The sequence below is a fragment of the Spermophilus citellus genome, assembly GCF_964194105.1.
Source record: "Spermophilus citellus genome assembly, chromosome: 6".
In the NCBI taxonomy this organism is placed as follows: domain Eukaryota; kingdom Metazoa; phylum Chordata; class Mammalia; order Rodentia; family Sciuridae; genus Spermophilus; species Spermophilus citellus.
In genome coordinates, this window is record NC_138187.1 from 100,197,677 (window position 1) to 100,268,823 (window position 71,147).

Consider the following 71,147-nt stretch of genomic DNA (forward strand, 5'->3'; position numbering starts at 1 on the left):
GCTGTCTGTCACTAGAGGGAAATACAGAGGAGGCTAGCTTAGGAAGAGGCCTGACCTGGAGCTTGGTGGGCTCAAGGGCCTGCAACTGGCAAATATTGGGGAAATAATTATGAAAGGAAGAAGCAGAGAAAGAGAGACAGGAAGCAATCTCAGAAAAGCGTGGAAATAAATAAAACACAGGGGAAATAAAATCCAGGTTTCAATAACTTCTTACATTCCAGGGGTCCTATATTTTAGGATTCTCCAGAAACAGATTCACATCGAGACATATGGACCCATGAGCATCCCATGGCTAAAATGTTAGAAATCTTCATGCATTTTACTAAGCAAAGTAATGAGCCTTCAAACAAATTAGCCCCAGCCAAAGTTCCTACACGCCACATACACCTGCTCTGAGTGTGAATTCAAACCAGAAACAGCCATGGGATGTGCCTACCCCTGCTGGCCAGGATGCGGACCACAGCCCATGGTGGATGCACGGTGCTTCTGAATGAATGAAGGACCACCAGTGTCGTCTCGTTGCTGTTTCTTCCCCGTGGATGCTTACTTTTCTCAGTCTTGATTTCTACTCACTCTTTTTAAAAAGGTAATACAAAAAGAAGAAAGAAGAAAAGGAGCGAGAGAGAGAAAGAGAGAGAGAGAGAGAGAGAGAGAGAAGCCACTCTGCAAGGACAACCCAATGCAGAGTCCCCTCCAGGAGTCTGACCCACTCAGGAACCTTGATGGGGACACCAGGGCCCCAGGAGACATGTGGCCCAGCTGCAGATGCCTCTGGCTAATCCTGCCCATGGCTGGATTCTGGCCACTGCATGGCACATGTTGCTCAGCAAAAGTTCCAGCGAGTTCGAGTGGCCCCCGAGGGCCCACAGCTGCAGACAGCACCTTCCAGGATGCAGGAGAGCTCTGCTAAATTGTGATTCCCCACCCAGAATTGTAGTAAAGAGAAACAGCTTCAGATTATTTTTAGTTTGTTTTGTTGGAGTGAGAATTCAGCTTCTTTTGGAAACTATCCACTTACTATCTGAGCAGTTAGAATTTAGGTCTGCGATAAAGATACTAATAACAGTGACAGATCAGAAAACGAGGACCTGCCCAGTGGGTCAGGAGGCAAGTTTCAGTACTGACCCGTAAGCCCATGTGTTCTCCCACCACCAGTGTGGACCCTTGCAGGAGCCGAGTTAGCATGTGGGACACGCTCTTGGCCGGTGCCACGGGCACAGCAGCCCTGGTTCCTGGCCTCCACTCCTGGGACGCTTGGCTGGGTCTCTGAGCTATGGATACACAGCTTCCAGCCAATTGAACTTCATTAGCAGCTGTTGAAATCTGACTTTCATTTCTCCACTTTCGAGTCCTTCTTGATGCGACTTTGGTCTCTCCAGTGAGAGTGGTGAATCACACATTAACCAGATGACTCTGCACCGTGTCTCTGGACACTCCAATCTACCTTCCATATGGATCCACTCTCAGAATGGCATGGCTGCCCAAGAGCTGGTGAACACGCACATTATTTACAAATTAGGCAATCAGGGGACCCTTCCAGCTCGTTAACTGTGCGATATCCCACTCTTGACCCGGGCAGTTGGCTGGCCTGGCCTTTCATACGGGATCTGTCGTTTACACATCCCAATAATAAAACTTAATTGAAATTTCATTCCTCCTCTATGAGACGCCAGCGGAACAGATGGTCAGTAATGTCGGGTCCACATATTTTATGCTGTTGGTTTCCCACGCAAGATCACACCACTGCCATCAGCGGAACGCTGTTCATTTAAGACCTCGCTTTCACATTAAGAACCTTACTGTTTCATAGAACTGTAAAACCTGTTATTAAAATTAGTTGGTTAAAACTGAAACAATGATTACAACAGTCTTACAAAAACTCAAAGAACCTTGAATGATTACAGTCTGAGCTGGGTTCCCGAGGAGAGTGGGAATATTTGTACAGAAACATCTAGGCTCATGTGTGTGAGTAGGAACCCAGGCGAGAGGGCAGAATGCCTAGGGAATGTCACGTGTCAATCGCCATCCAACCAACCCTGAGTCCACAGCCCCGTCTGTGAAATAACTGGTTAACTTCTGTTCCACATTAAGTTCCAGCACATCTTTGATGGCTCTAAAATCACAGTTGTGCTATTCTTTGCTCTTAATTTTGCGCCCACTGACATTGTATTTAGTACTCCACACTCAGAATGCCAAGGATCATCCCCACCCTAAGATAGGGCCTTAGGAGAGGAGGAGAACACCAGAGGCTGAATGCAGGCATGGCAGGTCAAGGAGGTGGCCTCCCCAGGGCCATTCATGGGCAGTGGCATCTAAACACTCATCACTGGGCTAACTGTAAGTGTCAATGGAATATCTCAGAGAGCGTTTTGAAGGACTGAGCGATGGCCTGAGGTGTGATAGGCTCCGTGCAGCCTGCGGTGACTCGCTCCCCATGTTCTTGGGCCCCTCCACTCCCTCCCGCCTCCTCCACCAGCCTCCAGGACCCACTGCTTGCAGGTCTTTCCTCTTTTCCACTCAAACCTGTTCTCAGAAAAGGCTCAAATGGACTAACTCACTTTCATATGAAATGTCTTAGAAGACTCAAAACGACAATTCCCCAGGGGATTTTGCAGCCAGAGTGTTCTGAGACAGGAAGCTGTCCATAGGCAGGGCCAGGCACGGGGGCTGGTCCTGGAGTCTCCGAAGTTGCCCCATCTCCTTGGAGATGCTGTTCTCAGCCTGAGCTCCACCATTCAGAGAGGAGACCGCCGCCAGGCTTCTGTGTGGGGACGTGGAAAACAAAACACTGGGAAAGATGAAGGGTGACGAGACCGCAGAGAACTCTTGGAGGAAGCAGACACCAAGTGACCCAAAGGCAGAGGAGACTCGGAAACGTGTTGGAAGAGGCTGTCGGCCTCCTATGACACCTTGCTGCATGCAGAATCTTCCAGTGACGTTAGGGCAGTGCACACCTAGGCAGCCCATTTGTCCAGAGCGGATATAAGAGTTCTGATGACTCCCTTCTTGTCCCTGGACTCACGTTGCCATTTGCTTCCCAGCAGGAAGGCGGCCACTCCTCCCCTGTTTCCTGCACACTGCACAAGCCTGGGCACCCAGTCCTACTCAGTAAACGTGCACGTGAATAAGTGATCAAAGAATTATAACCCGATAAAATCACCCCAAAAGGAATGGTTTCCCTCCATTACTGTTTTTTTTTTAAGAGAGAGTGAGAGAGGGAGAGAGAGAAAGAGAGAGAGAGAATTTTAACATTCACCTTTTAGTTATTGGTGGACACAACATCTCTGTTTGTATGTGGTGCTGAGAATCGAACCCGGGCCGCACGCATGCCAGGCGAGCGCGCCACCACCCGAGCCACATCCCCAGCCCCATTACTGTTTTTGTATCTTTGGACTTTTAAAGGGTTACAGTCTCATTATTAAAATGATTATTATTGTAACTGTATAGTTCAGAGATTTAGGACATTGAATTAAATCAATACTAATCTAGTTACAGACCAATGCAGTCAACAATTCTAAAAAAAGAAATCGTATTTCCAGACTACAGAGCCCATAAAACTTGCATGTATAATTGACAGTTTGCTTGGCATTTCTATGTGACAGATACAGACTCTAACCCCAGGCACAACCCACTTTGGCTCCAGGAATCTACTTTTCCAGTTGATTTGTAAGCTGCAGGGCAGGTGATGGAGGGGTGAAGGGTACTCAAACATGCGGCAAGGACTGGCAGCTCCTTTTCCCCATGCCTGTCCTGTGTCCAGCCTCGTACTGGGCTCAGTGGCCAAGAGGAGTGAGAAAAAGCCTCTGTTATCAAGAGTTTCAAAGTTGAAGAAACTGCGCAAACTCCTAAATCCAGAAGAGAAAAACCATATCCTCTGTGTTTTTAGCTTTGTGCTTATAAACTAGAGACTGGGACAGGATGAAATCCTGTGGTCTCTCCAACTAGGACACAGAAAGCTAATCTTTGGGAGTAAGCTTAGTAGGAATGGCCAAGTAAAAACAGCTCAAAAGCTGCTTATCTCTCAAAGCAAAGAACCAGACCAAAAATGCCAAATATTTTTTCTCAGAAGTCTGTAAATTAATCAAAAGCTTTCAATGGTCTGACCAGCATTTGTTTAAGAAAAATGGTGGAATGTCTGCAGAGCCGTGAACCCTGTAGGTTGTAACGTGCCCTTTCCGCAGAACCCTCCCCAGTTCCATGTGGCCTTTCAAACCTGCAGCTGCTCCTCAGGATACCCCAGGGCCTGCCCTTGATGTCATCACAGGGTGAGGAGTCCCTGACACAGGTGGAAGGGTCCCTGATACAGGGGGAGGGGTCCCTGACACAGGTACAGGGGTCCCTGAAACAGGCGGAGAGGTTCAGTGATACCACAGGAGGCAGGCCCCGTCCTTGATGCCAGCACAGGTGGAGGGAGGCATCCCTGACACCTGTGTTCCTCCCCACCACACCTCTTCATGTGACAGTCCTCAGCCTCCACCTGGATGTGAGTGTCCTGTGCTGTTAAAGTGAAGGTCACCGTAAGTTAGTGACCAGGCTCCTGCCCTCACCTTCCGGGGAGGCTCTTCACAGGGCTTTTTAGGGGCCATATCCCTGCCCCGCCTCTGTGGGTCTGACCTTGCCTAATGTCTCTGCTCCTTGGTGTCTGCTGACCACACAGTCTTTGGAGGCTGCCGACCTTCCCGCTCCTCATGTGTTATTTATAAAGCTTTGAAGATGGCTCTACTTTGTCACACCCTGTTTCCTGGGATATTCGTTAACCCCATCAGACTGAGGGCTAGCTTAGCTGTGTCCTTTGTGCGCCACCCACAAGCCCAGAGCCCTGGACACGCAAGGCTGGTTTAACACTCAGAGTCCTTCCCGTAAGAAGGGCAGCAGCCCATGACTACTCACTGAGAGGACGGAGAGGACTGATGGTCTACGGCGCCTTTACTGAGGAGGACACTCCAGATTCTGGAGGCAGAAGCTTCCTGACAGAGGGCCCCAGGAAGCCTGCCCACCCTGCAGTGGCTGTGAGGCACAGTGCCTTCCTCCCAAGGTCACCAAGGGCATGAAGCAGAGGAGGGCGCCATCCTAACCAGCACGGCATGGGGATTCCATCCAGGCAGGGAGGCAAGGGAACAAGACAGCTTGATTGAAAAGGCTGGCTGTACATATGCACAAGTGTCCTGGGGTGACATATAAATGATCCCAATGGATGCCTCTAAACCTAGCCTTTCTGAACTAATAGATGAGTTAGCAGGAGTGCAGGTGCAGGATCAACACGGAAGAATCAACTGTGCTTCTATACACCAGGATTGACCCATTCAAAATCAAAATCAGGTGAACAACTCCAAAAATATAGAAAATTTAACAAAAATTTTTAAACAAATGTAAGACTTGTACACTGAAAATTTGAATACATTACTGAAAGAAATTAAAGATCGGAATAAGTGCAAAGATCTACCATGTTAATGCACCGGAAGAGTCAATATTGTTAAGTTGGCACCAGTCTCCAATTCATCTAGAGAGTCAAAGCAAACCCTAAAAAGATACCAGCTGAATTCCTTATAGAAATTAACAACATGACCCTAAATTTCATATGGAAATAGAGGGGGAACCGTAGCTAAATCTCTCTTGAAAAACAACAAAGCTGGAGAACTCAGACTTCCTAATGTCAACTCCACAGGGCTGATTGCCCAAGAGAGCACGCTAATGACACCTGGGTAGACAACTAGATGCACTGGATGGAACCCAGCATCCAGAAAGAAAAACTTATTGAGGCAAGGGTGCAAAGAAAGGACAGTCTCTTCAACAAACACTGCTGGAACAACTGGACATCCACATGCACAAGAATGAAGACAGACCACTTATTTACACCACACCCACACACACCTGTATATAAGAGCTATAACTATAAAACCTTTTTATTTTTTCCTATAAAACCTTTCAAACAAAACATAGGATTAAATCTTCATGATGTTAGTTTGGATCACAGTTGCTTACATACTGTCATAGGCAGAAGTCATAAAAGAAAAAATGCAAATACAGAAGCCATAAAAGGAAAAAAAAAGATAAATGGTATTTTTTAATTAAAAACCTTTGTGTTTCAGAGAATACCACCAAGAAAGTAAAAGGCCACCCAAAGAATGAAGAAAAATATTTGCAAATTACATATTTGATAAGGGATTTTTATTTAGCATGAGTAAAGAACACTTATGATTTTAAAACGATTTTTAGAAAGTTCCAATTTTAAATGGGCAAAAGATTTGCATGGGCACTTCTCCAGAGAAGATATTCCAATGGTCAACAAGCACATGAAAACGTTCTCAACCTCACTGGTCATTAAAGCAATGCAGACCAAAGCTAAAACTCTGTAGTCTCTATACCTGTTGCTGAGGCTGGCTGGAACTTGCAGTCCTCCTGTGTCAGCCTCCCAAATCACTGGGACTACAGGTGTGCACCACTGCACCTGGCTAAGAAATATCTTTCAGTATTTTTTGCAGAGAAAGTGTGCCATGAATAAATTCTTTCTGTATTTGTTTTGTTTTGTTTTTTCTTGAAAACATCTTTTTTCTTTATTTTTCCTTTAAAGTTACCTTTTTTACTAGGCACTATTTCTGCATTGACATATTTTTTTAAGTACTTTAAAAATGCTATTCCATTGCTTTCTCTCTTGCGTAGTTTCTTATAAGACATTGACTGTAATTCTTGTTTTTCCCCCCTCTGTATATGTAAAATGTTTTATTTTATTTGGCTGTCTTCAAGATTTTCAGTTTAGTTGAAGTAATTTTTTCGGTAATTTGAATATGACACATATAGGGTGTGTGTGTGTGTAACTGGGGAGATAGCCAGTATCTCATTGGGAGGTTCTTCTTCCTTCCCTAGGAGAATGTAAGCCACCCTAAATCCTAAAGTCTCAAATAATTAGTGAATAACAAAACACAAATGTTCAGAAATATATTTACAAAAGCAAAGCCTCTAATAAATTAGTCCACATGGACACTGAAACTAGATGAAGAAAAGATGGCTCTGATGGTTTATTAAAAGGGGTACATCAAAGGCAGGGATAAGGTTTCAAGGGTGCAGTCTAGTGGTTGGCAGGTTAATTGGTATCTTCTCAGATCACACCCATCTCAGGTGCTGTGTGGACCACGGCAGAGCTGGATAGAAATTTACACTGTCCCTGGGCAACTGACCAGAGAAAATGTCCACTGATCATTCCCAGACACCAGATGTTTCTATCCACTAGGCTTCCATGTGAGTAACCTACATGCAACCCCTGGATGGCTCGTGATGTGTGTCTGTGTGCGTATGTATGTGTGAGTGTGTGTGTGTGTGTGTGTGTGTGTGTGTGTTGTATTTATACTGCTTGATTTTCTATAAGTGTTTTGGATTTGTATTTTATCTCATTTGATGTGGAAATTTTCCATCCATTATCTCTTTAAATATATGTTCTCTCATCTCTATCTCTTCTCTTTCTGTGATTCCAGTAACATGAAAACTAGGCTGTTCAATATTGCTCAACAGCTCTTGGATGTGTATTACTATGTTATATCATGTTATATTTTATTGATTGAGGGAAAACTTTTGCTATCTTGTTAAGTTGCCCAGGCTGGCCTCAAACTTGTGATCCTCTTGCATTTGTCTCTCAAGTAGCTGGGATTACAGGTGTGCACCACCACACCTGGCCTTTTCTATTTTTAGTTCTTATTTTCTTTAAGCTGGCATTATCTTTATTGTCCTACTTTTAAATATTCTGATTAGTTCCTTGACTGTGTCAAGTTTATTAATGAGCCCATTGAAGGCATTCTTCATCTCTGACTATTCTTGCTTCTAAAATGTTCATTCCATGCTCCTTATAATCTCTATTTTGCTCTGCTGAAATTATGCATATGGTCTACCTTTTTGGGGGGTGGGGGGTACAAGGGATTGAACTCAGGGGCACTTGACTACTGAGCCACATCCCCAGCGCTATTTTGTATTTTATTTAGAGATGGGGTCCTACAGTTGCTAAGTACTTTGCTTTTGTTGAGGCTGCCTTTGAACTTCAATCCCCCTGCCTCAGCTCTTGAGTTCCTGGGATTACAGGTGTGTGCCGTCACACCCAGCTACCTTTTTAATTTATCACATCAATCACTGTCATTTCAAATTCTGTCTGAAAAGTTTCAATGTCATGTTCATTTTTATGTCTGGTTCTATTGATTGATTTGCCTCTTAAGAGCAGGTTGTTTTTCTTTGCTTTTTTGTGTATCTTGTAACTTTTCACTGGAAACCAAACATCATCTCCACACAGATGCTGAGATCAATAGAGGTCACAGCTGGAATCGTCCACCTTTTTATTTACTGGTCCCTTACAGTTGAGATTGATAGCTGAGTCCGTTGATTAGCTGAACTTGGGTTTCGTTGCTGTGAATGCTGTCAACACACCACAGATATTACATTCTAGTATTGTTTTATGTTCAGGATGGAGCTTGGGTTTCTGGCAGACTTTTCTCCATGTTCTCTTCCACTCTCTTCTCCCGGCTTCCCTGTGTGCCCTGCCCGCTGAGAGCTTCGCCCAGGCTCTTGCTCCCTCCCCAGTGTGGATAGCTGTTATTGCTTGACGTTTGCTTGACTGGCCACAGTGGTGGATGTCTGTAGTCTTGGTTCGGCTGGTCCTGGTTAGACCCCTTGTCACTGGGTTTCAGAGGTGGAAATTTAAGTGGCATGAACTTCTTTCCGTGGCAGCCAACTCCATCTTGGGCTTTGTCGTATCTCATATGATTGTTACCTGCACCACTACATTGGCAGGAGATTTTTAACCATCTGAACTTACAGTGGAGATCTCCCTTGCCCTCAGGTGTACAGATCTGTTGTCCTTTATCTATCCAAGCTGAGATGACCTCTGTACTGGGGACAGGAGTTTTGTTGTCCTTTCCCTAGGAGCTTGGTCTTTTGTTCCATAGGAGAACTAGGAAAAAGGGGTCTGGGGAAGGACACTGTGGGGAGGAGGGCCCTGGGCAAGGCACTGGGGGGTGGGGGACAGGGTCAGAGTCGTTGATTTAGGTTATCTAACTTCTCATTATTGTAGTGAGAGCAACTCTGGCCCCAGTTCTCTGCATCCTCAGCTGGAGGCTGGAGGCAGGATGTAGGCATCCATCCACATTTCTGTGAGCTACCTTGGGTCCTTTTGAACTGAGGATTATATAAAATAAAGCTGTAAACAAGGCTGTATGAAAGATACAATAATGTAAGACTGAATATATTTATAAATAACAGAAAGCAGAGACTGTGTTCTGAAAATCTTACATATGATCTAGTAAAAAGTATAAAATATGAAAAAAGCAAATAAATTTTTAGGTTAAGATGAATCTCGCCCTATTAATTTAAACATGTATAAAGCTACATATTTCTGGACCATACTCTTTATCAACATGAAAGAAATGACAGTCACCAGCGAGGATTGCCGCATCAGGCCAGGAGGCCTGGCCTCTAGGGCTACTGACAGGCAGCAGTGAGGCAGACTCAGCCCCAGCCCAGTGCTTTCCTGCCCAGCTCTCTGGCCTGTGACACTCAAGCTTGAGTCACAACTAATGTTCTTTAAGTTTCTCAGAATGACTTTGCAACTGCTCCAAGCATGAAGTGGGACACAGGTGGCTGCGTGCTGCGTGGCCACAGGTGCTGGGCCAGTGCTTCTCAAGCAGTGCTGTCCATCAGAACCATGTGAGGAGTCTGGTCAGAGGAGGGAGGCCCTCATCTGTCCAAGGCACGTGGGCCTGGGCATCTTCAGCATTGAGGTGGTTGCGATGAACATCCAAGTGTGAGGAGCGCTGTGTTGGCACCTCATGTGTGCCATCTCCTCGGACCTTTATCACACCACAGCGCTACACTGAATTTACAGATGGAGAGACGGAGCCTCGTTGAACCTACAGTGTCACAGGCACCCAAAGGCACGAAGCAAGAAGTGTCAGACTCTGTATTAAAACACAGATGTGTACACCTACAGCTCTGTCCCTCTTTCCCCCGACACTGGGGACCCGGGACTTCCTCTCTGCTTAACAGAGAAGGGCAGCCAAGGACATCTGTCTCGCCACTGAGCCTGTAAAGCAAACCAGCGCTGCTTCCAAGACTCACAAAGATGGCTTTGTTTTGCCTTTATGAATCACTGGGTCTCCTGGAGGACCCTTCCACTGCAGTCCCCTGCACGACCCTCTGAATGTCTGCGAGAAAGCCCAAGGCCATTCAGAAACACTTGATTAGACCCAGGGGGACCGGCCCCTGTCGGCAGGGCTCCCTGGGTGTTGCCTCAGAGGGGATGAGTGTGAGCAGGTGGGCTTTGCAGGGAAGGAACAGGGTCAGGGACGCCTGTGAGTATCAACAGCGCCACTGAAGAACAAGAGGAGGGGAGGACAAGACCGACTCTTGTCACTATGCCCAGTGTACACTGGAGCGGCTCCTGTGCCTGCTGAGGAAGGCAGGCTGGAGCTGCCACAGCAACAGGAAGGGCAATGGAAACCAGAGCAGTCCACGAACAGTTCTGTCTGAGATTCGGACCAGAAGGCATGTGAGGCAGGCGGTCTGCGTCATGGAGGATGTGGACGAGGCCAGGCTCCATGGGGTCAGAGAGCAGCCTGAACTTCAGTGCCACCCGCCCTCGACTGGAAGGTGCAAGGTGTTCTCTGTCAAGATCACAGTAGTTGTGACAGCTTTCTTTTTAGCTCTGCAACAAGCTGGTGTGAAAGTCTGATCAGAAGGAACCGCTGGATGCTTAACTGAGTCCCAGGCTGTCTCTGAAACACCTGCTGTGAGTGCTGGAGCTGGGGTGGAGGGCAGGGAGTATGAAGGCAGCCCTAGGTTTTGCTCCAGAGGACGATCTTCAGTTTGTCTGAGGTCCCGAGTCTGACTGCTGCTTCAGGGTCTGAACAGCTGGTCTGTTGCTGGCAATTTCCCACCTTAAGAGAGGAAATGATTTAATGTTTCTTCAAGAACCTATCCTGCCTCCTGTGCTTCATTTGATGACATATAGTAACTAGTTTTTAATCTGCAGATTAACACTTTTCAAACTGCAGCCTGTGAGCATCTTGGTCTTATAACCAATTGAGTATATCCCAGCTAGCATTTTTTTTTTAAAAAAAAAAAAAAGCAGAACACACAAAAAAATAATTCCAAATCACATCCTACTTAAGATGGACATTACTCTCTGGTGACACACATGAACAAGGGTGTGCCATAGCACTGTGTGCACTGAGCAACCGCACTGTGGGCATTTCTTCCTTGGACCAAGTGTTCAGACGCTGCACCTCTGTCATGCTCCCAGGGACTCTGCCTTGCTCAGCCAGCTCCAGCCTAGCTGATTGATCTTGCACCCTGCCGTGCAACCCATCTTTCCACCTGTGCTCTCCTGGTGTAGCTTCCACCCAGCTATTCTTCCCTTCACCTACAAAAGGATCAGCAGATGTCCATTCTGTGCAGATACTGGGCTTACAGACGCGGATCCCATTCCTCTGCCGCCCAGCCCCACGGGTGCCGAGGAGAGCCCGTGAGCTGAGTGCACACTCCCCCAGCTCAGGAGCAGCAGCTTTCCTTCCACTTGGGACCAAACTTTTCCCGCCTCCCAGGCTCTTCCTCATCCAGATCCAGGGTCTCCACCAGGCTTCTCCATGGCCTGTCTGGCTCTAGCCAGCCTTTTCTACCCACTGCAAATGTCTCTGTGTGTGCCATGGTAATTCTGACACCATGTCCCTCGTCCCCAAAGTCGCTGTCTGCTGCTCCCCTAAGCAAGTCCTCTGCAGGGTTCTGGGATCTGCTGCCTCCTCCCTTCCAGCCTCCCTGGGCCACAGCTGGTTCATGGCCCAGCTCCCTGCCCCCTCTTGCTCTGGCACCACTGCGGAATTCTTTGCAAAGTCCTTTCTAGCCCACTGTCCATTTATTTAGAATGTCTCCGGGGATCCCGCCTTCATCACTTTGTTTGAAAGCCTATTTCACAGTCTAGTGGGTCTCACTGTCTGGAGACTTTTTATCTTTCTCCAAAATTTTCCTTTCTTAATTTTAATCCATTATTCTTAGTTACACCACTGATACTATCATAAATAATACTTCAAATAAGCAAAAAAAAAAAAAAAAACCCACATCTTTCCTCATGATTGTGCATTTAAATTCATGCTCAGTCATCACTTAACCTGACTGTTCATTATCGAATTCTAGCAGTTAATCTAGTGCATATCACTGAGAACGGAAAGCGGCTCCCACTCAACATGAGGATCCTGGGACTCAAAAATGGAAATGAATCACACAGCCCAATTGCCTCCCTCTGGCTTTATCACACAAGGAAGCAACAGTACTTAGGAGAAGCGGAAGTTCTCAGTTATGACATTGTCTCTGGTAGGCCACCCTCTGTCTGCTTTACTTGCTCATTTACTGAGTTTCTACCTGGTCCCTGGCCCTTTTGGGGGTGTTAGGGTGGAAGGTGGGGAAGACCACTTGCTGCTCCCTGTCCTGGGAAACAGGCTTGACCCGCAGCAGACACCTACAGCCCAGCACAAGCCTTCAGTGGGTGAAAGAAGTGGCCATGCGGGAGCTGCAGTTGTGGCCATGAGCCAGGACCAGGCCCTCAGGAAATCTGATGGGTAGATGTGTGTCCGTGGGAGGAGCAGACATTTCTTAGAATACTCCAAAAAAAGGAGCAAAACATTCAAATGTTGGGTGCCCAAAAGGTGATCCTCCTGGGGACTGGGGGGAGCAGAGGAGGCCTGGCTTTCCTCCTGCAGCCAACCCTGTGGTGGGGGCCCTCAGGGTGGGTGTTAAGGTCCAGGTTTATTTTAAGAGACTACTATGAAAGCACAGGGAGCAGGGATTGAGTGAGCAAGACCATTTGGAAACTGCAAAACTGCAAACTACAAGCCAGGCACATGTATAGGGGAGAAACGTGTTTCTTCGGCCTTTGAGGAGAGAAAAAGTAAGAGACGGAGGGAGGGAGAGAGAGGAGAGAGGGAGAGAGAAAGAGAGAAATGGAGGGAAGGGGAGGGAGGGAAAGAGAGAGCAGGATAGAGAGGGAGAGTGAGGGAGGGAGAGAGGAAAGGAGAAATTAATTGCTTCTTTTCAATAGATATTTGTTACATGAAAGAACACCTTAAAATATTTTTTAATGGTAGTGGACACAATACCTCCATCTATCTATCTATCTATCTATCTATCTATCTATCTATCTATCTATCTATCTATCTTTATGTGGTGCTGAGGATCAAACCAGTGCCTCACAAGTGCTAGGCAAGTGCTCTACCACTGAGCCACAAACCCCAGCCTGAAAGAACATCTTAAAATGAATGTTTTGAAGTATTTCCACTGATGTATTATTTTTTGTTAAAAATGTATGTGCCATTCTTGTTGAATGCAGAATTTTTTTAACATGTTTGAGGATCTTCTATTTAAAAAGTTTTAAGGTTTTAAAAAATATCCTGGGGTGTGTGTGTGGGTGTGTGCAGGCTTGGGATGAGCATGCACACAGATAGAAACATGGTCGTGTGTGTGTGTGTGTGTGTGCACGTGTGTGTATGTGCACACATGTGTGGAGGCTTGAGATGAGCAGGCACACAGGTGAAAAATGGTCGTGTGTGTGTGTGCAGGCTTGGGATGAGTGTGCACACAGGTGGAAACATGGTCATGTATGTGTGTGTGTGTGTGTGCAGGCTTGGGATGAGCGGGCACATAAATGGAAACACAGTCGTGTGGAGCCCTATCTCACCAAGCAGGGCCTCTGGAGTTTGTCACTCAGGTGGTTGGGATGTGGTCAGCTGTGAGTGCCACTATGCCAGGTGCTCCTCATCCACCGGCTCCTCTCATCCTGTCTCCTCCCTCAGCAGACAAAGTGGCACTTATCTTGCAGGTAGAGAAGGAGGCTGCGTGTGCAGAGTAGCCCAGGACCACACTCAGCCTGTCCCTCCTCACCACCTCTCCCCCACGACCACATCTATCCCTGGGGCCATCCCCCTGTAGCTCCTGGGCCACTATCTGGGTGTTCTTAGGACTTTCCAGAAACAATGTAAAACGTTCCACATGAAAGCCTCATTATATATGGTCTCCACTGGCTGAGGGACTCAAAGGCCAAGTCCTCCTGGGAGCCCTCCAGAACGCCTCAGTGAAGGCAAAAGGCAGAGTATCCATCTTTGTGCTGGGAGAACGCTAAAGGTTTCCAAGAGGGACATGCAGCCCGAAAGCACTTATGAAAATACACAAGACGAAATAAACGCAGAGTGGACACAATATCGGAGCCGTCCCCTGGTACAAAGCAGATGAAGAGTGGTCTTAGGCCACACCCTCAGGAGCCCAGCACATGCTGCTTATGGTTGCTATTCTGTGAGATTCATTCTTACAGTATGTGTCAGGACCTCCACGTTTTTTTGTCTAGATTTAATGCTTTTCCTACATTTGTTTTCTTTCTTTCTTTCTTTCTTTCTTTCTTTCTTTCTTTCTTTCTTTCTTTCTTTCGGTGCTGGGGATTGAACTCAGGGTCTTGTGCATGCAAGGCAAGCACTCTACCAACTGAGCTGTATCCCCAGCCCCCTACATTTGTTTTCATTAAAAGTCATTAGTAAGAAGAAAACAGAACTGTGAGAAGTACTACCTATAGCTGCAATATTTGAAGAATCTAAACCTACAAAAATAGCTTACTAAACAACAGAAGCAGAGAGAAGGGTCAAACAAGCATCTGAGGGTCCAAACGTCATGCTTTTCTCATTTTGTTCTACAAAATTAAAATTAAAAATGATTTGTGAATCTTGGATGTGAAAATCTAAATATCTAGAAAACTAACTTTCGTTATTATATAGGCTTATTTCAAGATCTGGCAGAAAGCCAGTTTTGTCAAACTGCACTCAGTTCTAACAAGTATGAGGATAGAAAACCAATTCTAAGTCATTTTTTCCTAAATTGAGATCTCAAGATGGGTTTTGCCAAATTTGCCTGCAGACTCGCTTCCCTTTGTGCCAGGTGCACTTTGTCAGTCCTGCTGGACTTGAAACTAACTCTGAGAGGTGAGACTCCCATGAGCAATGAGGGCTGTGGCCACTTGGGGGGCGAGCAGGCTGAAGGGCCCAGGGTGTTACTGTCATGAGCAGGCTCACTGCAGCTACAGGGCCATCTCCCAGAGAGCCCACAGGAGACAGCTGTTGTGATGAGCCTTGAGAATCCCAGCTCTCAACTCTGAAGTCCTTGCTAGTCCAACATCGGGAACCAGCACAGCACTCCGGTTCAGCTGCTGTCCTACTGCAGTTACACAACTCACCTGTGGAGGATCCATCCACAGAGCAAAAGCAAGGCAGCTGGTTGGCAGGAGAGGACAGAGAAATGACTAATAACACGATAAAATGCTCCATATCACTAGGAATCAAGGATGCGCAAAGGAAGCGTGAGATACTTTCACCTGTTGTACTGGAGATGTTTCAGAACATGATTTTTGATGCTGTTAAGTTTTTGTGAGTTGGACATCTTTTCTGCTGGGGCAAGGAGTGGACATTTATTATGATCCTTTAAGAAAGCAATTGGCAATCTTACGAAACCTCTGAACACATTTGCTCCTGACATCCATTGACCTCAATATATGTTGGGGCATTTGTCCTGAGAAAACAACCCAAAATGCAGCCCGAGATGTGTTGACAAAGCCTACGTGCTGCCTCTCCAGTGACAGCAAAGACTGGGAAGAGCATAACCTTCACACCCCAACTCCCCTCTGAAGAAAACTAGCCAGATCCTCACTTCCTCTCACTCTGTGTTCTCTCAGAACTTGGGCACTGCAAAAGGCCAACCTGTGCTGGCTGATACACTGACCTGACAAAATTACTTGGTCATTTCTTTTCTGTGCCTCTGTAGGTCCTTCCAGCAGTGAGCAATCCGAAGGCAGGATCTTGCACCCCATGAGCTCTAGCACAGAGTCAGGAGACTTCCTATCTCCTCTCCCCCTCACTGTGGCCCAACTGCAGCAGCAGGGCCTCTCAGCAGGAGTGCTGTGTCTGCTGTCTTGGGGGTGGCAGAGGGTTGCACTTCAGGACTTGATGCTGCACAGGGATGGGCCCTGGCTGAGCCTCCAAAGGTGACCAGGTGCCATTCCTCCCGTCCTTGGAGTGCAATAATGTATCACAGCTCCACTCCTGCCCACCCAGCTGGGCTGTGGCCACTTGGTCAACACTGATGTCAGTGTTTGCATCCACAATGTCTCTCAAAGGCTCATGTGTTGAATGCTGGTTCCATGCAGTGCCTGGTCCCTGTGTGGTGCCCGGACGCCGTGCAGCGCCTGGACCCCGTGTGGTGCCTGGTCCTGTGTAGTGCCTGGTCCTATGTAGTGCCTGGACCCCGTGCAGTGCCTGGACCCTGTGCAGTGCCTGGTCCCATGCAACAAGGCTCAGAGGTGGGACTTTGGGAAGTGACTGATGGGTTCTGACCCCAACAGTGGATGATCACTCTGGTGGATGAATGGACCCCAGGGAGGAGATGGAAACCACAGGCAGTGGGATGTGGTTAGAGGAAGGAGGTCCCCGGTGGTGTGCCCCCTAGGGACTCTATCTTGTCCTGGCCCCTTCCTTGCTCTCTGCTCCCAGCTGCCTGAGCTGACAAGCTTTCTTCCACCATGTCCTTCCACCCTGACATTCTGCATCACCTCAGGCCCAGGGCAGTGGGACAGACCAACTAAAACCTCCGAAATGTGAGCTGCAAATTGCCTTCCTCTAAGTTGCTTTTCTCAGGTATTTGCCACGCGATGAAAGGCTGATGGACACAGTGTCTGCAGCTCACAGAGGCAGACAACAGCACCCAGCGTCAGGCTTGCTTGCGTCTGCCTCCTCGTCACTCTGCACCCTGAACCTTGAAGGCAGGAGCTGCCTTTTCATCTCTGCAGCTCCAGGACACACAGCAGCGTGGCCCCTATTGGCAGCTGGAACATTATCAAGTAGAGTAGAGCAGAGCAGGGGCAGCAGATGAGGCCACCAAACACTCGGACATGAGATGGAGAGAAGGAAAAGAGAGGGGAGAAACCATCGCCAAAAATGCCCTCCTGAGGCCGATGAGAGAAGAAGCTTCAGAGCACCTGCAACCCTGAAGCTTCACAGCACCATCACAGGGCCCCAGAAGGGTCCTCTGCAGAGAAGCAGATGAAAGGGCAGAGGAGGAGTGCTCGTGCAGGTGAGATAGCAAGAGAAGGAGAGACCACGCAGCCTCCCTGATACACAGCTGAAGTTCACAAAAAGCAAACAAAACCCCCAAAACCTCCACTCTAATAAAGCAAAAGAAACATGAACCACATTTTTAAAAATTTAGTTATTTTAGGCAACACTCTAGATAATGTGCAAAAAGTACTGGAGTTTCATCAGGAATGTGACAGCCTGAGATCAGGACACAGTCAATGAGCGACTGTCCCTGATGAGCTGCAGCTGGATCTTACACTCTTGGAGCAGCTCCACGCTTGAGATCACTGACCCAAGAATAAAATGTGGCTTCCCCATTTGGGTCCCAAACCAGACAAAGCCCCACCCTCCTCCTGGAGGAGGATGTCATCACAGACAGGCTTGTTGAGAGCTGCCTCTTGTCCTTGCTCGCCTTGTTTGTCCCCACCAGCCAGTTCCTCCAGAGCCAACGTGAGCAGAACACGTGCAGAGGGCACAAGGGTGGCAGGAGAGATCAGAAGCCCCTGGGAACTGAGCTCCTGGCTGCAGAGAGCTGTACTCTGCTCCTCCCAGTGAGTACCCCCAGCCCCTAGGCAGAGCCCGGGCATCTCTAGGTCAGCTGCACTGCAGCCTGTGGGCCCAGCCCAGCCCACCACCTGCTTTGCAAATGAAGTCGTGCTGGTACCCAGCTGTGTTCATCCATCTTCAGACAGTCTAGGCTGCCTCTTCACCGCGGTGGTGGAGTTGACTAGTCAAGGAACAGAGTCAGGGGCTTGAAAGGGGAACGTTCTTACTACCTGGCCCCTGCAGCAAAAGTGCCCTTGGAGAGCACTCAGAGACCTGGTGCTGATGAGGGCACAGCTGACTTCTCTCCTGTCAGAGCAGAGCGCTGGTCTTGCGCTCTGCTGGTCCACATGCACGTGGGGCTGGGACGTCTGTGAGAACCATGGAGGGAGGCCCTGCCTCACACAGAAGAGCACAGGACTGGAAAAGGTAGACCCATTTGAAGTTCGTACCTGCCTCCACTCTTCCCTCCCAGGTTTAGACTGGGAACTAAACTGATTCATCAGCTTTGGTCTTATGGAATGATATTTTATGTTCTTTTTTAAAAAATATTTTTTTAGTTGTATAACAAAAATAACTTTATTTTATTTATTTTTAGGTGGTGCTGAGGATTGAACCTAGCATCTCGCATGTGGAAGGTGAGCGCTTTACTGCTGAGCCACAACCCAGCCCCATAGTTTATACATTCTTATTTGTTTCATTTACTAGTGTTTTTGTTTGTTTTCCTATTGGGTTAAAATAAATTGCTTTTATTTATAAACTAGAAATTTTCTGCTCTGCATACCTAACCTAATTTGTAGTTTGTAGTTGCCAAATACCTGCACCTAGGGAGTCGACCAGCTGAGCAAAACCTAACCTTCTATTTCACAAGCTAAGAGTAAAAGAAAGAGATTAGAATTCCAGCAAAGCTTCCAAGCAGCACAGCGAGTCCTCAGTGGCTAACTGCTGCTGTACAGGATGCCGACGCACCTGCTCCTGCAGCTCTCGGAACAGGCGTATGGGATTCGGGTTCTTTCATATTAGCAGCATCTAGGAGCAGGAGGCAATGGACCTGAGCTGTTACTTTTTACTGTTGAAGATGAAATTCAAGGAAATTTACTGCCTTCTCAAAAGGTATGTATTTAAAACCCACAGTACAGAAAAGACATTGGAGCAAGGTCATTTTTGCATTGAGCTTCTCAAAATGGATTTTCAAACTATTAGGCAAGCTAGAAGGTCATGCTGCCCTTTGTTCCAGATGGTTCACTGCGACCTGGCCAGGATTTCCCAACATTATGACAATGTTCCTCTGACACAGAAGAAAGGTTGCAACGTTGGGACACAAGGAAGCCTCCCAAACGCTGGGACCTTCCAGGTTCTAGAGGGCACCGAGGTCGCAAAGCAGATACATGCCACCCAAGGGAAGTCACATCTCACACTCTAACTCACCCTCCAAAGCTAAATAAAGAGAAGGACTGTCTTCTAACCTGACATATTTTCCTGTGGTCTCGCCCATGTCCCCTACAGGCAAAGAAATTTGGATTTCCTCTGCGTGTAACAGGCGGGCCGTGAAATAAAGCTAAGAAAGAGACAACTTTATACATCAGTCACTAGAATGGCAATATGTAAATCAATGGAAGTGTAACTGATGTGATACAGCAATCTGTATACGGGGTAAAAATGGGAGTTCATAACCCACTTGAATCAAACTGTGAAATATGATATATTAAGAACTATGTAATGTTTTGAACAACCAACAATAAAAAAAATTAAAAATTAAAAAAAATAAAGAAAGAGACAACTTCGAAGAAACCACAGGACACAGGAAGCAGTTTTAGAAAATGGGGGCGGGAGGGCTCTTCATGGAGCTTCCATACTGGAAAGAAAGATCGAGAGCCCTCATTTACTTTATTTATATGGGGGAACTTCAAAGGTTTCCATGGAATATTCTTTGCCAAATAAGGTAGGGGGTGGACTATTAGTTCCCAATGGGTTAGGCCCAACTCTGGAGCTTTGAGACCTGTCCCACTAGTACAGCGAGGGCAGAGATCTCACGCCTCGGGCAGTCTACACATGGGAATGCCGGGATCGATCCCCAGGGGAGACCTAAGTCCCCCGTGGCTCAGTACCGAGTAAAAGCCACCCAAGTAGCTTCACCGCTGATTAATTTACAACATTTTCTAAAAGGTGTGCGTGCCTCCTGGACTCCCCATGAGGGAGGTGTCTGGAGCTGCCCTCAGAGATGTGAGCAGACCTCGTGGCCAGGGTTGCTGCGGTCCCTCCCCTTGTAATAAGGCTTTCCTACACTGTCTCTCCTTACCTGAGGCTGACTTGCTTTTTATTTGACAGCTCCCCTGGTGCTTGGAGGAATTCACCCTGTTGGGTTTAGGAAATGGAGTCCTTGTTGGCGTGGAGTCTTTTGGTGTAAAAACAAAACTACTTGTCCACATCACAACCACCTACTTAACTGTCCATCTCCCAGTGGATGGCGAACTTGGTGACCATGGCAGCTCTCATAGGATCAGGATGGGTCCCCACTCTGTGCAGGTTGCAGAAAGGAGTGATTACTAGACATGGCTGGTGGGGACAAGCTCCCACGTCTGGAGATGGCTGCATTGGCTTAAACTTGCTATGTACCCACACCGCCAAGGACTGACATAGATTTTTTAAAAAAATGACCTGGTTATATGACCATCTCTGTCCCTACACTCTTTTTATAGTGGTGCTGGGTATCAAACCCACGCCAGGCAAGCGTCCACCACAGAGCTGCGTCCCCAGCCACCATATATCTTCTCTGATGGTCCCTTCAGTAAGAAGAATCTCATATTCAGAATAGGATATTTGTATTGTCAGTATCTGGGTTTTGTTTTCATTCTGAAGGACTCTTTACTAAGCATGACATGTTTGCAAAATAAAGGTCTTTTAAGGTCCCGGGTTCAATTGCTTACACCATGAAAATAAATAGATAAATTAATTAATCAAAAGTCCTACAGCCATAGGACCTTAGCACTAGAAAAACATTAGGAAAAAATTTTTTGAGGAATCTTCCTAGACAACATGCCAGGAAAATTTGACTGCAGGAAAGCCTCTCCCCATCAGGCAGTATATTGTTATCAGAAGCTGGAAATGGTGAGCATCTTAAACAATAAGCGTGCTTACCTGGAAGTCCCTCTTTCAGCAACCCCAGTTCTTGAACCCGGTGTAGGAAGGCAGTCTACAGCAACTCCAGCTCTTGAAGCGGGTGTAGGAAGTCGTCCATGGATGAAAGGCAGTGAGCCTCTGCGGTGATGGCTTGGGAAACCTGTACTTGGACCAGCCTGAGGTGAAGACTGGTGGACAGGAAAGGATACAGACACGACAGGACATGAAATCAGTCCTTTTACTGACCCAAGAGACAGGTGGAGAGATAAGTCTATCATGGACTTCCCGTCACGGACTGCCCATCACACTGAGAAAACAATCTGAATACCTTCAAAACTACGAATGTGTTTAAAGAGCTGAAAGGTCTGGCTACAACATACTGACCTAGAGAAAGCTTGGATGGTTTGGAAACAGCTCAAGTGGTTCTTTCCTCCTGTTCACATCCCTTTGCAAGGTGAGTCCGTCCGTCCTGCACCCAGCTGGGGCTCTTTCCCCAGCCACAGGTCTCAGCTGGTCCAGGACCCACTGGGTCAAATAGCAGGTAGACAGGAGGCCTCCTGGGGGTCCGGAGGCTCCGCACGTTCTGCTCCTTCTCTGGGAACTTGCCTCTCCTGGGAACCGTGTGGGCTTCCCTGCGTAGTGCCGGTGCACGTAGAGAGCCCCCGAGGCAGAGACACCCAGCCACCTGCAGAGAGCCCACCAGCACCCCAGCCGCCCAGCTGGTGCCTGGCATCTCAAGCCCCTTTTCTAGGTAGTTTCTTACAGGAACAAAAACTGATCGTTTGCCCATAAAAACAAGTTCCATCCATTAGTTATCAAAGAAATTCAAACAGAAGCTATGAGACAGGGCCATTTCCACCTACCAGGTGGGCGCATAGGCAAGGGTTCTCCTCTACCTCCACCAGCGCCGGATTCCATGCAGAGCTGAAGCTCAGGTTTTGGAAGGCTGTTGGGTGAGCGGCACCATGGTTCAACCTACAAGCCGCCCCCCCCCCTTCTTGGCCTGTATTCGTAAGAGTGATAGAAATGTCAGGATTATTAGCCACGTTTTAATACACGCTCACATTAGAGGATGGATCTGAATGTCCTTCATGTAGTGATGAGCTCTTAAAAAAAAACATCGGGGTACATATGGAATACAGTCAGTCGTTGAAAGTGATGATATTTACATATTTTAACATGGAAAGACTTCCACATTCTTCTTATTGTTAAATGAACATACAGAGAGTGGTTTCCATTTACACAGCAGAATCATTTAATTTTAAGCAAAAGTATTGTCGCCTTTTTTTTTTTTTTTTGGTACCAGGGATTGAACCCAGGGGTGCTCAGCCACTGAGCCACATCATCAGCCCTTTTGATTTTTTATTTTGGGACAGGGTCTCACTAAGTTGCGTAGGGCCTGGTTAAATGGTGAGGCTAGCCTTGAACTTGCTATCCTCCTGCCACAGTCACATTTAAATTCTGAGAAGTGTATTATATCTTTTAAATAGTTTTAAATTCCTTAATTAGGAAAAGGATTAAACTAAATTGGCCTGTTTGGATGCAGTTACAGCTGTTGACAAAAACAAAGAAATGTTTTCTTCAGAATAAATAAATGCATTCTAATTTTAAATCAGTACAAACTTGTTTTTCAGAAGGTCAGAGGGAAACAGCAGGAATGGTCTGGAAACAATAATAATTAATAAACAAGTTTTGGTCTTTTGAACAGAATTGCTTGGCCCTGAAGCATTTAGGAAGCTTCGTTCCGGCAGGGATTTCTGTTCCCACCCATTCCAATCAAGGGAGCTACTGCTGTCCTGCTGCAGCAAAATAACCGGGGGGTGACGAGGAACTTGTGTAGATTGATACAGCGGGAGTGGGAGCCGTTTATTGTAGAACAGGAGGGGTATATATACATTCCACAAAGCTTATCTAATTAACATAAACTAGATACAGCAGTCAACCAATAAGGAATCTCCACACTTAATGGCTCGCTGGCGTTACTTCATAAACCACTCCCTCTGGCAAAATGCCAGGCGCCATCCTGACTTGTTCACAGACTCTAACATTGAGTCTTCCTGCTCTTTCAGGGGGCTTCAACACAACTGCCCAAATGGTGGAAATCAAGTGCTTACTGTATTCAAAAATTCCATTGAGAGACCCCCAATCCAAAATAGTCTTTATATTTAAAAAGTGAATTTCTTGTTAATGTAATTGACCAGTCTAGGAACTAACCCTTTTTGGATGTGTGGCCCAGACCCAACTGTGGCCGGGGGCCAAGGGTCCTTGTTCTCCGAGTTCTGGTCCTGCTCCAGGCAGACAGATGCTCAGATCCCTTCGGCAGGAGGCTTTCCCCAGGGCAGCCGCGTGGCAGCTACTCAAATGAGAGCAAGTGCCCATTGAGTGCCGTTGGCTGGGAGAGGAGGAGGTGCTGTTTCAAATGAGAAGTGGGAGGATTAGGAGCACCAGAGTTGCAGAGCTGGAGAAGTAGGGCCTGAGAGTCTTCCTGAGAGGAAAATCGGAATGAACTGTTTTTCCAAAGACAATAGATTTTGGGTAGCAAGATTCGTAGATGCTTACCACAGCCCTCTATAGAAGATTGTCTAGACCAGGAAGCGAAGCTTAAAACACATCCCTAGCCATAAAAGTTACCACACAGCAGTGAGGAATAAACCAGATACCTGAAGAACAACTGGAGACGCAGAATGCTAGTGGTCGGGGGGTTGTCAGAGTGCAGATGCACCTCAGGCAGGAAGCACGTGCCATCCCTTCACTGGATGGTTCTGGCCAGAGCAGAGCACTGGAAACCTTCCCGCTCAAGCAGAGCTTTTGGAATTCTTGAGTTTTAACCACATCATTCTAGGATTAGTCTTCAGGCCTCAGACCAAAGATCTGAGACATTGAAATAATTTTCCTAGGATTGTAATAGTCATTTGATTAGTGTTTGAAATGTTTTTCCATTGGGTTTTCATACCGATCTTTCTTTTTTCTTTTCTTCTTCTTGAGCATGTATAATGGAAAACATCGTGGTAATTATTCCCAAGTGCTGTGGCTTTAATCTCCCTTGTGTAATTGAAACTTCCTCTGTAGCTAAGTGGTTTTTGTGGATCCTCAACAGGCTAAGGACATTGGAATGTTGAGCATTCCCTGGGGTGGGGGATAGATACATGTGTGTACCTACATAAAATCTTCTCCTCGGTTTCATTGCCATTTCTTGTGAACCTTCTAAGGAAGCACTAGTGCTTGTTTCTCCCTCACTTGAATATTTAAGCCTCTGTGCATTGAACAAATGTTTATAGAATGTAAGCAATCGCATGCCGATATATGCCAACATCAGGAACTGTGTTATGACTTGTTAGACAGTGGGGGCAAGACCATCCTTGCCATCAGAGACTTACAGACTAGTGAAAAAGACAAAAAATAAATAAGGGAGGATTTTTTTTTAAACAAGCATAAAAACTATTGATGTGCATAATTATATGTGGTAGGAGACTTTAGGAGTTGACCAGGTGCAATGACAGGGGTGGGGGAAGGTGGGACGAAGAAACCTCATTTGATAAGACTGTTCTAAGGCCTCTCTGAAGAGATGACAAGAAGGAACATGGAAAAGCAGAGTAGCCAGTGCGCCCCATAGGGGGTGTTGCAGGGACAGCATGAGCAAATGTCCTGAGGTGTGGAAGCAACAGCAGGGAGCCTGGCGTGCCTGTAGCACTGGCTGGAGTGAGGTGTGGAATGTTCCTGGGGAGGTCCCACACGCAGGGCCTTGTGGTCCTGTGGAAAGGAATTTGGATTTTTCTTTAAAAGCCACTAATGAAAGAATGTGGCCTGATTTGTATTTTATTTATTTTTAATGAGAGAGAGAGAATTTTTTAATATTTATTTTTTAGTTTTCGGCGGACACAACATCTTTGTTTGTATGTGGTGCTGAGGATAGAACCCAGCGCCCCGTGCATGCCAGGCGAGTGCGCTACAGCTTGAGCCACATCTCCAGCCCCCTGATTTGTATTTTTAAGTGATTACTTAGCTATGCAGTGAGTGGGCTGAACAAGCTGAGACCAGTAAGGGCCAGGAGGGCAAGGAGACAAGCAGCGTTATTTTGACGTAGAAGGTGGTGTCAACAGGGTGGACAGGATGTGGAGGGGACAGAGAGAGGGTGCTGCTCATCCTCTGCCTGAGCAAGCAGACTAGTGCTGGCGCTGGGCCCGGGAAGACGCGTTAGTCAAGAACTTGACAAGATGGTGCACTCCAATAGGCTGAGGAGGGAACTCAGTGAGGGGGCAGGCAGAGTTAGGAAGACCAGCTGGGGACAGCACAGGACAGCAGGACCAGCATCCTAGGGCTAAGGGGTAAGGGGTGGTCGGTTCCTAGAGCCAAGCACTGTAGTTGTGACCACAGCTATAAAAGACTGTCCCACGAAGATACAATTTCTTCTGTAGGAGTGTAGGCACGACCTACCCAAGGCTGGCAGCAGGAGGGAGCCAGGGACTCATGCCCACTGCCCTCTCCTCCTGCCCTCCAACCTCCTGCCAGTGCCTTCCACCAGCGAAGCAGAAGCTGAAACCCACAGTTGGCTATTGGAGCCATCCACAGAGATTGTCCCCAAGCCAGAGGAGGTGGAGACAGGTGAAGGTGACTAGGGGGTGCAAAGGGAGAGCCCTCGGCTCAGGAAGCTGAGAGAGGGGGGTTGTGCGGGTAGGAGTCAAGAGCCACAGTGGCGCTCTGACTTTAGATGTTCATGATGTACAACTGGTATTTCGGGTAGATGAGTCTGCACCTTGAAAGAGGGTTATGCTGGACATTAAACTTGTCCCCAAGTTGTTTTCCAGTTAGTGGGAGATGGGCTGACGGGGTTGTGTGAGCAGTCACAGGACAGCGGTGAAAGCGGGGAGGGCAGGGTCTGGACACAGAGGAAAAGCCAGGGAGCCTGGAGAAGATGGTTCTGGAGAAAACCAGAAGAGCGCAAAGCTGAGAAAGCACGAGGAGTGGGTGGCACCTGGAGTGGTCGGAGGGTCGGGCGAGGACCGCCTGCGCGTACCTGCCATCAGGGAGCTGGAACACAGCCCCAACGACACCTTTGCTTTTCAAACTTGGATGGAAAAAATGTTGAATATTATACATTTAATGACAGCTGTAAAGTACTCTAAAACATTAAGACTAGGAAACAATGGTCTGTGTGGCAGGTTTAATCAATAAAATCAGATCCACAAACAATCTGAGCAACAAGTTCTACCACAAAGACCCACGAGGTGGTGTGGCCCGGGGAGGTGACTATCATGAGGGCTCCACCCTTAGAATCAGAGCGGGTGGCCTTATAGAGGGGCCTGTGAGGGGTGTGCCTCTCTTGCCTGGTTCCCTTCTGCCATGAGGACACATGTTCTTCCTCTTTGGAGGACGTGCATGACACAAGGGTGCTAACTTGGAAGTGGATCATCACCAGAGGTTGAGCCTGCAGGCACCTGGGGCAGCCTCCAGGTCTTTGAGAAACAAACTTCCCTTCCTTATACATTACCCAGTTTGTGGCTTTTTGTTACAGTAGCACAAATGAATTAAGACAACACACTTTGTGGAAAGTACTGTGGTAGGCTCCTTGCAGGTGACTGGGGAAAGAACACACATTTTTAGAGGTGCCCAGGAGAAGCAGGGTTCATTGATTTATGTTAGGTCAGTGATGCCCACTCTTTTCCCATAGGGATAAACATAAGGAGACACAGAAAACTCTTCAGGAAAAAAAAAAAAACTCTTTTACTCGTCCTACAAACTACAAAAGTTATTCTTGGTTGTGTAAATACAAGAAGAATCATATTCATCAACCTTAAGAATCTGAAAATCCTGGCATGGTGCACACACCTGTAATTCCAGCAGCTTGGGAGGCTGAGGCAGGAGGATAACAAGTTCAAGGCCAGCCTCAGCCACTTAGTGAGGCCAAGAAAAGGAGGAGGAGAAGGAGAGGAAGAGGAAAAGGAAGAGGAAGAGGAAAGAGGAGGAGGTAGAGGAGAAGGAGAAGGAGAAGAAGAAGAGGAGGAGAATCTGAAATCTTTCTGTGACTGGATAGAGAACAACAAAAGAAAGGTAAATTGTACAGGTGTAAGTAGACTTCAGAGAGAAGCAAGATCAGGCTCACAGCCCCTTCTTGTTAGATGTTCAAAATCATGAGACACGCTAATGTCTTCAGATACTCAGCGCTCTCTGGTAGGCATGGACCTTAAAGACCCCAAAGAACACTTGGAAAGCAGAACATGCAGTAGGACCCTCGCTCCACATGTAGAGCTTCTGCGTGTCTCCAGGCCCTCCACCTTGAGAAGGCGAGCTTCTGAGTAAACCCCACATCACTCCTGTGCCTTGTGCATGACAAATCGGCTGCAACTCTTCCTAACAGTCTCTCAGCAGTCCTGTGTGGACAGGGGTCCAGATGGGGCTCACTTGGGTCTCACAGGCTTCACTATGTGTCAGCCAGGGATCTGGAGAAGTGAGGAGAGCTGGTTTATTTTGACAGGGACCAGGGATATGCTCATCCCACCTATAATCCTACCTCACTTAATCCTGTTAATCTGTTGAGTTCTACTGTTTCTCCACTTCACAGACACGGAAAACTGAGGTTGTAGGAGGCGTTTGGAGGGAGCCAGCATCAACAGGTCTGTGTAACCCTAGTCCAAACAGGATGCCTTTCAGGGAACAGGATGAATTCCCACATCTCTACATAGGTTAACTTTCAGTTAGTGTTTTCCATGTAAATGGTGCAGAATGTCTGCCAAACACACAATCTGGGTCTGCTATATCCCCGTTTGTTATAGTTTGGATGTGAGGTGTCCCCAAAAAACTGACATGTGAGACAATGCCAGAAGGTTCAGAAGAGAAGTGATTGGGTTGTCTTAACCCAATCAGTGAACTATTCACCTGATAGGGTTAACTGGGTGGTAAATGAGGTGGTAGGGTATGGCTGGAGGAGGGGGCATTGGGGGGATGGCTTTGGGTATATATTTGTATCTGGATAATGGAGTTCTCTCTCTCTTTGCTGGTCACCATGATGTGAGCTGCTTCCCTCTGCCACATTCTTCCACCATGATGTTCAGCCTCACCTCGAGCTCCAAGGAATGGTGCTGGACTTCTATGGACAAAGAACTTTGAAACCATGAGCCCTCAAATAAACTTTTCCACCTCTACAATTGTGCTGGAAAAAAGCTGACTAGAACACCATTTGACACATGAAATGGTGTTTTCCAATGGCAAGAACCTTAAAGTGAGGGGAAAGACTAAGAACCTCCCTTTTCCTGGATGTACTTTATTTATGAAATGGGAAAGCTGAAATATGTGATGTGCATTTTCTAGCTTGCATTTTTGTTTCTAATAACCATCCAACTACCCAGCAATTTAAGCTCATTTTTAATCCTACACTTAGGTTCATTGTAGTATATATTCTCTGCAGGAAGATGGATGTTCCCCCTGCCCCCCAGCACTTTGGATTGAACCCAGGGGCACTCTATCCCTGAGCCACATCCCTCGTCTTTTTATTTATTATTATTATTTTTAAAAATTTGAGTCAGGGTCTAAGTTGCCCAGGTTGGCCCTGAACTTGCAATGCCCCTGCCTCAGTCTCTGGAGTCTCTGGGACGACAGGTACACACCACTGTACCTGGCTTGGAGGCTTCTTTATGATGCAGGAAAACATACAATTGGTTCAGTAAAAACAACTGATTAGTTTAGAAGATAAAAGTAAAAGACACAAAAATAAAAGGGAGGGCCACTCTGGGTGTTTATCCACAAGAACTGAAACCAGGATTTGGTGGAGATACTAAAGCTTCTTTCTCACGGCAGCACAATAGCACAATAGCCAGGTAAACAGTCTACACGTCCCTGCCATATGAGTGGACAGAGAGAATGTGACAGCATACAATGGAATACTACGCACCTTTTAGAAAGAAGGCACTCTGCAACACACAACAGAGGTGCATTTGGGGTCACAGAAAGACACTGCAGGTGCCACAACGTGAGGTATATAAATGGTGGAATGGGTATGATTGGAGTAGGGCAGGTTCTCAGGGTTGATGAGGGGAAATGGAAATTGCTGGCCAAGAGGCATAAAGTTCAGTCAAAAAGAGGAACGAGCTCTGGAGACCCCTGTGCAATGCCAAGCAAACAGCCAACAGCAATGTTTTCTACACAGAAATCAGCCAAGACGACGGATTTCATGATGAAGGTTCTTACCTCAGGAAATTAGCATAAAATTGGAATTTTATATGTTTATAGACTATTGCTGTCCACCCTGCTTCTAGAAATTACATAAGTGTTGAAGGAACATGCATCTTCTGGGAGTTATGCCAAGAACCTCTCGGTTTCTCTGTGAACGTGAGAAAGGTAATGATACGGAAATAGCCTCAGTTTCCTCATCTACATGGCTACTCAGCTCGAAGCACTTTTGTAAGGACTATGTGAGGTCATGAAAGGCCTTGTGTGCTGGAAAGTGCTCTTCCAGGTAAGGGGACATTAGTGCCAAAGTAATGACAACATAAAATGAGGTCCAGTGACCTTTTTAGCACCCTTGTTTTCAATAAGGAGCAAGGCCATAATTTGAGTAAGAACCTCTTACACTAGTTCTTAGAGGTGGACAGTAGAACACACGAGGTGGTCAGGAAGGGTGGAAGAGAACACCAAGAAATCAGACATGCAGACGAGCAGCACTGGAATGAGAGGAGGGTTCACCTGGAAACTCAAGTCGGCCCTCCTGAGCTGAAGGCACCACTGGGAACAGGGCTGCTTCGTAACAAGCAGCACATGTGCACACTCAGGACGGTCTCAGGTTGGACGAACAGACTAACAGATGCTGTTCCAAAGACCTGCAGACCATCTTACAGATTCTGAATACGCAAGCAATAATTTCCAGAACGCTGTGACAGCAGGCTTCTCTGCATCTATGGCAATCTATTGTTTTGTCATCCCGAGTTCAGAAATGAGCCCCAATTCACTCCAGAGCCGATACTGAAATCACAGGTTCTGAGAGGCAGTTGATGGGTGTGAGACAATAATTGAACAGCTTCCCTCAATAAAAGAAAGTGCAAAGCCCTTTGAGGATTTCAGTAGACAGCTGAAGGAGAAATCTCTGGGTAGAAAGGAAGGGCTTCTAAGAGTCCTTCTATCTTTTTTCTCGGTATTTGGATATGTAGACTGGGAGTTTGTGGCTCCTCCTTTAGGATTTCAGCTCCAGTTATGAGCTATGAACAAATCCATTTCCCACTGCTCTTAGAGCTGAACAAGATCCTTCAAAAAGAACTAAATTAAAACCAAGAGGAAAACAAAAAGGAAATGAAAGTCACATACAATATTCCAGCTGATCATGACCAGCTCCTAATTTGTGGGCCTGCTCCAGCCCATGCTTTCTTTCCAACATGAACCTTTAGCTGTCTTCTTACTATTACTCAGGAGCTGGAAGCTTGTCTAACCTGCGCTGTCCTGTTCTGGGACAAGCACATTCTCTCTCCTAAAGTTTTCACGGAGTCCTGCTGCCAAGTGTTTTATTACTCAGTATCTGATCGGAAAGCCAAGTTCCATAGCCCCCACCTCATTCGGCAAGCTTCTCACTGCTTTATTTTGATGGATTAGGACAGCTCTTCCCTGGTCCCACCCACATCCCAGAAGCACTTAAAGGAAAGAAAATGTTTTTGTGTACTATCAGGGAAAGACATGAAATACATACAAACGAAGAGCCTATGGGAGGCCCTTACCTAGGTGTGCAGGACAACTGTGCTTCCCTACACGAGTACACTGCCTTCTCCTATTTTAGAAAACTCGGTCTTCACGTATGCCCTGGCTCGGGGCTCCTTTTCTTCCTGAGTCCCCATTAGATTGACACCTGCACAATGCCATGCCCGACTTAGCTTAATAACTGGAAAGCCTCCTTCTGCTGCCAACTTGGTGGCTCTGCTGTGTGACCTTCTCCAGACTTCTTCCTGCTGGTTCTTTTGTTTCCATGAGCTCCACCCTCATGTCTATGCTGAAGTGTGGATTTCTAACCCAATTTTTCATCAACTTAGTCCCATCTGCTTTGATCTTCCAAAAGTTCCTCAAATTGTATAGTTCATTACTGGCATTTTATGTGAATTTTGGGTTGCTATTTTTACACTTTCTTTTTAGTGGAATTTTGGAAGGAAAGGACCATAACCTTTCCTTAGTACACATTTTGAAACAAAAGCTCTTATCCAAATTTTCTAACCTTTCCTAAATGATTTTCTTTTTAAGTGTAATGAACCTAGGAACTCTTTGGAAGACAGGAAAATGCATGAAGGGTCAGCACTCCAACCTCCTGATAACCATCCTGAAGTCAGTTTCTGCTTGGTATGACAAGACTCCTAGAGAAAGTGAGGAAGAATACCTTGGTCTTGATCAAGTCAGTTTTCTTTGTATTTACATTAAAAATTAGAAGATTCTGCAAATCTCGGCTCACATATTGTCATTCTGCACAACTCTCCATGTATTTTAATCTAATTAGAACAAATAAGGATCTGAAACTCACCTATAAGACTGGATGACTAGGGATAAAGAGTCTAGAAATCTCAACAAGCCACCAATAATTCTACCTGATGATTAGCCATGGCTATCACTACAGATGAAGGAAGACTCAAAATAACCACAAGCCCAATTCCTGCCTTTGAAAGTTTACTCTGGTGCTGGGAACCTTGAGCATGCAAAGTAAAAAGGATTACTCAATTATCACTCTTAGCAGAAACTATTATTCTAATCAAGGTAAGAGTCTCCATCTCCCATGAATTTCATGCTCATGTCCATCATTCTTCTATTTGTGCTGATCCCCCACATAGAACATCCTCTTCTCTTCTTACCTTCTATCTAAGTGTCATCTACTATTACCATCATTCAGGAGATAATACCATATAATTAATTATTTGTAAATAAAGGAAAATTAGGAACTTCACATGTCCAAAACCAAAAAATTAAAGTATAACTCAGAAGAAAATATATGCAAATATCTGAACACAGAATAAAGCCAAAGTATAAAATCAATGGATTATAAATTATCACTAGACTTGAAAACAAGCTTTCACACATTAAAAATAATCACTGAACCTGAAGTGACAAGCAATAAACTGAACTCCTATTCAAGAAACCACACAGGAAGACACTTTTTCTTTTTTTTTAACTCCCCTCTCCAGATGCTTCAGAGAACATCTGAAGGCTGTTTACATGCAGCAAAACAAAAATATTAGTCAAACAGGTCTTGATAAGGGTTTCACAACTGTCTTTTCAGGGTTTCTGCTTGTTATTACTATTTAAGGCTAACCTCACATTAGATATTTTACATGCCAGGCAATCATTTATTTTGTTTAACAAATGTTTTTATTGCATCCCAATTACATGCCAGGGACTGTGCTGGGTGCTAAAAACAGACAGAGTCCTTCTCATCAGAGCACTTTAGCCTAGTGGAAGACAAACATTAATCAAGTAGTCACACAGATTGTGGGTAAACAAAGGTATAGAACACTGTATATGCAAACACACCCACACACAAATATATGTACATGTGCTATAAACTCCTGCAAGAGCAGGAATCATATCTTGTTTGTTAAATAACTTATTCCCATAAAAATCTGCAGCTATTCTTATTAACTTTTTTTTTCAATGAAGTCAGCTTTGAATGTTCCATATTTTAGGATACTTCAAAAGATCAGAAAGATATACTCTTATTTTTAAATAACTTATAAAGAAATCTTACCTAAGTTATGAGGTGATCTCATGATCAATATTATCAGATTAAGGTAAATATTAGTTAAGCATCAAAGGAATGACATTTACTTTTCTTAAAAAGAAATATTCACATAATTTATGCACTAAAATAATGTGAAGGTATTAAAATTTTTAACAATACACATAAAAAAATTTTTTTAAAGCACATTTTTACACCGTATATCCTGGAAGTTTGTTTATTACTAACTCACAGATATCTTTATATTGCTTTGAAATTCTTAGTGAACCAATGTCATCATCATCTTCAAAATGATCTGAAGTACTGCCATCCAGAACATTGAGTTCTAGTTCTGACAAATTAGAGGGCAGGTAAGAACTCACTTGAGATGTCCGTGGTGACTGGCTTTTTTCTGACCATTTGCCATCAGTTTCTGCTTTAAGTTTCATAGAGAAGTCTTGACATCTTTTTTTATCCTTAGTGTTATGCCTACTGTTTTGGTCTATCTGGCTTTCTTTTTCCTTAGTCCAGTGGGATGAAGATAAATTACTGGTGGAGTTACTAGATGCTTTTTCCACACTTTCATCCCGAGTCTTTGAAAGATGACATCTTTTTTGTGAGAGTATTGGTGATCCAGCTGAAAAAGGTGGGCTAAGAATAGAACTCTTCTCACTGCTACTTTTTCCTAGGGGTGGTATTGGTCCACTAGACTTCCTCCTAGGTGAAATTTCTGCCCGTGGACTATTAGCATGACTCTGTAAGCTCCTGCTGGTCTCCTCAGTGCTGTAGAAGTCTTCTGAATAGCAAGGGCTGGTGAAGTCATCTGAATACTTCAGCTCTGAGACGCTTTCATGGGAACTATTTTCATTCATTTCAGCAGGAATGTTATTATCTGTGTTTCTGACCTGCCAATTATCTATTTCTTTATCTACAATTCTGCCAGCCATAGCATGTTGTTGGAAAGCACATGGACTTTGTACTCTGGTTTCCAGTTTTCCTCCCAAAATACTTGTATGAGTCAATCTTTCTGGAATAATAAAATCTGCAGGACTCGAGATTCTTCCCAATGTGCTGGTTCTGTTTTCCCCACAATCAACTGTCTTTTTTCCAGTTGCACATTTTAGTTTAGTTTCTTTAGTTGTACTGGTTTCATCAAAGACTTCACCAATTTGCCTTGAGGTATCACTATTTTCAGAAGATGCATCTGAATCTAAATACTTGTCTCTAGGTAGCTGATGTGGCTTCTGATTTTGTTCTGCAAAGCTTAATACTTTAGAGGATGGAATTCTGAATTTTGTACTTGTACCCAACATTTGTGCTTGCATTTTTCTATACTCTTCTCTTTTTTCATGTATTACCAACATGTCAGGATTTGTTTGCTTTAAACGTAGTCTGAGTGTATTTGTTAAGCCATAAAGTAGCTTTCCCCTTGTAACTCTTTTTTGGTGGTTGCCATTGTTCTCAAAATATTTACCTTTCTTAAGGTTTTCAACTTGGTTCTTTTTACACTGAAGGCTCGCTGACTTTTCGTGGCCCTCCACTGAAAGCTTATCCTTCTTATATTCAGGTTGACATGTGGATTTGGTGCAAGATTCTGGTACCTTATCCTCGGTTCTATACAACCAGGCTAAGTGCGGATGTACATGAGTTGGGCTTGCCACGGGTTGGTTGTATAACAACGACAACTCAATTAACAAAGCATTTAGCAGAGGAAGCTGCCTTATTGTATTAATTGTATTTTGTTCAGTTTGAGGGTGATATGTAGTTTGATTAATTGCTCCTACATCCTGACTCCCTGGTGGACTCAAAAGCACGGGAAGAGTCTCCTGTGTTGCAGAATCTGTACCTTCAGGAGGACTCAGATGTGTTGGAGGGTTTACAAGTACTTTTTGAGGCAAGGCATCACCTAGCTCCTCGGGTACGTCCCTTTGGGGCTCAATGGTGATTTTGACGCCTGCAGGAACTGCCCTTTCTTGGGTCAAGTGAGTGTAATACAGAGGAGGAGGGCAAAAGGTGTTGGTTTCTAGGTCCAACTCTGCGTCTTCCTCGGTGGAGGCGCTGGCACTGCTGCCCGAAGCCTCCACAGAGCCAGGCCTGCCCATCTCCGCGGAGACCGTACGGGATGGGCGGGCCGCGGGGTCCGGGGCGCCGAGGTCTGGGTCCAGGTCGGCGAGATCCTGGGGGTCTGGGTCCGGGGCGCCGAGGTGGGGGTCCTGGGGGGCGGGATCCTGCGGTCCGGGGTCCGGGGCGCCGAGGTCGGGGTCCAGGTCGGCAGGGGCGGGATTCTGAGGTCCGGGGGCCGGGGTGGGGTCCCGGGCGCAGCCGTCCAGCTCCGTCAGGCGGCAGAAGAGCGCCAGGTCCCCGACGCGCTCGCCCTCCGGGTCCAGCAGGGCAAACGTGCCGCGGCTGCCGGGCCCGCGAGCGGCGGGCAGCGGGACGTCGCAGGCGCCCAGCATCCGCGGCGCGGGCGGGCCGGGAGAGGCGGGCAGCTGCAGCAGCGCGGCGCGCAGTCGCGGGCGGCGCAGGGCGGCGGGGCGCAGGCGGAACACGCAGGCCTTGCCGCGCCCGAAGCCCAGCGCGCCGCCGGGTGCCGGAGCGGGCGTGGTGGGTGCGCGCACCAGCAGCGGCGGGAAGTCCAGCAGGCGGAAGGCCACGGCGGGATCGGGCGGTGGCGAGGCCTCCAGGCGCACCCAGTCCACCAGCAGCTCCAGCGAGAAAAGCCGCTCGGCCGCCATCGCCGTTGCCCGCTGTGCCACCGCCCCCCGCCGGAAGCCGCGGGCGCGCGCTCTCGCGAGAAGCGGGAAGGCCGGCAGGAAGTCTCGCGAGACCGGGCCGCCCGTCGCGCGGGCCTGGGCAGGAGGGCGGAGCCGGCTTATATCGTCAGGTCCCCTGAAACGCGGGGTCGGGCCGGACGCCAGGGTGTGCGGGCGCCCGTCCCGCGCAGCACGCACGCTGCAGCGGCAACCCCGTGGCCGTGGAACGCCGGAGTCCGGCCTGCCGAGGTGTGACCCGCGTCTCCAGGGGCGGAGACCGGCGCTGTGGGGCCGACCGCGGTGGAGGCGGGACGCCCGCCTGCCCGGGGCCGAGGACGGGTCGCGCAGCCACCTGGGGGAGTGACTCCCTGTTCGAGAGCACGGCGGCCCCCAGCCGGGACTTAACACTAGTAAGGAAGTCACCCGGGACCGCAGTTTATGAAGTATTCAGTCCATGGCGAATACAGTCCCTGTCCATCATGAACCCGGCCTGGCCTGGTCATCTGGCCCCGCGGCGACGCGCTCCTGTGGTGGGCGTGGGGCGGCGAGTTCAGCCTGCAGGAGTGCCCAGGGCAGCCTCGTAGGGAGGCTGTTCTGACACTGGTGCTTCCATCCCCACGTAGAAGGATGTGATAACTCCAAGAGGGAATTCAAAAATGAAAACAGTCTGCAAATTTAAAACCAGAACCTGAAACAGCCAAGTCAAAGCCCTCACCACAGTTTAAAACCCCTGGTAGGTGCTGGTTTTGTGACAAGCTGGGAACCCCCGCTCCATGAATTCCGGAGAGACAGATGGAGGAGGTTGGGGCTCCTGCAGCAGCTCTGCTAGTCCTTCTCCATGGATTCCCAGGGGCCTGCACTTCAAGTTTCCAAGCCGTAACATTCCTGGAGTGAAGATTTCAGTGAGGAGCAGCAGACACCTATGGTTATCATTCAGGACCTCAGATAAAAGCCTACACAGAAAGACAGCCCCTGCCCAAGACTAGATTAGAGGCTTCTGGAATCCAAGCAAATAGCCCCTTCTTTCCTGTCTGCATTGGACCCTCACACACCTTAAACACCGTGAAAACTAGAACCATATATTCTATGAGGCCTTATATTCTGTTGTTGGTAAAGATGAGGAAACTGTGTCCTCAGTTAACATGTTTGGTGTTTGAACAGGGATCTTTTTCATTTCCAGTCTCTTCCTGTTTTTCAGTTTATGGCAAGGAGGAAGTAATAGTTTTCCTGTATGCTGTCATTAAACTACTTTAATGTCCCATAACTCTGGCAGAGTTAGAACCAGAATCATTGCTATTTTCAATATAGGTAAGAAATAGCTGTTGAATTCTGTAACAGAACCCCGGGCTCAGCAGTACAGTTTCAATTTTATTTTGAACCTGCTAGAAATTTATATTAGAAATTCATTCCCTAAAGAAGGTCAAGGAAAGGCTACAGAGTGGGCAAGAAGGCAGGATGGAGATGGGGATGAAGAATAGACAAAAGGCTCCACTACTGACTAGAGGGAAAGAGTGTCTTCAACTCCATTCTGATAAATCAGCCTGCCAGAAAGGAAGGGGAAAGTGAAATCATGCAGCATCTTAAGGGGTTGGTGAGCATGGGTTCATTGATAAGCCCAATGAGACGAGTGGTTGTGAGAGCAAAGGCTGTCCTTGGCAAGAGGTGCAGATGGTGGGTTAAAATACCAGCTTAGATACTGTTCATAATTGTAACCCCAGCACAAGTTCAATGACTCCAGGGGTGTCCTTCCAGATGGTCTCGTAGATTCTCAATCTGTAATGGGTATGCGAAAGTGCAGATTGTTGGACCCCCTTCCAGAAATGTCTATTTACTCCATCTAAAGTCACTCTTACCAAGGGAGCCCTGTTCTGTAGTTTGAGCATGACCACACTACTTCCTGATGTATTGTTAATGACTAACTTACTATTTGACAACTCTCTAGCAAACAGAATGGTATTGCAATCATGCCAACAAATATCAGAAAGATTTATACATTTATGTAATTAACAGCTCCTTTCACACCTTCAGGGTGAAGTGGAAGAAATGAAGTGGTGGTTATTAGCTACAAAGAACCACCGTCAACATGCCCCACACGGAAAGATGCCAGTGGAGCAGCAGAAGTAACAACCTGCCACCAAGGACTCCAAAGGTTGCAGAAAGCCCCTGGGAGAAGATTTACCAAAGTGGCCCTCAAGGGTCTGAGCTTGCCTGCCAAGCTAGCTGCCTTAGCCTTTTTCTGCTGCAGGGGAGACCAGCCGTGGGTGTCTTGGAGGAGGTACCTCCTTCCTTAAGTTATGGGGAGGCTGAAAGATACCATTCAAGTAAGAAATCTTCTCTTCCGGGGGAAATAAATACTGGTTGGTATTCTGATTAGATTGTGCAGACTAATAATAAATAGTTCCTCCTCTTAATGGAATTAGGTATAAGTTGGATTTATTTTAAATTACTATTCATATTATCTATCCTCCAAAGACACAACTGTTTTGATTTTTTTCATAATTAGCAAGATATCTATCTTTTGAAACATGGGAAATAAACCAAAAATGTGATAAGTTTATCAAGCAGATTGGATCTTCAGGAGAGTCAGACCACAGGCTGGGGTTTGGAGTCCACTTTAAACAGCTGCCAGTTTTGCAGTTCTGTTTTAAGTGCTTGCCACCAAATTAGGTTCTTTACATGTTCTCTTCATGTACTCTTCATGGCACCCCATGAGGTCTCTGGTGTAATCATAATGAAGCTAATGAAACCAACTTGAAGCTAACGAAACCAACAACAGTGTTGTTAAAGGTTAAGTGTGCCAGCGTCCTGAAAGTTATTTAAGAAAACATGCTTGCATCTAGGAGATGCAAACTGAGGTAGGAGGAAGGAAGAGGCTAAATAATATGTACAAATTTACATGGCAAGTAAATGCTAACGGTGCAATAGAATTCAGTTCTTTGTGTCTTAAAAACACAGGTTGTGTCTATCCCACTAGATGACCATCCATCCTTTGTCTTGCTTTCTCATAGTCATAGAAAGTGTTAACACTATAAGGAACTGACAATATCTGATTCAAAAATGTGTTTTGTGGACAAAGGAACAAATAATAAAGAAGCAAAGAGGCCAACACAGGACTTTTATAATAAGAGTAACCCTGCTTAAGCAGCAAGTCAAGGGCATGGCAAAGAGGGCTGCTCCAAATGTAGCTTTAATAAGACTTAATCCCAAATGTGATGTGTGTACCCTCTTCCGGCTCTTAACAAGCCACATAAACAAAAGGACCTGCTTGAGACAGTGGTACAATTTGACTAGATTGGTAATAGATGAAATGAAAGTGTTGTTAAAGGTTAAGTGTGCCAGCGTCCTGAAGGTTATTTAAGAAAACATGCTTGCACCTAGGAGATGCAAACTGAGGTAGGAGGAAGGAAGGGGCCAGGCCTGGAGCTGGTTTTACAATGTCTTGGGAGAGAAGAGAAAACATAGGGAGGGCAGACATGGCCAGGGCTTGATAATTCCTGGATCTCTGTGAGGGCAGATGGGGACTTGTGGTATTCTTTTCTGTACTTGTGTGTATGTGTCCTAATCTTTTCATAAAATGTTATTGCCTTTCCTTTCACAGGTGTTAGATCAGCCATGAAAGATGGAACGCACAGCGTGTTGCACTGAGGGACTATATCAGGGCTGTATCACTGAGCAGCTGAGTTGGTGTGTAATAAGGTTGCCAGGGGAAACGCCTTTTCCCTGCTGGAGCTGGGAGATCTGGGCTACCCAGAATCCAGTTGTGAGAGCTGTCCCAGGTAGCCATTTACAATAAAGGGTATCTGTAAGTAGGCCATCTATAAATAGCATTTATAGACCTATTTATAGACCTAAAGGCCAAGCATACCTGGAATTCCTTCTGCCCTTGCCTCATTTCTCAGTGCCAGGCTCTAGAGGAAGAGAGGTGGTTCTGCACACGTTTTAACAGCAGGTTGAAACTCCCTCCCCTTCTGCTTTTACATGCCCATATTGCCTTTTGATTTATTTCCCAAACTCTCCACCAACTATTTTAGGGTGATGACCACAACTTACATTTAAAAGTAACAATAGCATGAAATGCATTCCTCCCCAGCAATCAGGAAACCTTGAGACCAGATCCCATCCACTCCCCGCCCACCTTCATTTCTCCCTCATGCTGTTCCCTGTTCACATGCCGAGGTTCCCTGCTGGTGCTGCTGTTATGGTTGACATCCCTCCTCCCAGCTTGCCTTCCCTCTGCTTCTCCACAGAACTCAGACCTCCTCTATTTAAGTTCTGACTCAAATGCTGTGTCCTTTTTGAAGTTCTTTCCTAGTAGTGATTTTTCTTTTCCCATTGTACTTAATCTCCTTTACAGATGGTTTTTCTGTCTTGTGTTACTCTTGCACATGACTTATTGCCCTTAGTTCTAAATTCCTTGATAGTGTTAATTTATTCTTGCATGTCTAGAGCAATTAACACAGTGCCTTGTTTCTATATATGGTATTTGTATTTAACAAACTAATAAATGAAGAATAGAACCTCTTATAAAACTTGCTTGTATAAAGCACAAAGGTTGGAAAATATCCTGAGCTAAAACTTGAAAGAAAGCTATGGTGCCTGTCAGTTTTCCATGTTCTTTATATGGATTTGTGCTTCAAACCCAGGAGAACCTCCTAGAGCATGTGGGCCTTCTCAAAGAAGCCCTACTGCGCTCAGTTGGCCTTGCATTTCACAGTTATGGTGGACTGAACTTGAGGCCTAGGTGGTGAGATTAAAGTCAACAGGATTAAGCATTCTTCTCCCTGTGCCAATTTATAACATGTAGGACTTCCCTGTGGGCTTCCTCTTTTTGTTGGCACTGGATGAGAATGTTCTCTGAAGACTGTTCAGTGCCCACAAGAGGCAAGGACCCCTGCTGCAGCCCCAGCTGAGACTGTTCAGGACACCAGGAGTTTGAAAGCTTTGCTTCTTTTAAATGATTATTCTCAGTAGCTTCAGCCTCTGAAGGGAGCTGTGATCCAGCCCAGCTAAAAATATACTCCACATTCACTCCTTCAGTTCCTGGCTCAATGAAATGTCTTTTGCTCTGCCCCCCATTTGCATAACCTGGCATCCTGGGGCAGTGCTGCTAGCCATAAACAGACAACCAACACACACAGAGGTGCTGGACTCTCTTCCCAGGACCCCCAAGAAGGGACACTATCCCACCTCCCACCCATTAGAAGGGTTCCTATCAAAATGCCAGGAAATGACAGGGATAGAGAGGGTATGGGGAAACCCATGGGGACTGCAGAAGGGTGCAGCAGACAAGGACAGCAGATGGTGACATGGTGCTGTCAGGCCATGGACTGCACCCCAAATTCACAAGAGAAGCATAAACCTCACTGTGACTGCCTGGACAGGGGGCCCTAAAGAGGTACTCACCCTGCAACAGTGTAAAGGTAAAATTTCTAAGCTGCAAAAGTCTGAGTTAAAGTGTAAAAGACTAGGGCATTGTAAAGCTTCTAGATTACAAGGCTTGGGCTAAAAAGTAAAAGACAAGGCATTGTTACAACTCCTCTGCTACCCCCGGAACCTGTAATCTCTGTAGTTGTTAGGACAATGTTGGAACTGCCCAGTAAATATCTCTCCATTGATTCCCTGGTTGTTTAATAGCTAAGGGCTCCAGGTAGCATAGCATGTAAGCATCTAGGCTCCAAAACCAATCAGTTTAAATGTGTACCCCGCTTAGAAATGACCAATCACCCCTGCCCAGACTGTTCCCGCTAATGAATGTACTAATCATGTATCAGAGTTGTTGTTCAATTTTCCCGCGCCTCATAATGATTTGTTCTGATGTATGCAAAGCCTCCCCCCCCCCCCGCCCTCTCCAAAAAGTGTACTTAAGCTCTGCTTGACCTCTGCTTGGGGCTCTGGGCTGCTCTATCTTCCTGAGTGAGCCTGGAACCTCAGCATGCTGAATTAATAAATCCCCTTTTGCCAATTGCATGGAGCCAGTCTCTTGTGTGGTCTCTTTCTCCAACGCTCTGCTGGACCCTTACAACAGGAGCACGAGCCCCCCACCCACTGGGCGCCTCTGGTTTGCCTCTCTGTTCTTTCTGTATCTCTTTAACTGCTTTCATAACTTATTTGTTCTACCAACTGCTTAAGATTTTTTTAGCTAACTCATAACTAATTTTGAGGTGTTTATGTGAATGACTATTATTCCTCTCGAATAGCAATTAAAATATACTTTAATAAAATATTTTAAAATGCTTCTTCCACAAGGAGAAACTAGTATTTCTTTTTCTAGAAGCATTGGAAGAAATGTCCCCAGCCTCACTCTGAAATTACACTGTTCCTGAATGTTTTTGCTTTGTTCTTTTGATTTCCAATTTTCCCTGAAGAAAACTGGATGGCCTATTTTTGGATGTTTTGTTTCCAATAGCATTTGTGTCCTTATGAAAACATGGGCTATATCTTTGAATTGTAATTTAGACTTGTAATGATATTTGATTCCAGATGATATCTGATTGACTTCTAAAACCTCATTACCTACAAATCATTAACTTAATGAATTTGTATTAAGCAGGAAGAGTTGAGATCATTTCGAATTTTTATCTTTCTTAATTTTATTAATTCAACTAATGAGTACAATTCCGGGTGCTTGATTGAATAAGAGTGGTGACGTGAGGTTTGTTCTACATGGCTGTGTCTCTGAAATCCTAAGTACTTTGTAGAAATTTACCATGTATCCAGGGACCCAAGTATCCCAGAGACTTCCCACTAAACAGCAGTGCATTTGGATTTTCATATTTAAATGACAGTCAGTGCAAAAATCATTTGAATTGGCACTCCTTGGAACTTGCAGAAAAACAAGTATTCAGTATACTGAAAAGCCACTCTGGGAAATTTAAATATGAAAAGTGAACATTATTTGCAAAACTAGAGAATTGCAGACACCCACAAGGAACTTCACCACTTAGAACTGAGTCGTTTTTTCTATGTTCCTGGTTCTTTTGCACCATCTTCTGATAGTCAGAAACTGGATTTCTGATCTGTGCAACAAATGTTGTATATTTAGTTTGGCATTTTTCTAGTTGAAATGAGGTCAGGTTCCATAATTTCATGGGAGTACTAGCATAATAACAATATTTCTAAGATCATGATCTTTTTAAAAAGCCAAATATAATTCCATCCAGTTTTCCACACTCTAGGGAAAAAGAATTACAATTGCACAAACGTCTGCTGCTTCCCCCAACCTCTTCCCCTGGAATGTTATTTTCCAACGGCTATAGATTACAGTCCTTAGAGGGTGGAGTCTGTCCTCTTGCTGGAAGCTTCAGGTGAAAGCAACAGGTTTCCTGTCTGGAATGACCAGAGAGCCAAAACAGATAGTATTTTAATTTTCTTATAGTGCTCCCGCCGCCCCCCCCCCCCAAGTAAAACTTCAGGTCAGTATTTTATTATAGCAGCCAAGGACAGACAGTTCCCCAAAGATAGGAAATTGTGTGGCAGAGTGGGGCTTAGGAGTCCAGGGTGAAGGTTCTCTTTGGGCCGGTCCTGACCTGGGGGTCTGGTGTCCAGGAGCCAAAGCTGGCATAGCAACACTCAGATCCTCCTGTTCCATAGAGATGGTGTGAAGTCAACTACCCCAGGGCTGGGAGAGAGTCACAGTCTGAGAAAGTGGGGTGATGAAAAGGACAGTGACTGATGCAGCTGCAGTTGGAAAGGCCCAGTTTGAGGACAGGGCGCAACTCAGTGGGTGCTTTCAAATGCTAATTCAGTGAATGAAGGAGCAAGGAAAAGATTTAAACACCCAACAAATTGCCTTACTGTTTTTAAAATTCAGAAGTATTACAAACAGGTTTATTGTTGTGTTTTTAAATGTGTGTGCTTGCATAAAATCGATTTAGCAGAATTTCCAAATTGCCAGGTAAGGCTGTCTGTGCACCTTCTGGCTGAGCTACTGGGGGCAGCTCTTTTAGTTGTGGTGCCTAATAAGCATATTAGCTTTTATCTATCCACCCCAGGTTCCTGTTGGCATTCAGAAAGGCCACAGACCTCAGGACTGCTGGATGAGAGGCAGATCCTAAGCAAGCTGGCAGTGGGGAGTCAAGACCCTTGTGGAATGAAGGCCTGGGTAGCCCACTCCCCACCTACCACAGTCAGTATCAGGGAGTCAAAGCAAAGGGAGACAAAGTTGAGTTCCAGGTAGGTCATTGGTTGAGCTGCAGATCCAGCCAAAGTGCTCCTCTCTGGTTTTTAGTAACTAGACCACACACTCACCACTGTTTTTGGGTCTGTGGCACCCTAAACCAAGAGCTGCACCTTATTCTCCACCCTTCACTTGGAGCCAACAGATATCCCATGGCTAGAGTGGGTCAATGTGGTCTTTGTTGCCTGCAGTGGGCATGCTAAGGAGAGGAATCAGAGGATCCTCATGGGCCTCCCAAGAACCCACACCCACTCTGGGAGGCCTTGGTCTGGGAACTACCCCTAAAGCACATGAAGCAAGAGGGAAGGAGTTCTAGTGGTTTGCCTGAAGAAGAAAAGAGTGGATCTCAGATGAAAGAGCGGTGCTAGCAATTCAGAATTGAGTGATGTATGAATCCCTCATAAAAGAAGTGTAGTGGGGGCTAGTTAATTTAATGCTACCATGTTAGCAAAATATATAAAACAAAAACCTTGTATAGATTCAAAAAACTAAAATATTTATTAATTAAATAAAAAGGAGCCAACACAACAAATACATAGCCCTTGTCTCCAATGGTGTCTGATGCCATCTGATGGAACTGCATCACCATGGCAGTGTGGGCTGGCGCCGCTGCTGCGAAGCACTGACGCACTGACCCTGAGTCGGCTTGCCTCCTCTTCTGTCTGGTCACACTACTGCAAAGCTTTGATCCTACTCTGCCTGCCACGCCATCTGGAAGCCACTTGGCCTGAGAGCATCTCTTCCCAGGTGAGTGTGCTCCACTTCCTCCTTCCCCTGTAGGCCTGTTGATTCTTCTCTTGCTGACATGCTCCTTCCCTAGCTCCTGGGGGATGAGGAGCAGCCAGACCGAGGGCCCCACCCTGCAAAGGCATCCTCACCCAGTCTAGGTGTGGCCTTCATAATACCCATTCCCTCAAGCTAGGCAGGTGGCAAATGACCGGGCTGGATCCAGTGGCATCCCTTCTGAGGTGCTGCAGCTTGGACCTGGCGTTGGGGAGGTGGTGGGACCTTCAGGATGTAGGCTCTAGTGGATGGTCTTTGGGTCACTGGTGTGAAGAGGATAAGGGGGTCCCAGCCCCTCCTCTTTGTCTTCCTCTTCTGCTTCCTCATCCTGGGGTGAGAGGGGTGGCTGCACTGTGCATCCCACCATGACACGCTGCCTCAGCACAGCCGGACAGTGACGAGCCAAGCGGTCATGGACTGCCCCTCCTGACACTGTGAGCCAGGACAAACCTGCCCCCTGTGATACATTGCCTCCCCCATCATGTGTCTTGGCGAGTGAGGCTACTGAAAGTAGAAGCTCTTACTTATGAAGGTGCTTCTGTGTAGTTGTGAAACAGCGCCAGCAGGGTCTCCACGGGCTCTTCTCCGGCACTTTCAAGTCACAGAGCCACAGATTCACACTTGGTTTCAGCTAGTGAGGAAAGCCACATCTGCACATCCAGCGGCCTTAGGCGTGACTTCCTGCCTCTCTGGAACTAACTGTGCTATGTGGGAGGGCTACAGATCGAGGTGGGCAGGTGGCTAGGCCCGAGGCCCCGAGAGGCATGTTCTCTAGCAGCTGCTTCCACTGGCTTCCACTTGTGGCCCCTGCAAACACGTGAAGGAAGGAGTGGAGTCCGTGTCTGGTGGATGCCCTGTGCAACCCAAAGCCCTACTGCTGGCAAAGGCAAGCTTCTCGGTTGACTGGAGTTTGGGAAGGTGAGGCCTTCAAAGGTTCTCCCCTGTAGGCTGCATTGGACACTTGCAGGACATGAACCTCTGCAAGGCCGCTAGTTGGTTGGGCTATATGGCAGGCGTGGAGTCCTGACTAGTTCAGCCCACACTACGTAGAGCAGCCATGTGCAGCACCATGTCAGTCTAGACCCAAGTGCGCCACGCCCTGAGACCAAACAGCAGCACTTGTGGTTAAGATGCCCCTTAAGGTGATTGGAATGTGCACAGTGCAGAGGAGAGCTCAGTGGGTGGACCTGTCTGGTTGTCAGCACGCACACACCAAGGGCACAAAGTGCAAGTTCTCCCGAGTGAGAAAGGCTTAAGCCACAAGACCAAGCTCCATGCAGCTGGCTTGAAGCCAGATCCTGTTCACCAAGGGCTAGAGAGTGGTGTTCATGAACTTAGACCTGTGGCATCTCCCTTTGTCTCAGCTCCTTTAAGAGTACAGAATCTCCAGGTTTAGATCATTTACTTACAGAGAATTCTGGTCACATCAAGCTAAATAATTTTCAGAAATTCAGTTTATTGGATTGTAAAGTTATTTGCAAGCATAAGGAGATTTGCATTTAGGCTCTCTCTCTTTTTCTCTCTCTCATTTCAAGAGCAAGAGGACAAAGTCATTTGCCTAAACATATCTTTGTGCTATATTTCAGGATTCTTATAGATGGGCCCCTGCCCTATGGTGGGAGGTATTCTCTAGGTGAGAAACTAATGTGACTCCATTTTTGAGAAACCAGCCTCTACCTCAGAGCAAAGCCTGTCCAAGGAAGGGGGCGTGACCCTTGTCCTTAGAAAAACCCACAGATAAGCACATACCCACCCTGCTGAGTTGTTTGTCTGTAAATAACAAGAGAGGTCTACGATGCCAGGTGTCCCTGACTCAGGCTAGATGAGGACCCATATCAACCCCCTAGCAACCTCCAATCAGCATGAGACAGGGAAAATACCTGGAATACCAGATGACCCCCCAGTAGTTTATGGTGGTTGATAACATGTTGGGAAACCATATAGTTTAGCATGTACACTCCTCATGGCCTAAACCAATCAGTTCAAATGAATCCCCCTATTGTACTAACCAGTCACCCCTACCCAACTTGTTCCCGCCAGTGAATGTGCTAATCAATGTTAAGAGTTGTTGTTTGATTTTCCCGCGGTATGGAATGATTTGCTGTGTGATGCTGTGACGCATAGAGTATCCCCCCAAAACCTATAAAATCTCACTGAACAAAGGACTGGGACTCACTCCCTGGAACCGCTGCGGCGGGAATGGTTGTGAGTTCAGGCTCGAGCTTGCAATAAAGACTCTTGTGTGATTGCATCGGATTCGGCTCCTGGGGGTCTATTGGGGTCCCACGAATCTGGCATAACACAGGAACCCACGCAGATCTAAGCCAGGGTTACCCAAGATTGACAGGAAACTAATAGTCTGGCCCTTTCCCATAGATATGATCTTTTTGTTGTTATAGATGGACATAATACCTTTATTCATTTATTTGCAGTGCTGAGAATCAAACCCAGTGCCTCACACCTGCGAGGTAAGCTCCTACCACTGAGCCACAACCCCAGCCCTCAGATATAATCTTAATGCCAATTTGGGAATTCTGGGCTAGCAGAAATGTGACTTTAATGTTAGCCTTAAATCTAAGGTTTGATTGTATGTGGTTGTGAGGTATTTCAAAGTGTAGAGTTCACAAGCGTGGAAACTATCAACCCAGTTGACTGGCCCAGCTCTAACTTGAGTGGACATTGGAGGGAGCAGGACACTGAGGGAACATCGAATCCCCCCCCAAGTAAGAAAACTACCTTCTAGTCCTCTGCTCCTCATGCACCATGGGCCTGTTAGCCAAGCTGTCTAGTTTGGGCACTTCAAAATGGGGGTATGCAAGTGTTTGAGGTAGTCCACTGGGGTAAGGAAGGGGAGATAGAAATTTCTAGTTATATTGATTTTTATTGAATTGTTTTAAAAATTTAGTAAATGTAGTGTTCTGTGACCTGCAAAATCCACTAAACCTTGATAAATAGGACATGTTTATGATTCAAAATCATATGTACATATATATTTTATTAAGATTGTGAAATCCAAAATATTTAGAGAAAAGTCCTGGACCCTGTTTTTCCCTTGGTAGATTGAAGGTGTCACATTGAAGTCCCTGATGATACATGCACATATATAAACACAAATGCACATTTAGGTATATTTCACTTATAAAACATATTCTACCTCTGCAATTAGCAGGAGAGTTCTTTGACTTCCTGGGGTTCCCTGGTCATAAGTCTATAATGTATTGCATAACTGAGATCACTTTGTGGTTCACCCCAATTGAATTTCCCCTAGTGCAGTCTAATTTACTCATGACTTTGTAGCTTAGAAATTGAATAATTTTTAGATGAAACAGTCAAGACCAAAATTAAGAGCAAAAGAAATATTGTTTATTTAATAAGCATTTCCTCACTTTAGGACCTAGAACCTTGTACTGCCTTCCTCAGTCTGACCTTTGTAGGCTAAAGTAATTGAAAAAGTAGTTTCCGGTGATAACAATGATCACCCTGTGGTTCCAGTGAAGTCTGGGCTAGAGGGAATATATTCACTCTTTTGTGTATTTGATCAGTTCTGGTTCCTGATTTAATTCTATGACTTCCTGTGCTTGCAAAACTTTAAAGCTTGAATTGAAAGCCCTGATAGCTCAAGTTAATGCATCTGCTATTTTCCCTGAGGGGCCAAGCCCTTGCACTGCAGACTCCACAGAAAAAAATAGAATTGACTCCACTGAACACCCAATAAACTCCAGATGGAATCAAGACTTTCGGTGAAGCCATAAAGTACTAGGAATTGACAATGTAGAGATTTCTCAAAATTTTATAAAATATTCCCTCACATCTAATAGGAAAATGGGCAAAAAGAAAAACTAATGTTCAAAAGAAGCACTGGGAAGCATCATTTATACAACATGAACCACTTCAATCTCACTAATGGCTAAGGAAATAAAAGTTAAAATGAGATGCCGTATTTTCTCTATAAATGGCCAATTAAAACAAAGTCTAAACCATCCAAAACTGATAAAGAAAAGGAGCTAATGCTATCTCCTGTGTCCCAGGAAAAAGGGTTTTCACAGCATGGCTAACAATCCCCAGCAGCAATTTTATGAATGTATTTTTGATTAGACTATTTAACTCTTAAGATTTCATCTTGTTTTTTTGTCACTAAAGCAAAGGGGGCAAAAACACCTGCACTAAGTGCTCCTCCTGTTCCTAAAACCTAGGGAACAACCTTAGAGTGGCCTGGGCCTGAAGGGCCACATGTGCTGTCTTGAAGGACAAGGCTCCCCCTGCATGCTGGGAACCAGCATGTAGAAAACTGCTTCCCTGCACTTGTACCAGGACAGTTGCTGCCTGGGGTGTTGGTCAGACAAGACCCTAAGCAAGCTTCTGATGTCACTGCTTCTGTACCTGACATGTGAAACCCCTCTGTCAGAGGGATGGGTGTGGAAGGATATGGGTCACTCCTCCAGCTGGCCACCATTGGCAGAGCACTATGAGAAACAGAGGTCTACCTGCTGCTGTTGAAGTCTTGGACAGTCACTGATCTCTTGTGAGCTTTCCTCAATAAATCACAGGTCTTCCATGTTGTCTCTGGGCATTTTCTCTGGCCTGTCTGCAACCTACCCCAATGGCACAACTTGGCTATGGACAAGACACATCTGAACAAAAACGTAAGTGTGCACAAAAGTTTATCTACAAATGTATTCATGCCAAATTTTTGAGTAACAGTGACTTCCATTCATGTGCTGGGCTAGAGCTTGTGTGTGTGTTTTCTCATTTTAGTCTTGCAATGACCCCCACGAGGTACTCTTCATAGTTTCCAATAACAGGGTGACTATTGGCTTGGAAGTCGGCCTGGACAAATGCACAGATTTTCCCTTCCTGTTGATATGAGGGTGGAGAAGAGTCTGCACCTGCAGGGCACATCCGCATATGAGACAGAGCTCACGTTGGCACCAGGAAGGGGCAGGGAGCCCAGGCAGAGGCCCTCCCAGAGCAGAGCCTCCCACTGAGTGTCCAGCAGCACAGGCCAGCACCACAGAGCCTGCAAGGCTGTTCCCCACATTGGGGGCCTGCAGGTTCCTTGCAGAGCTATGCAACTCTGATGGGGGGAAGTCTTGGGATAGGAGGATACTTTATACTCCTGGAGAGGAAACTTGGCTTTCACAGAGTTTAAGGTACTTTGGGAATGTGTAAAGCGCCTGTTACAGGAATTTTGTCTGCAGAAGATGGGAAGAGCTTACGTGGGCCTGCACGCGTGTGGCTACACAGGAGATTCATTTCCATCTCATAAATAATAAACAAACCCTCAGTGTGCTCATTCCAATTTCCCTTCCAATTGCTCATGTTAACCTCACAAAGTCATCAAGAGAAATATGGAAAATGCCATCTCCCTGTTGGAGTGGAAACCTCCTGCCTAGTTACACATCTCCACCCATGGCAAGCTCACTAACCTCATCTGACTCACTGTCCTCTATTTAGACAAAATCTGACCCATGTCAGAATGAAAGATGACTTTAACTGGACATGTCTGTTCTAGTAAGATTTGTTTGAATCGGAAGTAGAATGATGTGACCAAGATTGAAACTAAGAAAGACACTGAGTAGTTATGTACATATCCAGTAGTCACATCTCTTTATAAGAGATCACCAAAGTACCCATGGGTAGGCTAACTTTATCATGTGGCTTGGGAAGACAATGAGCAGGAAGCCACTACCTCCTCTTTACCTGTTTCCCAAATATTTGATAAGCTCTTTTCCCTTCACTCTACTGCTTCTTCCTGAGATAAGATGTGTGTCCCCAGTTGCTGTCTATCTGGTCCATGGTTCTCCTCCTTCCTCCTTCCAGGTTCTCCACCCTTTTGTGTCACAGTGCACCCTTAGACAGTGGATTGGTGCCAGACTGTCGCGTCTACCCGCCAGCAGGAATGATGACAACAAAACAGGATTCTTCTTTAGCACGCTTTATTGGGAGCATCCATTATGTTTTGTTGAGAGAAAGGACCCCAAGCCCGAAAAGACCACCCCTAATATACTAGAGCCGCGGCCTAAGTCTCACGCGATTGGACAAAAGCGCATAGCAACACAGCAGCAGCCAATAAGGCAAGGAATTCAGCACTGGCGCCCAGAGCCAGGAAGTACAGGTCAACCGGTTCTTACCAGTTTCTCCCGGTTCTTAGAACACTCAGTACATTATCATATCGGCTTGTTGCAGGAACTGGCCGACCACAAGGAACTGAGTCACTGTCCAAGAACTAAGCCAACACCCACACAAGGCAGCGCAGCAAAATGGCTCACCACACCAGACAATAGGCCACACTACTGCCCAGCAACTGTGGATGGCTAATTACATCATTTTCTACCTTTCAGAATGTTTCTTTATACTTCCTTGGTGCCCTTGCTACTTATGGGTACTGGGGGCAAAGCGCTTGCCTGGGCAAGAGGAGCTGGGACCTCTGGCTCTAGCCCAGCCCATGTGAGCAGCCTTGTGAGAGGAGTCAGGAGAAACATGAGGACCTCATCCTGTGACCTTCTAAGCACTGTCCTGGCCCCGGGAAACTCACCCTGCACTGCTGCTGTTGACTCCAGAGCCCTCAGGGATGCGCCTAGGTGCAGCCTGATCCCTGGGTGCCTTCCTGCTGTACCTCACAGAGGACTGTGGTTTCGGAGTCTCTGTCACCCATCTACCTGTGTCTACACCCAGGTTTATCTATCTAAATAAAGATGAATAGAACCCAAAACATAACCAATGTGGAGTCTTTATCACACATAGAAGTTGTAGGAATTGAATTTAAAAAGCGTTGATGAGAGCAGGTCCTGATGGTTGTTGCTCAGTTCAGGTTTTCTTCTTACTTATTTGGCGGTTGGCTCTCAGAAGGGGCAGCACAGATGTTTTACTGTGCTATTCAAGGATGGCACAAAGAGGCCAGACAACAGCAAAGGAACTGCATGAGCATTTCTAACAAGTCGTTAACTGCCTTTCTGGAATGCTGCAGAAGCTTTAGGAGACTAAATTTCCCATCAGACCCTCCAGATATACATCTTTGGCCTAACAAGGAAGAGTGAGAAATCAGGGACCGAGCGCAGGGCCTCTCGTCAGACGTCCTCATGACACTCAGAGACCCAGTCATGGCAGAGGCCATTGGAAGGCCTCTGGACACATCTCCCTGTACTTCCTGGAGTTTACAGGAGCAACACACATCGCTCTCACTGCATTCATCAAGCAATAAGCCTGAGGTCAGTGTCAGGTGGGCACAGTGCCCTGTAATCTATGACTCCTGCGGTATCAGGTTCAGCGAATCCTTGCACGTCTGGGTAACAGGAATCCTAAATCTGAAGATGATTTTTCTCCACTAAAAACACATTGGAGTAGAATGAAGTCTACTAAGAAATTTTTCTTTGCTTCAAAATGTTGGTTGAACATTATAAATAGGATTTTTCAAGATCTTATTTAACTGTATATGGAACAAAATCCCTTTTTGTAATAGATCATGAGCTTAAAAGCAAAAGAAAACATACCAATAAGACTTAGGACACAGGTCTCAGAATCTCCAGGCCAGGGCTGTTTCCAAGTACAATATGGGACACTGAGGTTCCCAACACCTACGACCTACGAGCCCAAGAGACATAGCAGCATCTAGACTGTCCCCTCAGGCTGCCTCTTATGTACAAGATCCCCCTTTATTCTTTTCCCCTGAATCAGGAAAATGTGTTCACCACCAGGGGAGACCCGCAGAGCATCTTGGCACCACCCTCAGCACTGGACTGTCCATGGAAAATGTCGGTCAGAAGACTAGTGGGCTACTTAAAGGTACATTAGAGGAGAGGTAAGCACTGGTAAAGAAATTCAGATGTGGGCTGGGGATGTGGCTCAAGTGGTAGCGCGCTCACCTGGCATGCGTGCGGCCCGGGTTCGATCCTCAGCACCACAAACAAAGATGTTGTGTCTGCCGATAACTAAAAAATAAATATTAAAAAAATTCTCTCTCTCTCTCTCTCTCTCTCTCTCTCTCCCCCCCGTCTCTCTCCCTCTCTCTTAAAAAAAAAAAAAGAAATTCAGATGTGAGCCTTTCTTTTCCTTCTTCCTCTCCTCCTCTTCTCCTCCTCCTCTATTCCTCCTCCTCCTTTTCTCCTCCTCCTCCTCCTCCTCTCCTCCTCCTCTCTTCCTCCTCCTCCTCCTTTTTCCTCCTCCTCCTCTTCTCTTCCTCCTCCTCCTCCTTTTTCCTCCTCCTCCTCCTCTCTTCCTTCTCCTCCTTTTTTCCTCCTCCTCTCTTCCTTCTCCTCCTCTTCTCTTCCTCGTCCTCCTCTCGTCCTCCTCCTCCTCCTCCTCCTTTTCTTTTGGTACCAGGAATTGAAACCAGGGTGCTCTACTATGGAGACACATTCCCCAACCCTTTTTATCTTATCTTTGAGACAGGGACTCACTAAGTTACTGAGGTTGGTCTTGAACTTGCGATCCTCTGCCTCAGCCTCTGGAGTCACTGGAATTAGTGGTGTGCAGCAACATACCAGGTTAAACACTTTTTTTTTTGTTGTTGTTGTTTTGTTTTGTTTTGTTTTTGTTGTTGTTTTTTTTTTGCAGGGGGAGGGTACCAGGGATTGAACTCAGGGGCACTAGACCACTAAGCCACATCCCCAGCCCTATTTTATTTAGAGACAGGGTCTCACTGAGTTGCCTAGTGACTCGCTGTTGCTAAGGCTGGCTTTGAACTATTAACTGGTGACTGGTTAGCTAGCGTGCTACACGGTAACACCCTCGGCTTGGCCCTTTGGGACTGCTGCATCCTCTGAAGTGGCAAGGCTGGGAGTCTCTGGCTCTGCAACAGGTGGAGAGACTGGCCTTGGTATATTGGCTCCAGGATTGTAGATGTGGTATTAGGTAGGTAGTGGGTCCCTACTCCCATCTAAGTACAGGAAAAGCACCAGGGAGCCCCACAGCAGCAAACACTAGGGCAGTGTTGGGGTCTTGGCTGGACCAATGGTGAAAGGTGATTCTAGATGGGATAGTGGGGGTTCCTTAGAATAAGCTTGTTCGTGATGCGGGAGGACAGAGAGAGCGACTCAGAGGATGGCTTCCTGTGCTGTTGTGATATTTGGAAGCAGAAAAAGCACAACTGAGAACAGTACTTTTTAGTAAATTTCCTCTTTTTCTGTGGATTCTTTTGTAGAGGAATGAGTAGCCAGAATCATGCCACGTGAAAGGATCTTGAGAGCTATACAGGCTCGAATGTGGAGTTCTGCAGTGGCAGAAGCCACTCCAGGCTGCTGCTTCTGCTGGTTACAGAAGTCCATGACAAGCGCATCTGCAGACAGCTCACCCTGGCCCTGCACAGACACTGGCAGGAGAGCTCCAGGTGTGCTCTGGGGCACTGCACACTCAGTGGTTGCTCCTCGTCCTAACCAGAGTTAGTAGTCCAAGCTGTGAGCAAACTTGCTGAACTGCTCAGCAGGGCATGCATTTTTCTTTAAAGGACAAACATTTAAAGATGTAACTACAATTTTTTCCCTTCAAAGTCATCTTTCTTTCTTGGGAGTTCATAATAGCTCTGCCTAACAAGAGCCAAAACCCATGCATAATTCTGATGCCTTAGACTTTCTCCAGGTTTCCAAGACTTATTACCTAGGGTATGCTGGACTCTTGGTACAAAGCTCTTGCTTCCTGGCCAGCAGCAAGTGCCCCACATAGCCAGCTCTGAGAAGCAGCACAGGTCAAGACCATGCACCTCAGCCCCCCTAGCTGAGCCTAATGGCCCTATGGCATTGGTCCCATGCAGGGAATGCTCACGGCCAGGTCCTTGTGCTGCCTGGTGATCCTCTGGCACTCCAATGGCACACAAAACAGCCAGGAGCAGGAGATCCAAGTGTCTTTACTATTGCTCAGCTGCCTCATAACTACAGGTCTTAGAACTGTTCTAAGGTTTTTTCAAAGAAAAAATTGATTCTAAGGCCATTTATATGCTGGGAAAGAAAATACTGAAGCATCTGTTGCAGAAAATGAGCTCTCATTGTCACTTTTGCCATTCAGGGCCTGTGCTAACCAAGGACAAGAAGCCGAGACCAACAAGAAGACAGGCCTTCCCTCTGCTCTCCTGTTCCCCTCTGCCCAGGTCCTCTGCTGTCTTCCCTGACCAACATAACTCAGGGTGGCCTCCCTTCTTCCCTCTCCTAGCTTCTCCCTCCAGGCAATGCTATCTTCGATTCCCGGGTCCTGTCCATTCTGTCTGCAGAGCTAGCCTTTACAGCCCTTCTGTTGGATATTTTGCTTCTAGAGGCTGTGGTCTGGACTCCTTTCATTCTCTTGTAGCTTCTCAGCCCACAAGCACTGGGTGAAGAAATATTGGTGAAATAATTTAATACAATGGAGACCGCCTATTTGTGGATGTCCTTTAAGTAAACTGTGGGAAAAACTCAAAAGGAAAAAGATTGTTTCACACAAATAGGGTTCCCACTTGCCAAGAGGATGTTTCATTTTCTTTTGTTCAGAAAAATGTGTCTTAGCTTAAAAGCAAGGGTATATTTTCTTTTCTGGGCAAGTTGCCCATGAAGCTGCCACAACACAGCTCAAATAGGCATGGGCTCACTGTGGAGAGCAGGCAGGGAGCCCAGGGAACAAGGCTAAAGGACCCACTTAGCTGGGACCCTGATGCATCTGCCGCCACCTCCCCCATGTGCAGGGCCTCTGGATCCCAGTCCAGCCATGCCATAGAGAGCCAATCTGAGTCAGATCTCACCGCATGGTCCAGATGGAAACACTGCCCACAGGGCCCAGTGCTGAGAGCTATCAGCACCACACCTGGTCAGCGGCAAACCTCTGCCAGGCCTGGTGTCCTTCTGCACATCTGTTCCATACAGACCCGTCACCACTTGGATCACTTCACATCAGGCAGACAGGAAACAGAAAAGAGTGGGCATAGGTGAGAGAACAGAACAGGTCTTCGTGTGGAGAAGGAGAGAAGGAGGAAGCAGAGGCTGATGTCTGCTCCCACCTAAGACTCCCCTGACCCCGTCCTTCCCACTTCCTATTTATTTCTGGAAGCTGTGCAACATGGGGACAAGATTCCTTGTTCTGTGTGCTTCATGATCTAGATGAATGACTTCTTAGAATCCAGAGAGTGGTTTCCCATCCGGGAAGTGGGGTAGTCAACTCCCATGTGCCAACATGGCAGAAGTGGAAGAGTGGCCCTTGCTGGGCTCAGTATGAAAGGGACATTAACTTCAGGCCTCTGGGGCTGGGAAGTGAGTAAGTTGGAGTCCTTCGTGGCATCCTGGGCCACTGAGAGCCAGCCCACCTTAGAGAGCACTCTGGAGGAGGTCCTCCTCCTTCAGCTTCAGTAGAGAGAAAAATTCCTTTGGAAAGTTCAACATCATCATGACTTCAGCAGAGGGCTCACTCTGGCCTGCAGAGGGCTCACCTGGGCCATCAGTTAATGGCTTGGGTGGCACCTGGCGTACCCTGGCCAAGCCTGACATGTACTGTTGGCATCAGCTCGCTTCCCAGAGGCTCACGGTAGAGTCATTAGCTAAGTGGTGCCCACTGAGCACTGCCTCAGAAAAGGCTGGTTTGGTTCCAAGGTGGATGGTACCAGAACAGAATAGGCACCAAAGTGCCCTCCTGGGTTGGCGCCCCCCCCCCGGGGGGGTGCTGAGGGCTCCTTACTCCACCACAGCAGCCTTCCCAGAATCCCTTGCTCAGGAGCTGCCAAGTGCTATCCCTGGTGGATGGGACATGTGGCAGGATGCCGGGCAGGTGGTGCTGAGGCAGTTGGCAACATGTGCTGGCCTCCTCAATTGCAGAAGCACCCTCTCTTGTCCCGGGTGGCTACTCCTGACCTATCTATCTCTGTTCCCTGTTAGGTAGCTGCAGCTCCCTACTGAAGGTCACCTGGGATGGATAACAACTCTCATGTCTGTGCCTTAGGGTCCTAAGACACACCTCATCCTAGTGACCCAATCCAGGACTGTAGGGAAGGCTGTGGGAACGGCACACCCCAGATCTCGCCAAAACAAGCCCCAAAGTCCAAGGATTAAAGAGCAAAAATAAACCTCAAAGGAAAACAGTTGAAACTGCTGAATAAGGGCCTTGAGCACAGCTCAGTCTCACTCTGTCCCAATCCCAGGTTGGCAGCTGTCCACAACTAGTTTTCATGACTTTGACCAAGACTGGAGATGGTAAGCCACACCTGCAGCAAAGGCCTGCCCTGTTGAGGTTGGCACTGTGGCAGACACACAGAAGGGGTTCTGGAAAACTGGCAAGCACTTAAAACCAGCCTATCAGGGAGCTATCCGCCTGGAGGGCTCTTCCCCTTGAATAGGAGGGAGCAGCCCAGGGTCATGATGCCCTTTGTCTCTGCAGTGAGAAACCGGCAGGATGTGGAGGAGCGGACAAAGAGACTGAGAAGCAGTTTATTGGTTTTTTCTTATGGGCAGCAAGGCCGAACCTTTCAGAGGCAGTGGCTCTCTGTTTGCTCTTGTACCTCCTGTCTTCCCATTTCCTGGAGCAGAAACACAGGAGGAACGGCCTGGAGTTGATCACTTGACCCCTCTGAACTTCAGTTTTCCTAACTAAATAAAAATCCAAAGTCAGAACCCACAGGGTGTTTCCAAATCCTTTCTGGTCTTTGTTTCTGAAGTTTTCCAAGCATTTTCTTCAAAGGCAATGACGAGAAGTAAGACGCAAAGGCTGAAACCAATGCCTATCTAATTCTCCTTTCTCAGGAGCCATCTGCCCATCTGCTTTGACATTTGACTCCTGACAGTGGCTCTTCCTTGCCACTTCAGTGTTGGCAGGCATTCTCAAAAGAGCTCGAAGGGTAGAGACAAGAGGTCCTGGGCACTGACAGGGCAACCTCTTCCAAGGAGCCCTGACCTAAGCCAGGGACCTTCTTCACCAGCTTTGTAAATGTAAAAACGCAATTGCTTTCTTTTAGAAATTTCTTGTCAGCTTAATGGTGGCACAAGGTCCTGGAGCTCACAGACAAGGAAAGGGAGGGGAGCGGAGCTTGCAGTGGAGGGCTCCGTGAACGCACCTGCAGGTCAGCCGAGGATTCTCAGGACCCTGTGTGAGAACAGCCGGCCTCTGTCCTAGAGAGCCCAGGAGCTACTAACCTTTTTAAACCCATCACTCCCAGTAAGGTTGGAAGCATGTTCTAGCCCTGCAGGTCTAGGTGCAGAGCTGTGGGCTCTGAGGTGCCCCGGCTATGGGCTGCCTACCCCTCGCCCTTGCATCTCAACGCGCTCCTATTTCTTCTCAAACGTCTCTTTATCTCATCTTTCATTCTTGATGCTATGTATTTTTTTCCTCTCCTTTGATTAATAAATCTTTAAAACTTATGTTATATTTCAAACATAGCAACAGATAATTTTTTTTAATTTAGAGAGTTAAAAAGGTATTCTTTCAGATAATTATAGATCTTCTTGTAGACAGCATGTGTAGTGATTCTCCTTGACTCTAGTCTCCATGACCCAAATCTAACATATACAGGTAAATGGAAAATAAGAGTTTTGAAACCTGCCCGTTCCTTGAGGAGGTGGTTGAGACGACAGTGGACAGTGGGTAAGAGCAGGTGAGTGAACACACATCCTCCCATAAAAATCTCACAGTCCAGCGTTAGTCGGCAGAGTCACTTTTGGCTCCCACTCCTCTGGAGCTCAGGATCTGGGAACTGCTGTTACTGCAGCACAGACAGGAGGGCCCTGTGCTGATGCAGAGTGCGTGTTGATGTTGGGGGTACAGAGGGCTATCAGTTCCTTTTCTGTAGCTGCTGTGACAAAGCCTGCAATCTTGGTGACTTACAGCAGCAGGAATTTATCCCTTGGAGTTCTGGGGACAGCTCCCTTGGGAGGCTCCAGGGTAGAACGCTGCCTGCCTCTCCTGGCTCCTGATGGAAGCCAGTGCCCCAGTTCCTTGGCCTTCCTCATCACTGCTGTCCGCCTCTGTCTCCACATCCCTCTTCTGTCTCTCTGCCACATTTCCCCTTTATAAGGCTAGCCTACCTCTCTCTTATAAAGATGCTGTGAATCATCTTCTCACCTCAAGTCCCTAAGGTCAGACTCTTTCCCCATAGAAGGTGACTGCCGGGGTCAGGGTGGGTCATGCCTTGAGAGCCATGATCAGCCTGCCTCAGGACTCACACCTCACCCAGCCACCCTCTGAGTCACCTGAGAGGTGCAGGTTGAAAGGCTAGTGTGGAGATCTTCCCTGGTAGTGCCCTAATTGGGCTTTACATGCCAATTCACAAGCTTGGATTTTTGTTATTTCTGGATGAGGAAATTGGAATGCTTTCTTCTTTCTAAAACTATATTTTATTTTGGTAGTTTTGCAATAGAAAACAAGTCAGTTTACCAGCACATGCCATGCTAGCTTCATGTTGTGGGTGAGAAGTGTTCCGCATGCGCCTCAGTGGGCAGAACCACACAGCCAGCCGTCTGGGAGGTTCACTGACATGCCTCCTGTTTCACCTTAGTTTAAAAGAATTTCCTAACCTGACACAGAAAAAACTTACAACATTGCAGATATTCTCCACGTGTGAAGGTGGAACAATACAACAGCCCCTGCTGGGTCTGATGTCACCTTCCTGTACCCTCTGCCCTGCAACATGGCTCCTGCCCAAAGGCACACGGTGTTTTCATGCTCCAAGTGGACAGCTTGAAACTGTCTAGCCTTCAGTCAGAGGATACAACCCATTTCTGTTAATGCCATGTCTGGTGTATTTTGTGCTAAATCATGCCATCTTTTTTTATGCTTCTAGGTAAATAATTTCTTATTTATTTGACTTCCCTGTTTCTCCTCCAGTCGGATCAGTTGTTCCGTTCTTTTCTGCAGTGATAGAAGCTATTTCATGGACTTGTTCACGTGGTTACGCCTTTAACATGCCCACGGAAGCATGTCTTGGTTTGTAAACTTCTAAACTTAATTTCTATACGTTTCCTTCTCAAAAGGTCAAAATTTTAGCCTATTATCACTTCCCTCTCTCTTTCTTTACCTCCTATTCTCTTATCATTTTAAAGAAATTAATCTTAGGAGTGTTCTTTCTTTATTTAAAAAAATAGGTTAAACTGACCTATGGGTTGTCTGGAGGGTTTTGCACTTTAGCTGTGTTCACATAGGTTCTGCCTTGCATCACCTTCCATTTCACTGTAGGCCATCCGCGAACAGGTCTGCACCCAACTGGAGGTCCTCTTCTCAGTCCTTCCTGTGTACACAACATCTTTGTTTTTCTATGTGGTGCTGAGGATTGAACCCAGGCCGCACGCATGCCAGGCGAGCACGCTACCGCCTGAGTCACATCCCCAGCCCCCTTCCTGTGTACAAAACCCTCCCTTGACATGGCTCCCAGCTGCCAAGGCATGTGGTGGCTCACTGACCCTACTGAGAAGCCGCAGCAGAGCAGGAGCCTGGAGTGGCAGCCTGGGTGGGTCGGAGCACAGGCATTGAGCATGGCCTGTGGCCATGTGGGCCTGCCATACAGGCTGGGCATCCTGAGGTGCTTTGAGCCAAGGTGCTGACTTGTCACCCTTCGGGGGCCAGGCCTGCCTGCTGCAGAAGCCGGCTCCACGCAGCACTGCAGCCCCGTCCCATGATCACCCCTTCCCCCTCTGACCTGCCCTGAGGAAATGGACATGGGCAGAGCTGAGTGGAAGTTGGGACTCCAGAGCTGACCCACAGTATTAGTGTGTTTCCAAACCCTAATCAGCATGAATCTGGACCAATAGTAGTGACCCAAGTGCTATATAAAGCTCTGGACTAGCACACTCAGTGATGGAGGAAAATCTGCTGTAGAGCTCCTTGTTGGGGCTTGTGACTCCTATTCCTTGAATTTATGGGATCAGAACCCTGAAAGAAGAAATGGGGGTGAGCAGCTGGGGCCGGTTTCAATATGGAGGGCCTGGCGTGTCAGTAAGGGCACAGTGGCCTCCACACGAGAGGCCTGCCACTGGTGTGGATTCTGCTCGCCAGGGGAAGCAGTGTCAGCGTCACTACCACTGTCTTCCTGTTGCAGGGTCTTTGGGCTGGCTTGGAATTCCTGATTTAAAACAAGTTTTCCTCAGAACACCTCAGGGTATTTAGGATGTTCACTAACAACATGATTCTAATTCCTGTGCTGGTGATTTCTTTTCCTGGGAGCTTTTAGAAATCTCACTGATGAAGTCCTGGAGTTGGTAAAGATGCTACTTGTCAACTTGGATTTCCCCAGCAGGCTCTTAGATGTAGAATCTTGTGACCTTCAACTACTGTCACAACACACATCTAAACCAGTCAGAGTCACTCCAAGTGAATTTTGGTGGACTAAATAAAGACACAGGAGGTACCTTTTCTTTGGGTTTAGTGACTGCTTCTCAACCACAGCTCCCACAAGGTGGGAAAGGCAGGCAAGAAAGAGAGGGAGCACTCCTTGAACCTGGGTTTTATTGGGGAGGAGCCATACAAATGAGGCAAGGATAGGGTTACAACAACCAAATGAGTGTAATTCAACCCCATAGGGTGACACCCACTCCTGGTCCAAATTGTATTGTGTAGTACTTGTTCAGTACCTCTTTACTCAGGACTTAAAGGTGCACATAGAGCTCCTGTCCAGAGTGGCCCCCGACAAACTATGATGAGATGTCATGTGATTTTCTTTGCATTTTCCCACTCTGTTTTGTGATATTGCCTTGGTTTGATCTCTGAGCTTATAGTCACTAAGCATAGCTATTTTTGTAAGTAAAACAAACCCCATTGGCTTTCGTGTATAAGAGCAAAAAGAGAATAGAACTGAGGAAAAAGTCAGAGACACGAAAGCTCATTTCAAGATTCCAACCAGTCAGACAAGATTTCCAGAAACAGAAAACTGAAGGAGGAACATGCAAATAAAGCTTGTTGGCCTGTTTTGCATGGCTTTTCCTGAATGTCCACTGTTCATGGATGGCCGGGGCTTTGTCTGCAGTCTGTGCCCCTAAACGCCCTCCCTTGTCCTGTGTCTCCGAGGCAGCACAGTCTGCTTGGTGGTGCGTCACCACCTCAGATCCTCCAGGGTGCTGCTGCTAGGGGCCTGGGAGCTTCTCCTCAGTGAATGTCCTGCGTCCTGGCTGGTGTTCTGTCTCTGCCTCTGGCTTTCCTTTTCCTCTCATGGTTCCCCCCGATGTCTGATGCTGTTTGTGTTCATTTACCCCTAAGGATGAGGTGACTGGAGTGGCTGGTGCTCATCAGTGTGGTCACTGTGGTCACTGTGGTCACCCAGGGATGGGGCTTCTCTACAGATACTCTTGTCTTCCTACTCAGCTTTCTGTGCACACATTGGGCTGTGGTTTCCTCCGCTCTTTCTATCTTCTGAAAGTTCTGCTTAGTTTCACTATTACCCCTACTATCTCCATGGCATTGTGAATTCTTAAGGATATCTTTTCCTGCACTTATGAGGACTTGGGGTGCAATGGGAGGGTGGTGCCCTTGCTCAGTCCACCAGCTGGGCCACCCCACTTGCCATTCCACCTGTAAATCTTCATTAGTCACCTCTTACAGTGCAGGCTGGAGAGTAAGTCATTTCCCACCAGCAAATTTTATAATTAATTAAAGCCTATCTACTCCAAAATAGAACTTTCACAATTTAACCATTTGATGTCAATATTGTCAAATGTATATATTATCCACTTTTCTGGTTTCTTGAACGGAGAGTCCACATAGTATGTGCTTCCACTGGGTCACCATAGGTCACTGCATCTGCTTCCTTGGCCCTGATATGATGAACTCTGTCTCTTGGTGCCTTGGGCTGCTCTTAGCTTAAGGACTTTTGATGCTCCTTATTTCTTTTTAAGCTTTCCACTTTTAATTTTCTGTGGAATGAATGTTACAAAAGCTCATCTTTGAAAACTGCCATTGAGATTGGGAGCTAAAAGAAAAAGAAGGTGGCTTGGAGAAGCATCATTTCCTAAACCGTTGCAGGCCCAAAGAGCCTTCTCACTGACTTCTAGACCCTGGGTTTCTTTCTAGGAGATGAGTGCTTACTAGATGTCTGAGCTGACAAACAGGGGCATTTCTATTCTGACAACCTTGTCATTAAGTAAAAAGACTTATACATACTATGCATAAAATTATTATATGATAATTAAAATCATTTATATAACATTTACACTAATTCTTTAATACATACACACTCTCACTTTTGTGTTCTTGGGCCCAAGCACGCTTACACATATGAACACATGTACATATCCTTTCTCAAACAAAAGTTAGTCTGGTTTTGGCTGTTGTAACCACCTTCTGAGAAAAGGATTATTATCTTTAGTGTAAGTCCCTGCAGAGTCTCTACTTCTTTACACAATACTAAGGAGTGACTGGCAGTGAGTGCAGGATGAAGCACGTTGTTAATCAGGATTTCCAAGGTGCACTGAATGGCGATTTCTCTTTCTGCAGATTACGTTCGACTGACTCTGTGGGAGATAATGCAGAAAGACCGAAGCAGCGGATGTGTGCACATCTATTCTCCATCAGACTGACCCCTGAGGGTTGGCCAGGCAGGTGGAGGTCGTGCCCAGCAAACGTCCTGCACAGTATCTCTGCCTGTAGCTTCTCTCTTCCAATCCAGAGTCCTGTTGACAACAGCGCAGTGAGTATCCACGTCCTGCTGACCCCAGCCAGGTATGCAGAGGGGGTGGAGCTTCGGCTTTGCTCTGTTCTTCGGACTCCACCTGCACCAGCCCCACCCTGTGTGGCCTTCTCAGCACTCTGCTCAGTTGCCGAAGTCTGGCTGGGCACAAACAACCGAGCTTCCACGAGGCACTTGTAGGTTCAAACAGGAACTACTTTATTGCTGGAACTCTCACCGGCACTCCACGTGCACTCCCTGGGAACTTTCTCTGCCCTCAACGGGGCTCCTCGAGACTCTGAGACTCAAAAGTAGCGGGTGCCTGAAGCAGCAGGAGCCACCCTATTGCTGGACAGCAGGGGTCTGTATACAACTGAATACACAGCCTGTTTCAATCCAGCATCATCCAGTCACAGCAATTATACACAGCTTAACTTAATTATCATCATCTTAATGGCTCGCTGGCGTCACCTCTCAACCACTCCTTCAGGCGCCATCCCAACTCGCTGTGGCTCTCAACACTCAGTGGTAGTCAGTGGAACTCATTTTGCAACTTCCCACCCAGGATGTCGCCTGGGGTTTGGTAAGTATGCTGGTCTCTTCCGTCCCTCCTCAGAAACAGCACTCTTCACTAGTTACCATCAGTTGCTTTCCCAATTTACCCATCAAGAGGTTGTGGGTTTTTTGAGACCTTTTGTGTGTCAGGCAGCTTCTAACGTGTGGGAACATGGAAGATGTTCTATTGCAGTGAGGAGAGGGCTTGTCTTTGTATGTCAACAAGTGAGCAAGATCACGGCCCAGTGTCCTGCGTTCTGGAGGAGTCGGTGGTGGGGTGGTCCTCAGAGGGCTTCAGCAATGTGAAATCTCAGCTGAAACCAAGAGTGACAGTGGCCGGAAGAGCCAGGAGGAGTCCATGGATGAGGGAGCACCACATGGGGTGCTGACGGGAGTTGGGCTGGAACATGGCAGGCTCTGGCCTCATCGGGCTGTGTTCCAACAGGAGCTCTTCAGGTGGGCCACACCTTCCAGGCCTTATGCTGGGCGCTGGAGGCATCATGATAGCTAAGGCACAGCAACGCCCTCTCAGGAAGGGAGCAGGCTGGTGGGCAGGTAGGCGGGGAGGAGGCACCCTGCACAGGTGCTCCCCTGGGCCCGCTGCTCAGGGAGTGCTGTGTAGCCTTAGTGAGTTTCTGGGCCAGACTCGCCTGAGCTGGGCCTGATGAGGGGTGGGGAGGAGGCAGCTGGAGAATGCAGCCTATGGGGAGGCAAGAGGCAGAGACACTGGGACACCTAGGCTACTGCCAAGAATCCAGCGTGTCTGGAGTGTGGAATGAGGGGTGAGCAAGATGGAGGCTGATGCGGAGCCAAGGCAGCCTCCAGAAAGGCCCCAGAGGCTAGGCTGAGAGCTTACCTAAGCACAGGGCACTGGGGGCTATGGGGTGGCCTCAAGCTTCAGCAGACGTGGTGGGTCTGTGTTTTATCAGGTCACTCAGTGTGGAGAACTGAGTGGAAGGAGAGAAGCCTGGAGCAAGATGACCAGTGAGAGGGCTGGTGCAGTGCCCCGGGCCTGTGAGAGGTGGCCAGTGCAGGTGGAGACCAGCAGGAGAGGCAGAGGTGCTGCAGGAGCTGGGTCTGCAGAACACAGCTCAGCAACCAGTAGGGCTTTGGGCTGGAAACGGAGTCACAGTGGCCACTCGTGGAGGTGAAGCTAGAGGAGCAACAGCTCGGTGGCAATGCGGTGAGTGTGGTTGGAGAGCAAGGCCTGGGCCATCCAGACCAGGTCAGCAGCCCAGGGCCCGCAGAGAGCAGGGCTGAGAACACACACTGTCATTGCAGCCAGGGCACAGAAGAGAGGGCAGACAGGTGGAAGGCAATGTGATAGCATGCAGCGAGGCCCACACAGGTAACCATGGCATAGGCTCAAGAAAACAGGACTGTGACCTCTGGGCTTAGGCAGCAAGGTCTTTGTGACACTGGAAGGGTAGGCTTGAAAGTGTCATGTTGGGTGAGAAGCCAGCATAAGGGAGTGTGGAGGAGCCCAGGTGATAGTGCAGGCACCACTGGGTGTCCAGAGGAGAGGTGGGACTGCACAGTGAGGAAGGGAGGGACCCCAGACATGGGCCTGGAGCACCCTGGGCAATTGGTAAGGGCAGGGCCATGCACAGAGACAAGTGGAAATCATTTTAATCTGAGTTCCAGAGCTGGGAGGCAGTGTTAGTCCGGTGGACTTTTTCACTCTGGTGAAAACCAAGCAGGGTACCCGGCACTGCCACTGCCCGCCCTGCGGAGTGACCAGAGCCTCCTTTGCTTTCATGCCTCAGCCTGGGCTCTGAGTGTCACCACAAGCACATGGTTGATGTTGGGACACATTACATCTCTCACACAGCCAGTAAGTAGCCACTGCTCAGGTGGCCCAGCCCCTCCAAGTCCACACTCCGTCCCAGGACCAACCCCCGGGCTTTCTTTACTCCTAGGCAGTGGGCTTCTGGGAGAATGGGCTTGGAATGTGGGTGTAGACAGGGCCGGAAGTTGAGGAAAGGAGGCGAAGGTCCAAAGTCCGGTCATCCCGAGGAAGAAGTGGGAGAGAGTCGGAGTTGGGGTGAGCTGTACCCGACATAGGGAATGGTTGGGGCAAAGGGAGACGGGGAATGGTAACACAGAGACCAGGAGGCCCCAAAGCACTGGATAAGGAAAGTAAGCCTGGCAAAGCGGGAGGAGCTGCCTGGATGGCCACCCCAGCACCATCAACAGGGAGGCCCCGGGTTGCCCTGTGGTTGACCTGAGGGCCTGGATGGTGAGCAGAGTTGACTGTCCCTCTTGCTGGGCTCCATGCACACCTGTCCAGCCACTCTTAGGAACCTCCACACCCCCGTGTCCCACTGAAGCGGTTCTTCCCTAGGCCTCCATGTCTCATTAGCTAATTCTACCTTCCACCCTCTGCTCCAGCCTTGATGTCAGTCTCAACTCCTCATTTCTGCTCACCCCAGGCAATAGTGATCAATTGCCACACAGCAATGTTGCTGGAATCTTAGTGGCCTGAAGCGCTTGTGGCCCCAGTGACTGAGGGCTGGGTGCACATAGTGTCTCTCACAGGCTGCTGCCCAGCAGAGGTGCAGCTGAGGCTGGGCTGGCAGGACACCGTTCTCTATAGATTACTAGGCTGGGAGCATCAGCTCATTGCTGGCTACTGGACAGGTGCTGCTCCTGTCACATGGCCACCGGCTTCCTCAAAACCCCAAGGTGAAAGCCAGTGGAGTCTGCCAGCCAGAAGGAAGGCACAATTTCACATGAAAACCCAAATCCCCATTCCATCACATTCCCTTATCCTGGCAGAAACAAGTCACAGCCCATCCACATTCTAGAGAGGGGCTACACAGGGCAAAAATAATGTCAGGAGGTGGGGTATGTGGGAGCCACCATAAAGTCTGCCCAGCATACCCCATCACAGTTCATTGCTGATCCTGTGGCCCCTACCTCCAAAATGCCCCCTGCAACTGCCTATCCACCCTGGAGCCAGGGGACATCTCTCATTGGGCCACCCTGGTCTCTCTGGTCCTTTCTTCCCCAAAGTCCATGCTACACATGGGAGATGATGGAGTTCTCTGTGCCTTGAAAACCTTCCCCAAAGTTCTCACTGATAACCAAGTGAAGTAACAACTCATCAAGACCCTACCCAACCTGGCCTGCTCACCCCTCTGACTTCATCTCATCTCTGGCCCCTGATTGACATGCTCAGACATTGATGCTTATGTTCCGTAGACTCCTTGAGTTTGTTCCTGGGGTTTGGCATTTATACTTAACTTTCTCTCTGTCTGGAATGTCCTTCCCCAGTTTTGCATAGAGCATCTCCTGTCCTTCAGACCCAGCACTAGCCTTACCTCCTTGGAGAGGCTTGCGCTTCTGGGAGAACAGCCCCAGGCGTGACCCCATCACCCTCAGGCCATTCCAGTGCATCTCCCAGGGTTCCCATGAAGGCCCCTCTGGCTCACTGCCATGCTGGGTTGTCACTGTCTGTGATTCACTAGTGTTCAGGCTCCCTGAGGACACCCCCACCACCACTGGTTGTTTTCCACGCTCTTCCTGTTGCCTAGAAGCAGGCCTGATGAGCAACGGATCCTGCCAACTATTGCTGAACAAAGTAGTCAGCTAATGGCCCAGGAATCAACTTAATACACAGAGTTACATGTCCTCTGCTGCCTGCAGATGACTGCATGACTCCATTCAGAAAACCAGGGCCCTTTTCATGCCTTGACTTTGGGGTGGTATAAATCTGGCCAGAAGAATTTTCTGCATCCATTATTTTAGGAAGCTTCTTATAGCCCATTGATTGACAGTCATTTACCCCCATGTGTCCCCAAGTTCATTTGATAGTGGATAGTATCCCCGGGACAGCAATACCTGCACGGGTGGCACTTGGTCAGGGTTTTCACAGAGCCTGTTAATGGCGTGCAAAAGGAGAGCACATCACCTCCTGCAGGGCCAATGGAGAGGCACAGTGTTTCCAGCCCCAGCTGCTCTGGGGCAGCACAGAGGGCCTCGCCTGTCACAGACATGAGTTTCCTGTAAGAATATAAAGACCTACGCCAAGTGACAATGAAAGCAACTGGGGAGAAACAAGGGTGTTCAGGAGTGTCATGGAGGTGAAGGAAATTGGAAATGTTCCAAGTTGCTCTTTGGGTTTATTGTGCTTCTCACTGAGGAGGCCCATGATTGGCATCCGTTAAACACATCTTTGTGTGGGGGAGCCCTGTCTTACTCATTTCAGATTTTCCCACCTCCCGTGGGCAGCAGTCTGCTCAAAGCTTTTTCTGAAGCGAGTGTGTGTCCTGGGCAGCTCTAATGGGGAGGGAGGCACCTGCTCTGATTCCTCAGGTTTGGCCCTGTCTTGTCCTGGTCCTCAAGCCAGTAACTACACAGAAAGGACAGGAAGGTGCAAAAGCAAAGCCAAGGAGCCCTGGCTCTGAGGACAGTCCGTGGAGGTCGGCCAAGAAACGAAGCCCTAACAGAGTCCAGCAGAGGGATTTAACCTGGAACAGGTAGGAAGGCCCCCAGAGAGCTGAGCCACCTACAGTGGGCAGCGGAAGACCACAAAGGTAAGCATCTGCAGCGGGCCACCATCGAGGCAGAGGGGTGTTAAGGGCTGAGCTGGATTCCCCAGAGACAGGTTGAAGTCTTAATTCCCAGTGCCTCAGAATGGGGCCTATTTGGAGGTAAGATCATTGTAAATGTAACTGGGGGAATTCAAAGGAGGCTATCCTGGAGTAGTGGCTGCTGATCCAACATGGCTAGTGTCCTGCAGAAAGGGGAAGACGTCGGAAAAGAGGCGAAGACCGAGACAGGAATGGGAAGGGTCCATGGAAGACCCAGGGACAACAGGAATTGTGGCCACGCCAGCATCCCGGAAAGGTAAGGCCAAGGTCCCAAGGGACCTGGCCCTGCAGACACCTCGATTTGGGACTTCTAACCAGAACTCTGACAAAGTAAATTTCTGTTGTCTTAAGCCACCTGTTGTTAGAGGCTCCCTAGGAAACGGATGTCGTCGGCACACCCAGAACCCATACTGGAGAATAAGGATTTATATGTGGGCCAGACAGAGGCTGGGACCACAGGGACAGCCTGTCTGTTAGGGTCTGGGAGTGTAGAGTGGCCATCAGGTGGGCAAGGGACAGGAACAGAGGCAGGACCAACTCTCTCTCTTCCATCCTCCTGGCTCCTGCCAGGGCCTGTTTTTCTCTGAGCCTGGTTGGAAACGGTTGGCAGGAGAGCCTGAGAAAAAGTAGTTCTCAGGGGCAGGGGATGGACAGGACTGCTCTAAGACAATCCTGGCCCGGAGAGCAGTCACCTAGGCTGCTGTGTGCAGACCACATTCTCACTAAGCCAAGGCTACGAGGACAGGGCCTCCAGCTCCACAGCCCCCACAAAGTGGAAGCAGTGAGTGTCTGAAGTGAGAAGCCCACACGCAAAGGCAAGACGTTAAAACCCACTGTTGTTTGATTATTAAAGCATTCATCACATGACCTAGAGCCAAGAAACCACCCGGAGCAAATTTGGGACAATTTCACACATTTGGATCTGAGACAAAAAAATATCACTTCTTATCCCTCATTTTCATGAAGAGGACTTGCAACAGAAGTGTTCAGGATTGCTAGGAAACAGCGGAGAGGAAACATAGGGCTGAAGACCTACAGGAATTTAAAAATAGTAAAGAGAGAGATTGAGATTGTGCCCAGTCAAATCTTAAACCAAAATCAGGAAGAAAGTGAATGGGGACTAGAGAGGTCTTCACATCACGACCCCCAGGTCCCGCCCCTGCACCTGACCCCCCACCTCAAGAGCTGAATCAGTGTTTTTGCAAAGATTTGAAACACTTGGTGGACCAAAATAAACTAGGGTCCTTAGAATTAAAACCCCCATTGTTCTTTAAGCCGTATTTGGTCATGAGTCTGAGCTAAAGTATTCTTTCATGTAAAACGGAAAATAAATATGCATAAACTTATGTGTAATACATTTTGTTTATACATGTTTATTATTCATGATAAAAGAAGGCATACAGATCCACTTGCAGGAGACAACCCTCTTGAAACTCACAGTTTCTCAGGTTAGTCCTTGCACAGAGGATGGTCCACACTGACTTCAACCAAGATCTTATTTGGACTGCTACTAAAAAGTGGGATTACATTAAATTTGTCAAAAATAACTCTCTGTAAAAGAGTGAGGTGGCATGGTCTTTGCTTTCTAACATTTGAATTAGTACAGAAATAGAATCCAGAAGCCATATGCCCAGCAAGCTGCAGTGACCTCGGCAGGCACAAGTACTCACAGGGAGCCCTGGGCAAGTTCACGGTCATTGCACTCACAGGGTAACCACGTGGCCTTGCTGATGGCTGTAGTTTCTGTGAGTGTGATATTCCAGTGTGAGAGGTTGAGATCATCTAACAAGTTCACCAATGCTGACCACAAGCTGCAAAGACAGTGAAATGATAGACAAATCAGGAGTTAGTGGCTGGAATGTCAAGTCCAAGACGTTGCATTGACATGCAAGCAAAGACCACAAATGAGGCCAGGGGTCTGTAGTGAAGAGGCACCAGCATCTGGGATTTGCACAGAAGGGAGGGCAGAGACCTGTGTTGATCAGAGCAGGAAGTATTTAAAAACTGCATGGAGTTTTGAGAGAGTTCACTGCAGTTAGAACCCACTGAATTGCTATGTCCAGGGTCCTAGGTTGTGGCCTCCGATTCCCAGCCACCCTAGACTGCCCCTCTGGTGAGTTCTGCATTCTCCAAACACAGGAAACATCCTCAGCTCTCTGAGGTAGCTTTCTATGATGCAGTGACCCCTCTGCCATTGTTAGGCCTTTGTTCTGGCCTTTCAAGACAGCCATGCCAGGTCAAGGGCAGGTGGATTTAGAAAGGTCTTGGGGGGTCTCCAGGGGACAGAGGCCTTTGATGAAGGTGGTTACTGTGAGAAGCAGAAAATGATTTGTGGTACCACCCAGTAAACCTCAAAATTTGCTGGAGATCATTAATCATAGCAAGGTGGGTGCATGCCATGCCCACTTTAGAACTGTGGGTGCCTCCAGCAGGCCAAATAGAGCCCAGAAATTCCATCCTGACATTACCAGATAAATGTTTTTAGGTTTGGTTTGGTGGTGAAGCTGCAAACATGATCAGAGTCTCATGGGATATCAGAATGAGGAAAGTAGTTCAAGTAAACATCTGTCTTGAATCTTTTTAGCATCGTAGGCCTCTTTGAATCTATGATGAACACTGCAGATTCTGCCTCTGGAAAATAAAAATCCCACACAGAAACTCACACACAATTGGAAGGAGGCTGAAGAATCCCTGCGAGTCATGGACCCTTTGGGGGCTGATGGGTTCCTGAACCAGGACCTCCTGGACCAGGAGGTCTTATAGACACAGCTCAACCCACACTGGAAGATGAGCAGAGCTTCTAAAGACAGAAGCATCTTCCAGGGTATCCCGGGGATGAGCAGCTCACAGGGTCTGCTCCTAGGGAGCTGCTCCCAGGCTCAGAGATCAACAGAAGAGAGTGGTTGCTGTGGACAGGTGTGTGGGAGAAACCTACCCCTTTTCCTTTAGAGGAAATCTCAGCGACTCTAGGATGTGGTGGGAAGAGAGAAGAGAGGAACTCCATGGTGTTGACCTCAGGAGCCCCTCAAAGGGGGCCCCTCCTAACACACCTGCTATAAGTGGAAAGGCATTCAGTGCCCCTGACCCACCAAACTCCCCACTCAGCCTCGCCTGCCTTCAACCTGCTGAGAATGCTCACACAGGCTACGGTACACACAAAAGCCCCACACAGAGCCCCGTTTGTAGGAAGTGTTGAACATGCTGCGTACACACAGGTGGGCATCTTCACACACGAGGGCATGTGGAAATAAAGCACAAGATCCAAAATGCCACTCCCAGTGACTGTGGAGTGTTGC

At 47.3% G+C, this 71,147-nt stretch overlaps 1 protein-coding gene and 2 long non-coding RNA genes across 7 annotated transcripts; 2 read left to right on the forward strand and 1 right to left on the reverse strand.

The window, feature by feature from the left end:
- The first annotated feature begins 17,520 nt into the window (after positions 1 to 17,520).
- LOC308650836 lies at positions 17,521 to 19,224 on the forward strand. 2 transcript variants are annotated; one of them, XR_014022421.1, is made up of 4 exons: positions 17,521 to 17,680; positions 18,271 to 18,310; positions 18,696 to 18,785; positions 18,910 to 19,224. It is a non-coding gene; the product is annotated as an uncharacterized lncRNA (long non-coding RNA). The 2 variants fall into 2 exon arrangements; XR_014022422.1 differs by having other exon boundaries at positions 18,699 to 18,785.
- A 12,685-nt stretch (positions 19,225 to 31,909) lies between these two features.
- Positions 31,910 to 35,265, reverse strand: MAP10 (microtubule associated protein 10). The gene has a single exon (XM_081297448.1). It carries the CDS (start codon positions 35,193 to 35,195, stop codon positions 32,673 to 32,675), a length of 2,523 nt encoding a protein of 840 aa, XP_081153574.1. The 5' UTR covers positions 35,196 to 35,265; the 3' UTR covers positions 31,910 to 32,672.
- A 548-nt stretch (positions 35,266 to 35,813) lies between these two features.
- On the forward strand, positions 35,814 to 48,992 carry LOC308650915. Of its 4 annotated transcripts, none has more exons than XR_014022431.1 (7): positions 35,814 to 35,946; positions 37,242 to 37,534; positions 38,812 to 38,989; positions 43,205 to 43,385; positions 43,906 to 44,136; positions 46,605 to 46,640; positions 48,366 to 48,992. It is a non-coding gene; the product is annotated as an uncharacterized lncRNA (long non-coding RNA). The 4 variants fall into 4 exon arrangements; XR_014022432.1 differs by having other exon boundaries at positions 48,720 to 48,992; XR_014022433.1 differs by lacking the exon at positions 48,366 to 48,992 and having other exon boundaries at positions 46,605 to 47,384.
- The last annotated feature ends 22,155 nt before the right edge of the window (positions 48,993 to 71,147 follow it).

Excerpts from the sequence above, each read along its gene's own strand:
- MAP10 (XM_081297448.1), bottom strand. The coding sequence starts at position 35,195 with ATGGCGGCCGAGCGGCTTTTCTCGCTGGAGCTGCTGGTGGACTGGGTG.